The 72,089-nt window shown below is 34.1% G+C and overlaps 2 protein-coding genes and 2 long non-coding RNA genes across 5 annotated transcripts; all 4 read left to right on the top strand.

Annotated features, from left to right (window-relative positions):
* Positions 1-25,431: 25,431 nt before the first annotated feature.
* Positions 25,432-28,220, top strand: LOC127148882 (uncharacterized). 2 transcript variants are annotated; one of them, XR_007820079.1, is made up of 3 exons: positions 25,432-25,691; positions 25,792-26,068; positions 26,315-28,220. It is a non-coding gene; the product is annotated as an uncharacterized LOC127148882 (long non-coding RNA). The 2 variants fall into 2 exon arrangements; XR_007820078.1 differs by having other exon boundaries at positions 25,434-25,691; positions 25,799-26,068.
* Positions 28,221-30,167: 1,947 nt separating this feature from the next.
* Positions 30,168-46,211, top strand: LOC127148915 (uncharacterized). Its single transcript, XR_007820160.1, has 3 exons — positions 30,168-30,284; positions 30,455-30,722; positions 45,798-46,211. It is a non-coding gene; the product is annotated as an uncharacterized LOC127148915 (long non-coding RNA).
* Positions 46,212-50,861: 4,650 nt separating this feature from the next.
* On the top strand, positions 50,862-53,142 carry LOC103500371 (transcription factor bHLH3). The gene has a single exon (XM_008463660.3). The coding sequence runs from the start codon at positions 51,379-51,381 to the stop codon at positions 52,882-52,884; it is 1,506 nt and encodes a 501-aa protein (XP_008461882.1). The 5' UTR covers positions 50,862-51,378; the 3' UTR covers positions 52,885-53,142.
* A 7,457-nt stretch (positions 53,143-60,599) lies between these two features.
* Positions 60,600-62,031, top strand: LOC107991867 (uncharacterized mitochondrial protein AtMg00810-like). Its single transcript, XM_051083408.1, has 2 exons — positions 60,600-60,741; positions 61,310-62,031. The coding sequence occupies exons 1-2, from the start codon at positions 60,600-60,602 to the stop codon at positions 62,029-62,031; spliced, it is 864 nt and encodes a 287-aa protein (XP_050939365.1).
* Positions 62,032-72,089: the final 10,058 nt, after the last annotated feature.

Below are 72,089 nucleotides of genomic sequence, written 5' to 3'. Positions count from 1 at the left end.
TCCTTCGAACCAAGACAATCTTGACTAGATTCTAACTCTAGAATAACCTTTAATTCTTTATAGCACTTAGTCATCACTTCTTTGGTTGAGAATGTACTAACAACTTATTAATTCTTGTAAGTGTAACTTGCCATTTTTGGAACTTAGAGATCATAACCAATATGTTTTTGAAAGTAAAAAATCAATATGAAAACTGATCTAAGAAAACCTATCCATCTTTGGAGTTCACAGTGTTCTGAATCCTATAATAAAACCCTCCAAGGAAACGTCACTCTAGGGCAGACAAGCAAACACATTATAGGAATCTCACGGTGCGACCTAATGGAAGAGGCTGTGCGATATGTTGTTACATATCCCTCACCCACTTACTATGAACTACTTCCCGTATTCACCTTGATATTTATCCATGCAAACACTCTCCAAAGAGAGTCCGCTCCTATGCACGGCCCAAAACCCTACATGGACCTCACGATTTGAACTCTTAGGGACATTAGAGCTAAAAGTACACTACTTCTTTCTAGCTGAAGTGTTTTATAACGGTTTTAAAGGTTTTCTATTACTTCAAGATTACGTTTAGGCTAACTTAAACAAATTCTAAGTCCAGGTGAAACATCCGAGTATAACCATTATACCAGATTTTAACTCACGATGTCTAGGTGATAAACCTGTTTTATTACCTCATACCTTTCACACATGCTCATTAAACTAGGTTAACTAGGCTCAAGAACTAATTACAATCTTCAGGTAGCAGGTGTTTCGTAAACCGTCAACTTAAGAACTTCCAACCTTAGTCATCTTATCTAACTTGTTGACAAGATCGAATTAGGTGAGCCTTTTGTAACCAGTTTTACAATATATCGATCTATTTCTATGAAAAGTTTGGAAGATATTTGTTTAACCTAGGTGAGCATGCAACTTATCTTTGTTATAGATTTTAGAAACTGTTAGAATTAGTACTTTTGGAAAGAATAAAATATAAGATTCTATTTCCTAAATATTTCCTAAATCTTTTCCTTTCTTATTCCTATTGTACTCTATTTATTCTCCCTTTGTAACTATTGTATTTGGTTCATAAGAAAAATAATAAAAACTAAAGTATCGTGGTTTTTCTCCCGGTTCTCGGGTTTCCACGTAAGTCTCGGGTTGTTGTTAATTGCTTTCAATATGGTATCAGAGCAAAGCAATAACGAAACCCTAGAAAATAACCTAGGAGAAACCCAGATTGAAACTGACCCCGTCACCGCCGCCGTGGACGCCGCCGCCGCCGCCGCCGCCATGGAGAAACTGCTCCAGAACCTACAGAAAACGCCGATCTACCCAACGGGAGTGGTTCCGCAGCCGTACGCGCCGCCGTCTGACCAGAAGATGATTCACGCGCCGCTCGTGTCCGACGCGTGGGCCCACGCGCCGTCGTCATTTCACGTCACCGCCCATCCCATTCCCTTCTACGCGCCGTCGGATGTCCAACCGTCAAACCCTTCCAGCCATCCGCATCCTCACGCACCGTCTATGAGCTCCGGACAGCAACCCTCAACCGTAAATCTGTCAAATCAGTACAGTAAGCAGCAGCTGTACGCTGACTCTTTACAGCAACCGCTGTTTTCTGGTAACGAAATCGATCAACCCCAAAACAGATCGGACATTGAAGCGGGCGAATCTTCAACGCATTCCAAACCAACCGAGTTGCCGATGTATTCCAAGAACCCGGTAACTTCGTTCCCTAATTCACAGTCAAATTATATGGGTTCGTCTACAGGGAATTTTTCAGGCGAAAAATTAAATGGTCAAAATTATTTTTCTTGGTCCCAATCAATAAAGATGTTCCTCGAAGGTCGATACCAGTTCGGCTTCTTAACTGGAGAGACTGTACGTCCTCCACCAGGAGACGCCTTGGAACGACTCTGGAAAGGAGAGAACTCACTTATTCGGTCCATGCTGATTAATAGTATAGAACCACAGATCGGCAAGCCTCTACTATATGTAGCCACAGCAAAAGATTTGTGGGATACAACTCAGACCCTTTACTCGAAACGACAGAATGCCTCTCGGTTATATACAATGCGAAAACAGGTCCATAATTGCAAACAAGGGACCCTGGACGTAACTACCTATTTTAACAAGCTCTCTCTCCTCTGGCAAGAGATGGATTTGTGCAGAGAGACAGTTTGGGACACACCAAATGACAGTACACAATATGCTAAACTTGAAGAGGTTGACCGTGTTTATGACTTCCTTGCAGGACTTAATCCCAAATTTGATAATGTTTGTGGTCGTATACTCGGACAAAGACCTCTTCCCTCCCTAATGGAAGTTTGTTTTGAAGTCCGCCTGGAAGAGGATCGCACTAATGTCATGGGTGTATTGACTACCCCTACCATTGACTCCGCTGCCTTTAGCGCTCGGTCCTCAAATCATGACAGTGACAAGAATAATGGGAAGTCAATTCCTGTGTGTGAGCACTGCAAGAAACAATGGCACACCAAGGATCAGTGTTGGAAACTCCACGGTCGTCCCCCAGGAGGTAAGAAACGGTCCTCCAACGAGAAACAGAACTCAGGACGTGCCTACATTAGTGAGACTACACCTGCTAGCACTTCTCAATCAACTGATCCTACTGCGAGCCAGACCAAGACTCCGACTCTGAGTGCCATTGCTCAGTCAGGTATGCCTCAGTCCCTTGGGCTTATTAGCGTTGATGGGAAGAATCCCTGGATCTTAGACTCGGGGGCTACAGATCACTTGACAGGTTCTTCGGAACACTTTATCTCATATGCCCCGTGTGCCGGTAATGAAAAAATCCGAATAGCCGATGGCTCTCTAGCTCCGATCGCTGGCAAAGGACAAATAGTTCCCTTTGACGGTTTTGCTCTCCAGAATGTTTTGCATGTCCCTAAACTGTCTTACAATTTGTTATCTATAAGCAAGATCACTCGTGAGTTGCATTGTAAAGCTATCTTCTTACCTGAATCGGTTTATTTTCAGGACATGAGCTCGGGGAGGACGATTGGCACTGCCCGGCATAGTAGGGGACTTTACATCCTTGATGATGATACCTCATGTAGTAGTTTGTCTAGGGTTAGTTTACTGTCATCCTACTTTAGCACTTCTGAACAAGACTGTATGTTGTGGCATTTTCGACTGGGCCACCCAAACTTTACATATATGCAATATTTATTTCCCCACCTTTTTTCTAAACTTGATGTCTCTTCTCTATCTTGTGATGTGTGTATCCGGGCTAAACAACATCGAGTCTCTTTTCCCTCACAACCATATAAACCTACACAATCGTTTAACCTCATCCATAATGACGTTTAGGGTCCTTCCAAGGTCACCACCTCCTCGGGAAAGCGGTGGTTTGTAACTTTCATTGATAACCATACCCGTCTTACCTGGGTCTACCTTCACCAACCCCTCGGGCTCAGGCCTATGTGTTTGTTGGGTATCCCCTTCACCAACGCGGTTATAAATGTTTTCACCCGCCGTCTAGGAAATATTTTGTCACTATGGACGTTACTTTCTGTGAAAACCGACCCTACTTTCCCATTAGCCATCTTCAGGGGGAGAATGTGAGTGAAGAGTCTAACAGCACCTTTGAATTTGTTGAACCTACTCCTATTACCGTGTCTGACATTGATCCTCATCCCATAATCTTACACACAAACCAAGTTCCCTGGAAAACATATTACAGGAGGAATCTCAGAAAGGAAGTTGGGTCCCCCACTAGTCAACCGCCGTCTCCAGTCCAAAATTTCGAACCTCCTCGAGACCAAGGTATGGAAAACCCTACAAAACCTTGTACTAATAATACAATGAGTGAGAATGACAAGTCTGATTTTGCTGTTCTTGAAAATATGGAAGAAAAGAACCGTGATGATGAGACTGAGGTTAGAATAGAAACCAGTAACGATGAAGCTGAACAGGGTCATACAAGAAAACTTGATGAGTATGATCTCTCTCTTGACATTCCAATTGCATTGAGAAAAGGTACCAGATCATGCACTAAACATCCCATTTGCAACTATGTTTCCTATGATAATCTTTCTCTACAGTTTAGAGCGTTTACAGCAAGCCTTGACTCTACCATAATACCAAAAAATATCTACACTGCTCTAGAGTGTCCTGAATGGAAGAATGCTGTTATGGAAGAGATGAAGGCTCTCGAAAAGAATAGAACTTGGGAGATCTGTGCTTTACCCAAGGGACATAAAACTGTAGGATGCAAATGGGTATTCTCTCTAAAATACAAAGCAGATGGTACACTTGATAGACACAAGGCAATGTTAATTGCAAGGGGTTCACTCAAACCTATGGTATTGACTATTCAGAAACTTTTTCTCCAGTTGCTAAATTGAATACTGTTAGAGTCCTACTATCTGTTGCTGTGAACAAAGAATTGCCTCTATACCAGCTGGATGTTAAGAATGCTTTTTTGAATGGAGACCTTGTAGAGGAAGTCTACATGAGCCCTCCACCAGGATTTGAAGCCCAATTTGGTTAGCAGGTGTGTAAACTCCAAAAATCTCTATATAGTCTGAAACAGTCTCCGAGAGCATGGTTTGACAGATTCACTACCTTTGTTAAGTCCCAAAGGTACAGTCAAGGGCACTCTGACCATACTTTATTTACAAAGGCTTCCAAGACAGGAAAGATTGCTATTCTAATAGTTCATGTGGATGACATTGTTTTGACTGGAGATGATCAAACAGAAATCAGTCAACTAAAGAAGAGAATGGGTGATGAATTTGAAATCAAAGACTTGGGAAATCTGAAATATTTCCTTGGAATGGAGGTGGCTAGATCAAAAGAAGGTATTTCCGTGTCTCAGAGAAAATACACCCTTGATTTGCTAACCGAGATAGGTATGTTGGGATGTCGTCCTGCTGATACTCCTATTGAATTCAACTGTAAACTAGGAAACTCTGATGATCAAGTTCCAGTTGATAAAGAACAATATCAGCGCCTTGTAGGTAAATTAATTTACTTATCCCATACTCGTCCTGATATTTCCTTTGCTGTGAGCGTTGTCAGCCAGTTTATGCAGGCTCCCTATGAGAAACATATGGAAGCTGTTAACAGAATCCTGAGATACTTGAAAAATACACCTGGTAAAGGGTTGATGTTTAGAAAAACAAATAGAAAGACCATTGAGGCGTATACTGACTCAAATTGGGCAGGATTTGTTATTTATAGAAAGTCTACCTCCGGTTATTGTACCTTTGTTTGAGGCAATCTTGTAACTTGGAGGAATAAGAAGCAAAGTGTTGTGGCTAGGAGCAGTGCTGAGGCTGAATACAGAGCTATGAGTCTGGGAATATGTGAGGAAATTTGGCTCCAGAAAGTGTTGTCAGATCTTCATCAGGAATGTGAGACACCATTGAAGCTTTTTTGTGATAATAAAGCCGCTATTAGTATTGCTAACAACCCAGTTCAACATGATAGAACTAAACATGTTGAGATTGATCGGCATTTCATCAAAGAAAGACTTGACAGTGGAAGCATATGCATTCCGTACATTCCTTCAAGCCAACAGATTGCTGATGTTCTTACCAAGGGGCTTCTCCGACCACACTTCGACCTTTGCGTTAGCAAGTTGGGACTCATTGATATTTACCTCCCAACTTGAGGGGGAGTGTTAGAATTAGTACTTTTGGAAAGAATAAAATATAAGATTTTATTTCCTAAATATTTCCTAAATCTTTTCCTTTCTTATTCCTATTGTACTCTATTTATTCTCCCTTTGTACCTATTGTATTTGGTTCATAAGAAAAATAATAAAAACTAAAGTATCATGGTTTTTCTCCCGGTTCTCGGGTTGTTGTTAATTGCTTTCAATAGAAACCTAATTGATTTTATAACTCTCATAAAACTTTAGACAATCCTATAACATTTATCTAACAACCATCGTATAACCATTTATAAAGAAATTAATTAATATAAATACTTAGTTATTTAACTTTTAATTAAATCATCTTTTATTAAATTAAATAAATTAATAATTAATTAATTTTATTAAATCATATTTAATCAAAATTAATTTAATTAGTTAAACAATTAATTCATCATATCAATTAATTAACATGAATACTATACATTATAACAATTATAACATATTTTTTAATGCATGAACATGTTAACCAATGGTGAGATTTTAAATCTATATGAGATACAATATGCACATACAAATTTTAAAATAATTAAAACATTTATCACATACATAATTTAATTATAAACACTCTAAAATGGACTGGTTTTAGCTCCAAAATTAAGCTAACAACTAAACTATTACAATAATAATTTTGCGTAGTACAAAGACCACTCCCGAACCACTCGAACTAACTAAAAACAATTAAATCTACATTAAACCGACCCAAAACCACCTTGAACTGGACTAAAAGGAACAAAATTGACCCGTAAATAACAGAATCGACCCAAACCTTATTGAATCAACCAAATCCACCTCTTTGCATGTGGGTCAACAACTGGGTCAAGGCGAATCGCATAGTCGCAGGCAGGAAACAAAGAAAACGTGGATGGGTTAGGGCATAGGGACGCGTGGGACAATCGAACCAGGTCGGGTGGACATGTAGGCGTGCGAGGAAGGAGCCTCGTGTCACACCTCGTCCCATAGGCTTGTCTTGCAAGATGCGGCGTAACTTGAGTATCTTGATGTGTTAAACGCAAAAACACTCGGTCTTGAGGTTCATAAGCTTTGCTTTATCGCCTAGCTTCTTTTCCTTAACTTAAACTACTGTCATACTTTAGGAAATAAAACAATTTATACAAGAGAAGTAAATCAAACCAAAACTTTTATTATATAAAAAAAAATAAGGCGTTCTACAACACTTAATACAAAATACAAAAGTACAACTCTTAAGCTTAGAAAGAAAACGCCTGGCATCTCTTCTCGCCTAGCAAGCCCTTTACTTCTTCTCGACTTGGCTTTAACGCCGATCACCTGGAAGTAAAACTTTAAAACATAAGTCTATAAGACTCAATGAGGTTTTATGAAATCCTTTTCGTGAAATACCTTTTGTAAACATCATTTCGCCAAACACTTCAAATCACATAAATTCATATCTTATGTAAACATATCATTTCATATATCACATCAATATACATTTCACATATCACACATTAGTCAAATTATTCCTTTCGGCAAGAATCCTGAATCATTCTCTATCTAAGGACTCATCATCCTGCATTTAGACTACTGAGATAGCCTTTTCATCATCAGCATTCAAGAACATCCCGATTCATTCTTCTTGCTTAGGCCACTAAACACAATGCAGTCTTTTTCTACATTGGCCAGCTTTGCTCCACCATGTAGTCCTTTTCTACTTGGTTGTCTTTACTCTTTATGTGCACATGATAGTTATCTCATTGATAGGAAATAGACTAATGGTTTAAACACCATTTCATAATTATTGAAATCGCATAAAACATGCTTTCAACATAACATAAACTTTTCATGGAAATCTCTTTAAAAATGCATATTTAAATAATTATTTCAAATTAGTGAATACTTCCTAAAGAAAGCTCAAAATCATTTAAATATTTTGAAGAAAACACTCACACTACTTAAACTTGGCTACTTAAACTTCAAAGCCTTATTTTCTTCTTCTTCTTACGTAGGCACTTTGGTAGCACTTCAACACTTAATCTTTTCTCTTCAAATTTTTAAAATAACCATGACTAATAATTTGGCCGAAGACCCTTATTTATACTAATCCTTAAACAAGTTTAGTCACCCTTAAGCTCTTGATAAGTCCCCACCTCCTGCTTCTTATCCACCTTCTACTTGACCGCAAAAATGCATGTGATTAGCTTAAGACAATTGGATTAACTTTTAATCGATTGCCATAAGTTTGCCATGTAGCTTGTCCAAAAAGCTTAGCCTTGTCAAAATGCCCAAATAACCTCTATAGTTCTCCTCACATAACCTTTCTTGCGGACTAACCAACCTCTTCTCGTGCAACATCCAAAATCTTATTTTAGGACACTTAGTAAATTGTTTTTTTTTTACTTCTTCTCTTTTACAAGTTTTAACTACTTGTCTTAACTACTTGTCTTAACTACGAGTGTTACACCACGTGTCAGAAGTTGGTGCGCGTGAAGAAATCGGTACCGAACTGGGTTTCGGGTTGGGTCTGGCAGTTTTTGGGTCTTGAAGCACACATTTGAGTCTGTCCTCTCGATTGAGCCAGTTATAGCCTAATCATAACTTCAAAGACTCTTAAAAAATTACAGACTCTTAAGCAAGTAATTAGGCCACAAAACTCAAGCCAATTATAATAATTAATAAATCAAAACACTTAATTAGGGCCAAAACCATGAACTATTCATTTTAGTTAAACCATAATTTATCTAATAAATTTGAACCTACTACATGCAATTAATTAAAATTAAAGCATGCTTTGATACCACATGATAGAAATAAAACATGCATGGTGGAAACCGGATCAAAATTCTACCATAATTACATTTAATTAACATGGAACCCTAAACCGAAAAAATTTTAAAATTAAGTTTTTTGAAAATACTTACATTCGAAGCTCCAATTATTGTTGGAACTACCACTAAGGTTGACCTGCTATCCTCCAGACTTTGAACTGAATTGTAGGACCCATCGGATGAAAGAACCAGAAGAGTGAAAAAGAGATGGAAATGGAGAGAAAATTAGGCTTTCTTTCCTTTTTGTTTTTAAATAATTGAGAATGAAAAAGAACTTTTAATTCCTAAGAGAGCCCAAGAAGTCCAACCCATCAAATGAGTTGGAAAGCCCTATTTATAAGATTTGTTTCATTCAAAATTGCATGTCTATGCAACCCTAAAGCCCAACAACTCAAAGTTCACTTTCTCTAGTGAAATTTTTGTCTTCATCAAATGACAACACCTAGCCCACTAGGGGTACTGGGATTATCCAACAAATTATTGGATTTTCCTACTAACTTTGGTCAAAGGGAAAAATGGTCATTAGGTCAAAAGTCAAGCTTTGACTTTTCAAAGCAAAAGTCAACATTTTGACTTTTTACCACTTTGTCTGTCTTGACTAATTTCAACCTCTCAATCATGAATCCGCATTCATTTTCTTAAAATTCAAATTATATTTGAATATATTGTTGGTCAAAGTTTAATTTTTCAAAGTAAAAAAGTTAACATTTTGACATTTTACAAATTTGATTATTTCCATTATTTTTGAGCTTCCAAGTATGAATACGCATTCATATTTTTAATATTAAAATCCCATTTAAACATAAAGCTTTATCTCTAATCTAAAATCCGATGACTATATCACATATACTTGTCGGTTTCTTTCTTCTCGCTCAATTGAAACAATTCGACTCATTCCATCATATTGTTCTAAGTTTATTTCATATGAGCTAGCAGAAAAACCTAATGGATCTATAGATCATGGACTCCAATGATCTAAGATTATCTGACTAAACCTTTTTAGATCGAGCTAATCAACATTTGTTAACTAACGGTCATTCCACTAAAGTCCCGTAGTTGCACTCTCCTCACTATAGCTATATTCGTGTCCATTTGATATAACTATGATCATCAAGTTAATCTTTCATAGGTTATTCATAAGCTCGGCTAGATTAAAATATTGTTTTACCCTCGAGACTACATCTTGCTCCTTAAGTCCCACTGATCCACATTGAACAATTGGTTTAATGTCCAACCTATAAACTGAATCCCTCTTGGGCCAATGAGAGGGTGGGGTCCCTTGTTCAAAACTTAGATTTATTCCTTAAGAGAACAACCTTATCTACTAACCCTAAAGCGTGTAGGAGTGAATTTTGTTTTACACCGTATGTCCTTAGCCATCCACCGGTCTTACCCTTTAAATGGGAGGCTTATTGAGCCAACGCTTTTAAGCTACCCTTACCTATGCAGATCTGAGGATAATTCTATTTGAACATAAGTTCATAGTTAACTCATAATTAAGATTAAGTTACCCAAGTCATCAATAATCGAAATAGTCAATTTTATACAGTCAATGGTGTTATAACTTAAAAGTGACTATTTCATGGTTCCAGTCTTACGTAAACTTTTTACGTAGGATGCCCCCACTTCCATGTCTCTACATGAACGATTTAGGATCACATCGATACTAACTACAAAGCGGGATGCATGCAGAGTGTTTCCAAAATAAGGCGCCCAACCTTATTCATACACTATAGACTGTTTAGGCTATATACTCGAACTTAATCCACGTTTATGTCTCTACATAAAGTTCAAGTTTACTCAAAATAGCCTCGAGACCTTAGTTTTTGGATTTAAGATTGTAGTTCACAATTTCTCAATAATAGCTTCGTTGAATATAATATGATTACAAACAATGAGTTTTAGGACATAAATTCCGACAGACTTCTACGTCCTCCAAAGAAACAAGAAAAAAGCAAGCTTCTATCAAATTTTTTGAGCCTTCTATTTCAATCTATGAAGGTTTTTAAGTCATAAGAGGGATAAAATAATGGGAATGCAGTTCAATAAGTGAATAAGAACTCCCCATTTTTTCTTAGCAACCTACTTACCGAAAGCGAAGCGACTGTTGAGGAGCGCAATCAATAAACAAGGGGTAGGAGCAGTCCTAATTGAATAAAAGGATAGGCTTGAATCTTTTTGGGGGATCCTACTTGATATATTATATATGCATAAGTCTCTATCGTGGATTTATCATGCTGGGCTCTAAGTGATCGACTATTAGGCGGCTAAATAGGGTTATGCATTAAAAGATGCATTTCTATTTATGTGTTACTAACTTTTTAAAGATATGCATGTCGTGCAAGTTTTCCTCTCTATCACACAAGTATAAGTGAAGAGAGGTTTCGTGGTAAGTCTAGGGTCAGACACAGGGAATTTAAGCTTCTAATTCTATTATCATGCAACTAAATCATGCAGTATAAACCACACAGTAAAGTTATGCATAATATAATTATATCTTACTTATTTACACTAAGGTGCTTGGCAGTGCAAGGTGAGCATGACGAGATGGTGGAAATGAAAATTAAACTCATGTCTAGGCATGGCGATGAAGGAACAATTTAATTATCTAATCACATTAATTTGTCCTTTAATACTTCAAGGCAATATAAAGCATATCTTAACTTCAAATTAGGGCGAGCGACCTTTCGGAGCCTTTGCGATACTTGCTTGCCTCTTGGGATCCAAATACACAAACTTAAGCTATGATTTATATATAATAATCTTGGGTGAATTATTAGTAATTTAACTTTAATTAAGGCATGCAACCTCTAGGTGCTTTCGCCACACACATTGGCCTCTCGGCAATGTATGCGAAGGATGAATTTGGTGATAAGATTGTATCGCTATAATCTTTTTGCCGCTCGCTTAGTTAATTACGTGTTCTCACTTGTTAGGTCATTACAATAAACATCATTATTCTTCTCTCGAATGTACAATGCTTTGATATTCACTTTTAACTCAACAAAACTCATAACGCAAACATCATGATTCTCAAGTTATTAAAAACACGATTCATTGCTCGTAAGTTAACCAAGCAGATTGAACATGGAAAGTAAAAGAAATATTGGAGTGAAAGAAGAAATGCATTGCTTTCATAAAAATAACTTTAGGTCCCTCGGCTATGATTTACATCTTATGAAACAATACAAGAAAAATATAAAATGGAATATAGGAGAAGGTATTACGTCGTAGAGTATGATTTCTGATACTTTTGGCTTTGATCTTTGCCTAATGGTGAGGGAAAAATGGAGGGGATGAACTCTCTCTTTCTCTCTCTCTCTTTTGCTCTATGCTCTCACCTAAAACTCAAGGAAAGGGAGAAGGTGGACGATGTTTGAGCTTGCTCTCCTGCCAAAATGTGCACGCACTGTTTTGAAGTGAAAGACTCTATTTATATGCGAGGACTGATGTTGACAGGGCATCCCACGCATCATTAATGCTTCAAGAAGCTGTATTAGCATTGCGTAAACGTCCTTTTTTCCTTTTCCTAACATTCACACCAACCAACTTTGTCTGCTAATGCTTCAGATCACCTAGCTTGCTTGCTTATCGCCACGTTGGCTAGACGCATTTCCTCGCGTAAACGTTATATCATCGAGCTTCACTTCTTTTACCTAAAATTCTGCGATAAGAACACTAAAATGAAATAAAACAAGGATGAGGTTCTTTTGTATAATGTTATTCACCGATTAATCAAACGTCTACTTTTTACCTTGTTTTCTTCTATTCTCATGCGATTAGAATTCATTATTTTACATAAAAAGCTACAAACTTGAATTTCTACACGTTATCAAATCTAAAAAAGGAAAGCCAAATACGAGCCCACTCAGTGGTTTGAATATAAAGGAATAAATCGAATATCAAAACCTACTATGCTACGTCTGAACAGAATCAAAAGATCATAATATCTATAGAAGGAAAGCCTACTGCGACAATCCAATTCCATGATCAGACTCCACTCTACTTCTTTACAGGGTTTGGCAGCTACTGTTGTTGGAGTTTCAGAGACTGCTTGACCAATAAAGGGAAGATCTTTAGCTGCGAGACGCCCACTCCGTGATTAGGCACCTGGGGTCTCTTTTTTCTTTTTAACTACTTATTTTTCTGTTTAAACTACTACTTTCAAAATCTTCAACTTGGTATAAGTCTTGACTTTGGAAGCAAGGCCCAGTTGTTCATGAAAGGCCAGACCTTGGTTCTCCTCCCACTACGCAGTATACCACCGGGAGCTATGGAGGTCACATAAGAAGTGGAATTCTGCCATTCAAGGAAGAAGATGGGAGTTAAGTTTAGAAGTGTTGGAGTCTCGCTGTGATCGCACATAGCTTTTTGTCTTGTTGGTTACGGGCTCTTTTATGACTCCACCTTGCCCCCAGAGGTCTACTCTCTTGAAAAGGATTAAACAAAATCTGATGAAAGACGAAAATCACTATGCAACCATTGGAATCTCCTAATAGTGGCTTTACAATTACATTTTCCTTTCGCGCCTAGTTCAAAGGTAAATCTTACTCTGTGAAAGCCTCCCTTGACTCTCACAAAACTGAGACACTACCCTCTGTGCTCAAGGTGTTTAAGAGTATAATCATTCTTTTCCACTCATCCTCCTTGATCGCTTAGCAATCCATCTTAAGGCAAAGGCTTAGTCCTCACATAAAACTATTTTGCAGCCCCCTTTAAGTATAATAACTTTGGAATATCTGAAAACGGATAACTTGATTAGCTCACATAACATGTCAAGCCCTCTCTCGAACTACCTACTAGCTTAGTCCAAAAGACGGTGTGAAATCGACTGATATCGCTTTCCTCTAACGATACCTGTCGACTATGCTAAACTCTTGAACCTGAGAAACATGCTAATCTAGTATATAAACTATTTTACATGCAACACAACATAGTGGAACCTAGACCAATCCTAGACATACATGAATCCAACCTTGAAATAACTGATTAGCAAATAAACCTGATGGAGACACGATAACCAAAACATATCCAACAAAGGTTTATACAACCGCAATACCTAGAGCTTACCCAAATTGTAAAGTATCTATATCTTACAAAGACATATACAACTAAACCAGTCCCAATGTACAACTTCAACCATGTACTGACAATTGGTCTAGGAGCTTTAGTAGACCAAGGACGGCTATCAGGCACCGGGAGCTCGATCTCTACCTGGAAAGTAAAAAAAGCATTTTGGAAGACTGAGCATTAAAATCTTATATAGTCTGGTATCTTTATACTAACTTTTGATGATGCACAAACGATGACATTCAACTATTCTAAACTTAGGCATAAAAGAGTATCTCCTATTTCCCCATAATTTTTCAGATTTAATAGCTTAACTTCAAATATTTATAACTTTCTCAATACTTCACCAAAATTAATGTACTTTATATGAAACTCTTTATTTTTAACTCCTATACAACTTACTTGAAGGAATTAAAATGAGATTCCTAATAGATTGTCACAGAAAATGTTCCGAAATAGAGAGAGTAAAAAATCGAGTCTTCTACTATCCCCTGACTTGCTCCTGAAATTAAGCTTACTTTCAGTCATTTGTAGCTCACGATTACTTCATAAAAGTTACAAGAAATTTCATAAGAATTTCAACCATACCTATTAGAGCTTTTAACTCCCTCTGTACGATCTAGAAAACTTGAAAAACTAGAGCATTCACGAATTCACACCCAAATTTATGTCCTGAATGAATCTTCGAAAAACACCAATCTAAAATCTGAATTTGCTTATGCTTTCTTCACAAACCTTGTTATAAATTGAATGAAATTTCCAAACAAAAACAAACCTTTCCTTTTAATTCTTTTTTAGGAGTTCAAACCGATACAAAAATTAAAAGATGTCTGTGAACACCAAACTTCTGCCATTACTGTCTATCTCTTCATGATTTTCTTCATCTCTTTCACCTTAATTCACAGCCCTTTCCTCTTCTCCTTCTTCCTCAAGTTATACCTCAACATCTCTCTGAATTTTTGGTGAAAAATTGATGAAGACATGGTTTGGCGGCAGAGAGAAAACAAAGAAAATGTTTGCACCGAACTTCTTCGCATCTCCTTCTCTTCCTCTTTCTTTATTCTTTGTTTTTATTAACTTTTTTCTTATTTTACATATATACACAATTCCACTTTTGTTTCCTTTTTCCTTTCTTTCCTTTCTTTTTTCTTTTTAATTTCAAATTGATTAACATAACTCGAACTAAAAACTTTGTCGTTTTCCTCAGCAACTTAAACTCCACTTCCTATATTATATGATGATAGCAAAGAATCAAAAGAGAATCTCGGGTTTACATAACAACTCATCTTAATCTTCTTTACTTGGCTTCAAGCCTAAACACCTAGGGAAGGAAAACTCAACACATAAGTCAAATACCTAGTGACTGAAGCTTTTAGAAAGCCTGTTGAGGAATACAATACAAACACATAAATTTATTTTTCATCATAAATACAAGCTCACCACACCTCTTTTCATAAATCACAAAAACCACATATTAGCTTCTTATTCATTTCTACCAAGAACACGAATCTTCCCCATGCCAAGACTACTGCAATTCACTCTCGCTAGCATCTTGCGTGTTGACTACTGTGATGTTCACTCCATCCATAACGTCTGAGAATTTCCCTGATTCTTCTTTCTCTTTGTATAGATCATCCACACGATGCCTTTACACATTATGTGCACTACATAAAAGCTACTAGTTGTTGTTAGTGAGTTGAGGTCATTATTTTTCCATAGCCAACATGTTTAAGTTTTTAGTACAAGTTACAAGTTGTGGGCTTCGTTAGTGAATTATTATAAAGTCTACGTTTCTGCTGATGTACCATTAAGGTTGGAGCTAGTAGTCCAACGTTGTTCACACATCATTTAGCTTGCGTTGTTTCTTTTTAAGCATGTGTCTGTGTTGTGATTCCTAGTTGAGTCAGATAGGTTAGATGGTTGGGTGAGTATTGTCAAAGTATGACGATACTTGTGCTACAAGAAGTAGGAAAACTCCCAACGCACAAAAACGTCGACGAAAGTGGTAAAGACGTCTAGAAAAGAATTCCCGACGTAGAAAGTGATGTCGAGACGATCGTCAGAAGAAACGCATCGGGAGATCGATTTCCAATGCATCACCAACAAGGCTTCGAGAATAACCTTCTCCCGACGTTTTCTTTATTGACGTCTTTGATGCATCGACAATAAGTAATCTCCAACGTCCCCAGTTCTGACGTCATCTGTGCGTCAGAAATAACGTGTTTACATCCGACGTCGTCCATGCGTCAAGAATAACTATCCCCGACTGTTGTGTGCAACATATTCTAGACGTTTGTATTGTGTTCGAAATTTTTTTTACATGTTTTTTATTTTTTTTCACGAAATATTTTTCTGTAACGTTTTTCAATCAAGTCTCTATTTTCTGAAATATTCACATTTATTTTGGATTAAAATAAAAAATTCAAATAAATTCATAAATTACGAAATACAAACATAAATTCAACAAAAAAATTTAATGTTTATAATACAAAGAAGTTAAAAAAATGTAATAGCGTTCTTCACACAAAAAATAAAATGTTCATAATACAAAAAAGCGCAAAGAAAGTCGTACGTCTCCTAATGAGCCTCGTACACCATTCTACACCGTGGGTCCTACAATGATACAAAAGTGGCTAAGTTTAGTACATGTATATCCATATCATCACTATATACTGTCATTTCAAAAACTTAAGAATAATGGAAACATATATACGTACCACAAAGCTAGGGATCATGTGGTGGTCCTTTCTGTGCCCAAGTCATGTCTTCTATCAGCTTTCGCATTTGTTCCACTTCTGAAACTAATGCTTTGTGATTTCTTATCAGCTCTTCAATCCGTTACAAAGCTTGATCAGGCTTAACCTGTAATTGAAGCTTTACGATGGACTACATACATGATGTCGTGGAACAGCTCACACTTGTCGTCTTACGAGCCTTCGGTTTGGATCCCTAACCAAGACCTTTTGAGTAGCTCGATCGTCTACCTAACACCGTCTCGCATATCTCAGCCCCAGAGAGTGGTTGACTACCCTTTGAGGTAGGCTGGGACTGAAGTTCCAACATTTGATTCTGTAACAAATTTAAAAACTAAGTAAGTCAAAAATATATTATCAAAGAGGACAAATAATGGCAAAAGTGTTGCTTGGATAACTTAAATGCGCATCCTCTACAGCTTGCGACACAAATGTCTCATCTCGAAAGTGTGTTTACCAGAACAACTCCACACGGTCGACCGACTCGCCTCTTTGCTCAGCAAGTTCATGCTGTCATTGTAGAAAGGACTTTGACCTGCTACTGTGATTATAAGGCTGCTTCTGTCTAGCAGCCTTGTTCGTCCGTGATTGCTCCTACATGAAAATAATTGTATTGTTTATTTCTTATACATATTAAAAGTTGATATCATAATTAACCATGACAAAGGGTTCAGTTGCTCACCTGGAATGCATAGCTCATGTTGTGGTCACAGAGAAAGTGTCAATCCTCATCACGTCCCACCAATAGGTTTGGGGGTTGGCATGAGCCTCCTCGGTGTCGCTTTGAAGTTCTTATGACAGTCGCCCTGAAACTCTTTAAAGGTCCTAAGCATCTGATGCTCAACGAACCTATTCATTGCTTGATCATTGAAATCAAGCACAAAAAACCACTACACATTACAAAAGCAACACATTAGCTTGGTTAACTGAAATATGTTTCAAATGGAATCATAAATGTGTAGTGGACTTACCTAGAGGTCGGTCTTGATGACCTTGATGTATTCTTTGCCTACGTCTGCCCACTTAAGGCAGCGAACAGGAAATGTCTTTCGTACACACACACTTATCGCTTGGTTGAAACAAACGACGTGTGAGGAAATAGGCTTCTTCGCGCCAGGGGCGATCGTCATTGGAATCTGCCCATTGGCTGCAACGTAGTGCTCAAACTCTAAGAGTCAAAACTGCACACGTCTCCTAGGAGTCGAAGTTGTAGATGGTTGAGAAGATGACCCTACTCAATAAATTATAAGAACATATAGTGTTAGAAAAAAACTTGAAATAATCCTAAGCTAAAATGTATACCACTATTAGACATACTTAAATTGTCGCCCACCCACGACAACCTTCCTGCAAGGTTATCTAAATCGTCTACAAACTCGAGCAACATAGCATCTGTCTCGAGGAAATTAGTGCATGGGAATGACGACATAGTGTCTGTGGATATAGAAAAGAAATATTCAATAAGTAAATACGAACACATCGCTAGATTTGAAATATATAAACTACATAAATATGTGGGTATGTGGTTAGTCACTATAATTTGTCGTCGTTACTTATTCCGCTTGCATGTGACAAGTGTTCATCTACATCGTCGATGAACTCTCAATGACATGACGCACAATCGGTCTTTCAATAATTGTGGGATCAATGTCAATCCTACACAGAGTGCCATCCTCGATGTGGTTATCCACTCGATGGCTGAAAACGATTTCTTGTACATTCTAGTGCTCATTCTCAACATCGTTCACTTCTTGCACGTCTCATATACGCTTATTTTGGACAACTTGCACAAGTTTCCAATTGCTACCATTTTGGGTCATCTAGGTAAGAAACTTGATGTGCTTGCATTGTAAGAATTACAGATTCCTCCACGAACAAAAAATGAGACGTGTTGAGAGATTTGTACCCTAATTCAACGTGTGTTCTTTGACTTTTGTTGACGTTCGTGTTATATCACTGACACTTAAATAGCTAGACATTTCTTCCCTACGGATATTGGACGTGCAATACTTCATCCAGAACACCCTAGATATTATTGTCGCCACTTCCACTTGCATCGCTTTCACCAATGACCATCAATCCACTGTTTTGTGTAGTGCGTTAGGAATTAAGTTCTGATGTGTGAAATCTCAACCTACCCACGATGAATCCATTGTAACAATCAACATCAAATGATGGTCTCGTCGCAAGTGAGATGAAATCGTGAGATAGATTTTCAAACGCACACAGTTCTAACACCTGAAATCAATGTGACAACGATTATAGACAATCACATGCTTAAATACGTTAGTGCATACATGTCACACAAAAACTTGCTATATACTTGTGCTCAAAATCATTCAGGAAATTCCCGTTGATGTCTTTTATACAAATCCATAGAATTTTGAGCATGTCAACGTATTAGCCTTAAATATTTCTTGACGGGGATGATTATGAGCTTAATTTGTGTAATAGCAATGTATAACAAATACTCAACAACTATACCAAAGAATTATGAAGCTAAGGAATGCTTACTTGCGATACTCCGATATTTTGTCTACATTGTTGAGTATGTAGCATTGAAATTGGCGTTTCTCTTCTTGTGATAGTACGAAGACTTGACGCACCTAAGGGTCATACTTTCTATTTGAAAATTTTAAACTCACCAATTACCTCATCCTCTACAATGGTATCATCATTTCCCTCATCTCTTGCGAATTGAATCTCTATACCACTTAGGTAACGCGAACAAAAGGTGCTCAATTCATTCATCACATATGCTTCTGACCGCTAGGACGTGCTTTGTTTCTAATATACTGTTTTAAAGTGTGTAGACTTCTTTCAATGGGATACATCTAATTGTAGAAACCGAACCAGTAACCTTGGTTTCGTATGGTAAGTGAATGGCTAGATGTACCATAACAGGAAAGAAGGCAGGTGGAAATATTCCTTCCAACTAATAAAGTATCATTATGATGTCATCTTGCAATCTTTCCAAATTACTTACTCTTGTCGTTCTGGCACACAAGTCACGAAAAAAATTAAATAATTCGGTAATAGCAGTATGCACGTTTTCGGTACGAATGCTCGAATACCAATAGGTAGCGGTCGATGTAATAAACTATGACAATCGTGCATTTTGAGTCTTGATATTTTCCCCTCTCTTTCATGCACACATCGGGATATATTGGAAACAAATCCATCGAAAAACATAATTGATTTCAGGAACTTGCAAAACTCAACTCATTCACTACTAGTCAACATGTAGCTCGCGTGTGGCTTGACCAATCGGTTACCAACTTCTATAAGGTGTAAATCCTTTCTTATCTTCAGATTTTGTAGGTCCAATCGATCATTTGTGGTATCCTTGGTTTTCCCTTCGATATTCAACAATGTACCAACCAAATTGTCACAAACATTCTTCTCAATGAGCGTCAAGTTTGTAACGTAATAGTAGTCTCGACCAGTAAGGAAGTTTGAAAAAAATACTTCTCTTCATTCAATTAAGAGCTCTCTTTCTTTTCTTACCCTTTATTGAAGGATGTTTACTCATAATTGGAAAGTCCAACTAATCTAGTTGTTCTACGATTTCGTGCCCATTCATCATCACTGAAGAAGCCCTACGCTCTTCCTTTCCATCGTATAACCTACTTGTATGCCACATGTGGTTCTCTAGAAGATAGCGTCTATGTCACATGAAAGATATTCTACCTCGTATCCCGAACGATGATCTATCACCCATGCATATAAGACATTCCCGATACCCCTTTGTACTCCACCCTGATAGGTCACCATACACTGGAAAGTCATTAATCGTCCACAACAAGGCTGTATATAGCTGAAAGAACTGATTTGTAAGAGAGTCATATGTACGCACCCCGAAAGTCGATAACTCTTTCAGTTCCTCAATCAATGGTTGGAGATACACATCGATTTCCTTACCAGGAGATCTAAAACTGGGTATGAGCAGTGACATGAAGGAATTTGTCTCTTTCATGCATTTTCATGGTGAAAAATTGTAAGAAGTAACACAATAGGCCACATACTGTACGAGGTACTCATTTGACCAAATAGGTTAAACCCATCTGAAGCTAACCCCAAACGCACGTTCCGTGTGTCATAAGCAAAATAAGAAAATTTAGATCAAAGTGCTTCCATCCCTTTGCATCACCTGGATGTCTCAACGATTCATTTGTTTCAACACATTTATCCCTATTCCATCTCATGTCAGCGAACCCTTCCTGTGATACAAACAAGCGTTGTAATCTCAGTACCAAAGGAAAGTGGTGCAATACCTTATGCTAAATGTTTTTCCTCTATTATGATTAACCTTGTACCGAGCCTCGCCACATGTAGGACAATGTTGCAAATCAGCAAACTCTTTTGAGTACAATACACAGTCGTACTAGCACGCATGAATAGTCTCGTATCCCAAGCTCAAGTCACAAAGTTCTCGTTTGGCTTCATAAAATGAACTAGGGAAAGTACTACTACACATTGGAAACACTGCTCTTAAGAGTTTAACAACATGTCGAACGACTTGTTACTCCAACCATTTAGAACCTTCACATGCATCAACTTAACCAAAAAAATTCAAGGACAAAAATTCAGAACAATCGGGGTACAACTTATTACGTGCTTCATTCAATAAGTCCTAAAATATGTTTGTTCTATTTTCATCTATATCTACCCCAATATTCCTCGACATTTCATCTACCAAACGACCTTCCTCCGTTTCCTCTTCTTTTTCAATTGGGGCTTGTAAATCATTCAGCATACCAAACGTATCATCTTCTTTATTAAACTACCTACTACTAGTTCCTTCATCAAAAGGGTTACTACTAGTTCATTCCTTAAAGTTTTCTATTCCTCTAAAGTTTATTGACTCTCCATGATACACCTATTCTATGTAGTAGAAGGATATTCCAATAGTCATTAGATGTCGTTTCATACCCTCTAGTGAGTTTCAATTTAAGTTCATACATCTTTTGCATGGACACCTTATTCGTTCGTAGGCATCAATGTAAAACTTGGAAAATTCTAAAAATTGGGTCACTCTCTCTCTATACTCAAGGAAAAACTTATTCCTAAGTTTCATCCAACCCTTGTCCTTTGTTTAAGTCCCTAAAACATAAATAGGTTTGATTAGAAACATATTCCTCTCCTCTCACATCCTAAACTTACTCCTCTAAATATACAATCTCTCAAAATTTTCACTAAAACTAACTTCAAACTATTGAGGATACCATAACTACAAGACAGTCAGCACAACCTAATTATTAACCACAAACAACTTCAATCTCTACATCCTACTCACCTCTTCCAACAACGTTACCTTACAAGCTATCCTACTACCACCCATTCAAACCCTCAGAAATACAAACAAATTTAAAACAAAAAAGGCTACCATAATTGCAAGATAGTCATCCCAAATCAACAACAAAGTTATTCAAAACTACTAAAAAATAAACTATTAGAATTAAACTAAAGGTTACTATAACTGCAGAATAGCCAAAACGAATCTTAACACATATTACAGAATTTTTAACATAATAATAGCCATTGCCCCCCCTCCCCCTCTAATTTTCAACCCTAATCCCTCAAATTTTCAATTCAAACCCCACACCTCTTCAAAATTTCTATTCAACCCCCTTCAAATTTTCAATTAAACCCCCCATTCAAATTTTCAATTCAACCCCCTTTAAATTCTCAATTCAACCCCCCTTCAAATTTTCAATTCAACCCCCCTCAAAATTTTCAATTCAACACTCCCTCAAAATTTCAATTCAACCCTTCCTCCCCTTCAAAATTGCAATTCAAGCCTCCCCTTTCAAAATTTCAATTCAACCCCCCTCAAAATTTCAATTCAACCTCACTCCCCTCTAATTTTCGACCCACCTCATTCAAATATTCAATTAAACCCCACTCCCAATCTTCAAATTAAACCCACACATTCAAAATTTTAATTCTCCAAATCAATTTCTCAAATACATTCAAAATTCTAAACTTACTTCTCATTTCAAAAACCAAAATCTATTCCTACATTATATCCTACAACTAATTCATCATTAAAATCCTAAAACTAATTTTAGAAAACAAAAACCTAAACTATTTAAATAAACCCAACCTAAACTAACATTTTTTTAAGATTAGGATTTTAAACTTACCTCAACTAGGAATATAACAGTAGAAAAGAGCGACAACAGGCTCATAGCGGCAAGGGCAATAGCGACGACGGCTGGGCGCTTCTGTTCTGTTCGATCACTGGCCTAATCGTTCTCGTGTATAGTCTCTCTTTCATTTCGGTTCTCTGTTCCACATAACTAAAACATCAAATTTATAGGAGAATTTTTGATGCAGCACAAAAACGTTGAGAGATCCTCTTACTCCCAACGCCGTTCCTGATGAATAACTAGTGGCATCAGAGATCACACGTTACTCCCAACGCTATTCTTGAGCACAAAAATAGCGTCGAAAGATCCCCTTACTCTCGATGAAGTCCCTGATGCCATATAAGATGCATCTGGAATATTTGTCTGACACAATTAATGTCCAATAATTTCTGACTTATAGTTCCCGACGCTTGCATGTCGCGATGAGATAAGTTATTATTCTCAACGTCTTTCCCAACATCTATATCACAACATCGGGAAAAGGACATTCACCCGACGTGTGAAAATTGGCATCGGGATAATGTGTCTTAGCCAATGTTTGTTCTTTTGACGCCTTTTTCTGCATCGGAAAAACCTCAATTTCTTGTAGATCTAGCCCTCAGACCACTTTTAAGGTCAAGAGAAGGGGCTTCAAGAGGGGGTGTGTGACGATGATAAACTATTATCAATGTCTATCAATGACAGTGTTCTATCATTATCATTGATAGTCTTTATCACTATCTATCATCGATAGTGTTCTATCATTGTCTATCACTGACAGATAGTCTCTCAATACAATAAGTTTAATTCAAATTAGTTGAAGAAGAAAAAGAAGAAGAAGATGATAATGATAATGTTGATAGAAGATGAAGATGAAGAAAATTTATAGACACCGGTAAGATGTTGATAGAAGTGTAACGCCCCAAAAATTTAGATAATTTTGAATTAATTATCTTAGTTTTTTTTAATTAGGTTTAATTTATTGGGCGTTATTTTGAATTCATTTAATGAGAGTTTTTTTGAGTTTGTGAAAATTGGAATTAATTAAAATTTGTTAGATGAATGTTTAATTAACCAGAGGTTCTGGCTTGTGGTGTTTGTTGAGATTTTGATTAAATTGTATGTTATGAGATTTTTAAGTAAAGTTGTGGATTTAAAGAAATTTTGAATGATTATATGTATTTATGTATGTAGGGTTAGTATGGAAAAAGTGAAAATAATAATATTGTAGAAAAAATATAATTATTTGGAAAAAGAATAATTATTTTGGGAAAAGATAAAAGTTGATTTGGATGGAGGAATTAAATGAGGAAAGAAAAAATTTGGATTTATGTGTTGGAAAAGGAAAAGGAAAAAGAAAAAAATAATAATAATACTAAGAATAATAAAGTATAAAAATTTGGATTTATGTGTTGGAAAAGGAAAAGGAAAAGGAAAAAAAGAAATATGATAATACTAAGAATAATAATAATAAAGTATCATCCTCCTCCTCCTCCTCCTCCTCCTCCTCATCATCATCATCATCATCATCCACATCATATCATCATCATCATCATCATCATCATCATCATCATCATCATCATCATCATCATCATCATCATCATCATCATCATCATCATCATCATCATCATCATCATCACCATTATTATTATTAATTTTTATAACTAAAAGTCTTGGCTTGCGTCACAAGAAAAAGTCTTCTTCTTCCTCTTCATTCATCCCTAGCAGTCGTCATCGTTGTCCATCGCTCTCCATCTGATCACCTCATGCTTAATTGTAGCGTCGTAGACAGTTATCAATGTTTGCCACTCTCTGCTCATTTTTCATCAAATCAATCGTTTCCTTCTATGACAGAGTCAAAACCATCACGAGTTGGTGCTTCCATTTTTGTTTCATTCAGCCGCGTCAGTCTCCTTTGTCTATTGTCACATCTTAGTTCACCTCACCGTCGGTCGCACAGTCAGTCAAAGACAAGACGTTGTGTGAGTCCCAGATCCAAAAAACGGAGTTCTGCTGAAGAAGAAAGGTGCCAAGTAATAGATTATCCTTCTAAAATTAAAGGAATGATTATTCTAAAGATAAAGTTCAAAAGGAAAGAAAAAAGTCACGTTTGAGAGAAGGCAATGGAGGGAGAGTTGTCATGGTAAAGGAGTTCTATCGCAAGAAAAGTTAGGCAATTTGGTGAAGTAACGCAGAGCGAAGTCAGAAAAGAAGTGGGCGGTTGTGGTCTATCACGAGAAAGAGAAGGCTAGGAAGAAGAAGGCGGGAAAAAGAATTCAATTTTCTGAGGAGGAAAAGGGAAAAAAAAAATTTAGCTTTCCAAGGAGATAAGGTTAGCGTCTCAAGGAATGTCTAATCTTGAGTAGACCATTGGCTTATGTGTCGAGCTTGGATTTGTCTGCATAGTGTGGCAAGCCAGTAAGGTGACACATGTAAAGTTGTAATTCAGAACCGACAGGTAAAGAAAGTAACTAGTCCAAAGGATTAGTATAAATAAGGGTAAAGGCCCTAAGAAAAGTGCTGTTATTTAGAGGTTTTGTTGAGAGAGTGCAAAGAGTTGAGTTGTTGTTGAGAGAGTACTAGGCGAGGAGAGGAGTTCAAGGAAGAAGAGGATTAGACATGTGCATGAGTGACCTTAAACTAAACCCTCCTACATGAGTGACTTTCTTAAGCTAAACACTCCTAGGTGGGTGCTTTGTAAACTAAATGTTTTGTAATGTTTTCTTAATAGATTCTTTTTTAATCTGAGTTATGCATAAAGCGTTTTGTATCTTTTTGTCTTATTATTAATGTTGTTGTTGTTTGAAAAGAGAAAACTACTACTGTAAACCCGATATTTTCTTGGTTTAATTTCTTTAAATGTGGAAAAAGGAAAGAAAAGAAAATAGAAATTAAGTGTGTATATATATATATATATATATATATATATTTGTATATTAAATGGTTTTATTATGTAAATTAAAGAAAAGAAAGAAAAGAAAGAAAAGAAAGGATAAAAAGAAAAAAGAAAAAGAGAAGAAAATTTCATTTTTTCTTTTCTTCTTCTTCTTCTCTTCCCTTCACCGCCAAACATTTTGAAGACATCCAACTTCCATTTTTATTCCTTCTTCAATTTGCAGAGAACATCTAAGAGAGAGTTTGGAAGAAGAAGAGGAATTTTACTAGAATTTTGAGGTTGAAGAAGAGAAGGAGAACTCAAGCAAAGTGTATCCATGGCTGAATTTTGGTTCATTATGCACATCACTGGTTTTTAATTCGGTTTGAACTCTTCAAAAGGAATTAAGAGGTAAGGTTTATATTTTAATGAAAGTTAACTCATTTTCAAACAAATTTTATGGATAAAGTTGGAGCAAATTCGGATATTCATTGGGTGCTTTTTGATGAAGAAAACAGGGAATTGGTTTTCACTCGAAATCAGAAGGTCTATGATTTTTCTTGTATTTCAGAGTGTACCGGTGGAGTTAGGATCTCTATTTCATATGGTTGGAAAGATTATTCAACTTACTACAACTTTGATGAAGAAATTGTGAACCAAAAATGACTAAAAATCAGTTAAATTGTATGGACAAGTTAAAGGGGTCGTGTGCGCACGATTCTGGAAGTTGTACTGTTTCGAGGGTTATCTGAGTTTATTCATAGGGAATCAGATTTACATGTCTTCAGGTAAGTTTGAGAGTATCTCAAAATGAAGATTTTGATATAAAGAACACTTATTTTGATTAAGTATTGAGAAAGTCATAGTCATTTGAAGTTTATGTTAGAAATCTGAAAATTTCAAAGAGTTGTTGAAATAGGATTTTATTTCTTAAGCTTCATTTTCGTGAGCGTCATCTTTGGTGCGACATGTTATGTATATCTTTAGAAAACCAGAATGTTTAGAGATCTAATACTCGGTTAGGTTGTTGGCAGGCCGAGAAGAATTAAACCGAGCTTATAGATCAAGGATCTAGCCCAAGACGGTGAGTGACAAAACCAACTTTGAAATATAATACATAACTGTTATTATGATTGAATGCGATAAATGTTTACTTACGAAGCTATGAAAGGTATTTGAATTTCATGACTATTTTCAAGTATACATTTGAAGACTAGATTTCTTAAAGAAATTTATGCTAGCACGTAGATATTAAATGTTTGGAAAGTATTTAAACCACAATGTTTTAAGCAAAGCATGAATTAGTAAGAAGTTTTGTTTTAAGAACTATAGTTTTTCACGAAAGAGTTGAGTAAAGTTCGAGCTTTGTGTAAGATTTATAAGCAGGCATTTTTTTAATATTTTTAGATGATTTATGAAATTTTCATTAACTACATGACTGAGTTCTTGAGCCTGAGGCTAGAGATTTTCGTGTGGACACTGGTTAGATTCTGTTGTTGACGTTGAGTGTACTTCGTAACAACGATGCTGTCGTGAGTGCTGGGTGGGTCCCACTACATCGTAGAGCTTGTAAACGTTGTTGTACTATGTGTACCCTACACAACGTAGATTTGTCATGTTAGTTAAAATTCTTCGATATACTTGATATGCCTTGCTAGATTTCAATGATGAACATGCTGAGTATTTAAGGAAGCTATTCTTACTACTACACGTTTACATTTACGACTTGTATAAAGAGATTTATATGTGTAAAGTTTTCACGTGCTCTTATCTTTAAATTCATAGTTTTAAACTGAGTCACTCACTAAGCTTCATAGCTCACCCTTTCCAAAATGTTTTACCCATTTTCCAAGTAGAGATCGAGTTCCCGGTGCCTGATAGACTGCCTTAGTCTGCTGAAGCTCCGTTATCGATTGTCAGTACGTGTTTTGAGTTAGGCATAGAGTCTATTGTGTTATGATGTATATACACCCTTGTATATTATAGATACTCCACAGTTTGTATAAGCTTTAGGAGCTGTAGTTGTGTAAATTTTTGTTGGTTATATTTTGATTAAGGTGTCTTTAGGTTTACCCGTGAAATCAGTAAATTTTGAGGTACACTTCATGTATGTGTTTGACTAGCCTAGGATTCGCTGTGTTTTGTTGCATGTATAACAGTTTATATACTAGATTGGCAAGTTCATCACATGAAAGTTTTAAGCAGAGTCGACAGATAGAGGTACAGAAAAGCGTTGTTCGTCGGCTTCACGCCATCTTTCGGTCTAAGGTAGCAGGTAGTCCGGGAGGGGGTGTGACAACTACTTTCTATGTGCTAATTGCGATGAATGTGTGCAAACCATTAACCTTGTTTCTATGAAGTGAGCAATAATTATATGGTGTTGCACATAATTTGAATTTCGTCGTGTGGATGATCGATGCAATAAGAAATGAATCAGAAAACTTTCCAGATGTTGTAGAGGAGTGAACATCACAGTAGCTCAATCACAAGATACTGGCGAGAGTGAACCGCAGTAGACTTGGCGAGGGGAATGATTCATGTTCTTGGTGGAAAGAAATAAGACAAGCTAATATGAGATTTCTATGATTTATAAAATGAAGCGCTCGAAGATGCAACTGAGAAATGAAAATGAATTTGTGCTTGACTTGTATTCCCAAAAAGGTTTCCTAAAATCTTTATTCACTAAGTATTTGACTTGTGTTCAAGTGTTGAGGCCAAGTAAGGAAAGGTGAGATGGCTTGTTTGGTGATCAAGGAGAAGGATAAGAAAGGGGTTCTTATACTCTTAAACACCTTGATGCGAAGAGTAGCATTCCAATGGATGAAGGAAGGCAAGGAGCTTATAGCTTAGGTTTTATTTTTGTGTCTTGTGAGAAAATAAATGTAATTGTAAAGTATTAGTTCAAGTAATAAAAATAGAGCTGTATTTTCTATTTTTCTATTCTGTTGGATTTGTGTATCTCTGTTTTGCTTATCGCTTAGTAGCTAAAGAGTTTAAATGTTGATGGTTACGAGATTAAGCTAAGTTGGTTGTTTAAGTGTTTTCCGCTGCATTGAGTTGTAAGGATCTCCTGAGTTCAAAGTTCGAACTCTCGCATTAGAGATTAGGTTAAGAAGTTCCACTTACTAGGTGTTCAACTCGTTATCTCATAGAGAGGTACGTTTTGGGTGTCTAGGAGGCACCCTCCTTCTGGTCGCATGAAGAGGCTAGTGGAGCAAGATATGACACGCAACCCGTCATTTTTTGTTTTAAATAATTTCATTTGTGGATTTAATTTGGAGTTTTCCCTTGAAGGTTGAATTGGCTAAAGTAATTGGAGTAGTAATGCATTTTCCCAATCAGGGTTGAATTGTTTTCAACCTCAACTTTAGGTAAATTTGATTTGGGAGAATTTTTTATGTAATAACCAACTAATATTATTAAATAAATTATTGATTAGGATCTGTTCATTGGAAAGTTTTGACTATCAGCTAGGGAATATTTGTTAGCTAATCTTTCAAGTAAGAGATTCTACTACTGGACCTTCAACATAAATTTAAGAGATTGCATGTGTTTATGGATTATGCATTGATAGTAGCTAAATGCATAGATTTTTGTAGATGTTGGTTGATGTTACATGATGATTAGACATGATTCATGGATTTCATATTTTATGGACTGTTATGACTGATAATTCATGTCATGTTTTTGTTAATTGTTACATGCTTTTGGACTATGGTGTGTCTATTTATACGGGATCATTGATAACTTGTAGATAACTTGTAGAAATACAAGTTATTGTAGTCTTTTAGGTAAAATAGTAGAATTAAAACGCAAGATAAAAGATCAAAACACGTAGCTTTTAGTGCAAATTTATAATGTTATGATGCTCTTAATCTTCTTCTCGGAGGCATCCTTTCCTTCGTTCACTCCATCTCCTTTCTTCTTATCACCCTGTGGGCGTTGAGTTCTTCCTAAGGCATGTCTGACAAGACGAAATATGTAGCAAAAATTATGCTCGATGAGGTCATTTTATGCTAAGAATTTGCAATTAAAGAAGATGAAAAGGTAGGGATTTCTTACTGTTTTCCTAAAAAATTATTTATATTTTTCCCTTCTTGATGTGATTTACCGTAGTATAGTGAGAAGGGGTTGAACCCAATGGAGTACTTTTATGTATAACTACTTTCATGTATGAAATCAAAATGATGAGGCAATATTTGATCCATAGTTAATTTTCTATTTTGTGTTCCACAACATGTTATTTTAATGCAAATTAACAAACTAGACTCCATTACAAAGCTATGGCAATGAAAATCAACAAAAACGGAGTTCGAACGAAGAAAAATAGGCAATTTGAAGAACGATGACAAATTGGTAAATAACCAAAAAGATTTGAAATAATCCTCGACACAATCCGCATCAAGATCATTGGTTCAAATCTTCAAAAACACGAAATATTTCTTCAGCATTAACTGGATTGCATTTTGATAAATAAGTTGAAAGTCTGCTCGAGACGTGTCCTTTTCCACTCTAACGTGCCACCTCCAAATCACACGTTTGCACCTCGCTTAACGCAAATAAATTCTAAATTTTCTAAATAATCCTCGTGCGCCTTTCTCTCGCTTCTACATATCAGATTGCGCCACGTGTCATCCTCTCCTCATGCACGCGCCTCAGATGTTCTAGCTACGAATCTTAGGATCTTCAAATTATTTTTTTAACCAATTTTCTGAATTGAAAACTTGTAAATATTATCCAACTTTCTGGAAAACCTCTTTATCCGTCATATTTCGCGAGCACACAAGCCTTTGGTCATGGTTTCAAATCCGTGTGGCAGTTACTTCAATTCTCTTCTTTAAATACTCAAATTTCTCCCCATTTCTTAATCAATTTCACAATTCACCACTTCATTACTTACAAAAAAGCCCTAGCATAAAATTTTCTCTCAATAAATTTCTCTCCATTTTTTTCTCAATTTAATTATGCAATTCTTTAATTTCGACAAGATTTTCATAATGAGGGGTAAGTCTTATTTGAGGTGAAGAGTTAGTGGGTTATGCATGTTTTGAGAAATTTACACTTATTTTTTGTCAAAATTATCATGTTGTTCTTTAACTTTCTTCAAGGAAACATGAATTTGATTCTGCAAACATTTGTTTACGAAATTAATACTGATTTCTTGAATGAATAAGCATGCAAGGTGTCTTCGATGTGCAAGGCATTGAATCTTTATTAGAAAATTAAAGTGGGTTCGTGAAGTTCTTGAATCGAGCCACATACGCAAACATCAAGCCGTTTGAGCCGCACATGCAAGCCACCCGAGCCGGTCCTTCCTTCACAAGCCGCGTGCAAGCCAAGTCCTTTACCAAGTTGTTTCTAAGCCGTTTCCAAGTCGCTCCTTGCTTAGTCGAGCAACCAACATCATTTTTCTCTTTTTCCACCTATTTTTAGCCCGTTGTGGTAAGTTTTGGTGAGTATTTGATTGGGTTTTACGTATGCCTAATAAATATTAATTTTGGTCCTAAATAAAGTTAATTTTGGATTAAGTTGAATTATGTTAAAGTTGGATTATTTTGCATGAAGTTTCGTTTGGCTAATTTTAATTTGAAAATTTGTGCTGTAGAATTTTCCTAATCAAGGTTGAATTGAGATGATTTGGTAGGACCTTTAGGCAACTGTTAAATTATTGAATTTAGTTATTTTTCTCCCTTAAAATTTAGGACCTATTCGATAGGAAGCTTGACTGTGACTGTTAGGAATAATTTTGGTTAAGCTAATCTCGAGGTAAGAGATTCTCCTACTAGACCTTCGAACTGAAGTTAAGAGCTTATATGCAATTTTTCCATTATGCATTGATGTAGCTAAGATGCATAATGTGTTGATGTTGATGACTGATTTCGATGACTGATATTATGTTGATGATGATGACTGATTTACATTGATGATAATGCATGATATATTAATCACATGATTAAGGACATTATGATTAATATTCATGTCATGCTTATGATGTTTATGATATGCTACATGCTATGGATGGGTGTTCTGTTAACTTTATCTATTAGAGTCATACTCATATGGATGTCTCTTAGGATCACCACCTTTTTATGACTGTTGTTTGACGGGACCATCAGTCTGTCATGATATGTTATGTATATGACTGGTTCGACCGGGTCACTTACAGCTTGATTGTCTTAAGTACTCCTTCGGGTTCACCGAAGACCAGTTTTATCTTAGGTATTCTTTTGGGTTCACCAAAGACCAGACAAAGATCTTTTTGACCTAATTTCACGTTCATTTAATATATATTAAAGATCTTATATATTGATAAATGATCTTTTACACGTATCGTTTACAAAAACGCACTTACATGTTAATGAATGTGATTCGACACTTTAAAAAAGCACACAAATTTACAATCTTTCCCATTTGGTAAAAACTAGCCAAATACGTACTATTCTCTTCGTTTTCACTCACTTCATTTCCAAAGCACTGTTTATTTCTCTTTTCCGCTCAAACGTTTCTAATTCTCTTAATCCTTTCCTCTCAAAAGTTCATTTTCCTCTACAACATCAAAGGTATGTTTCTGTAACTCTGATTTTTTTATTGCTCAACTATGTTATGACTGATGTACTATCATGTTACGCTTCATCTTTTTTATATTTCAAATCTTTACTGTTGTCATGGTTGGGTTACTGTTTGGATCAAGCCATCTGTTACATCAAGTAAACAATATTTTAACCTAGACTAAACGATCCTGTAGACTTGCCTGAATGATCATGCATATATTCTCCACGATCGTTTAGAGTTATCTAGACGACCAAGTACATAATCTAAATGATGGTTAGGGGTTTACAATTTACTTTTGTTGGAATTTATGTCCTAAAACTCATAGTTTGTAAATCATATTCTATTCAATAAAATCATTATTGAAAAATTGAATATTATAATCTTAAATCCAATAAACTAAGATCCCAAGGCTATTTTAAGTAAACTTGAACTTTATGTAGAGATATAAATATGGATTAAGTTTCAGTAAATAGCCTAAATAGTCTATAGTATATAAATAAAGGTTGGGCGCCTTATTCAGAGATACTATGGATGTGGCTCGCTTTGTAGTTAATACAAATGATGGAATCCTGAATCGTTCATGTAGAGACATGAAAGTTGGGGCATCCTATGTTAAGGGTTTACATAAGACAGAACCATAAAATAGTCACTTTTGCGTTATAACGTCGTTTACTGTTCAAAACTGGCTATCTTGATTATTGATGACCGAGGTAACTTAATCTTAATCATGAGCTAACTGTGAACTTCTGTTCTCACGAGAATATCCTTAGATCTGCATAGGTGAGGGCAACTCATTAGCGTTGGCCAAATAAGCTTCCCATTTTAGGGGTAAGATCGGATGGATAGATGGGAACATATGGTGCAAGACGGAATTCACTCCTACCCGCTTTAGGGTTAGTAGATAGGTTGTTCTCTTAAGGACTGAATCCAAGTCTTAAACAAAGGGGTCCCACCCTCTCATTGGTCCGAGAGGGATTCGGTTTATAGGTGAGACCTTAAACCAATTGTTCAATAGTGGATCAGTGGGACTTAAGGAGTAATATGTAGTCTTAGGGGTAAAACGATACTTTTCGAACAACCTGTGAAGGATTAACTTACTAATCAGGGTTATATCAAATGGACACAAATATATCTATAGTGAGGGGAGTGCAACTACGAGACTTTAATGGAATGATCCGTTAGTTAACGAATGTTGATTAGCTCGGTATAAAAGAGTTTAACCTGTTAATCTCAGATCGTTGGAGCCCATGATCTATAGGTCCATTAGGTTCCCCTGCTAGCTCATATGAAATAAACTTAGAATAGTATGATGAAATGAGTCGAATTGTTTAAACTAGGAGAGGAGAGAGAAACTGACAAGTATATGTGATATAGTCGTCGGTTTTAGATTACTAATAGAGCTTTATGCTTAAATGAAATTTAAATATTAAAGATATGAATGTGGATTCATACCCGAAAGCTCGAAAAAGATGGAAATAGTCAAAGTTGTAAAAAGTCAAACTTTGACTGACAATATATTCAAACGTGATTTGAATCTTGAGAAAATAAATGCGATTCATGCTCAAAAGGTCAAAATTAGTCAAGACGGACAAATTTGTAAAAAGTCAAAATGTGGACTTTTTGATTTGAAAAGTCAAAATGTGGACTTTTTGATCTGACAAGTCAAAGTTTGACTTTGACCAAATGACAATTTTACCCTTTGACTAAAGTTAGTGGGAAAATCCAACATTTTGTTGGATAAACCCACTAACTATAGGGGCTAGGTGTTAACAAACTATAAAGACATTAAGCCTACTAATGGTTAGTGGGTTATGTGTTGTTGGCCCATGTGTTTGTATGCATATGCAACCTTGCATGAAAAGCCTCTATAAATTGGGCTTTTAGGGCCTCAAGGAAAAGAGTTGGCTTATTTTCTAAATAACAAAATTGGGCTATTTTCTCTAAAAAAATCAAACCCAACCCATTTTCCATATTTTTTTTATCTTTTTTCTCTCTCTCGATTTCCTTCATCCAACGGGTCCCGCAACCCGGTTCAGAGTCCGGAGGACAGTATGTCAACCCTAGTGGTGGTTCAAGCATCAATCGAAGCTTTGAACGTAAGTTTTTTTTTGTTAATTAATTGCAATTAGGGTAAAATTTCGATTTTTTCTTTCGTCCTGCTCATTTAATCTCTATCAACTTTGAGGGTTTAGGGCTTAGTGTTTTCTAAATGATCATGTACAAAACTAAAATATACTATGATCATTCTTTTTAGGATGGCTGTGTCACACCCCCTTCCAGACTACCTGCTAGCTTAGACCGAAAGACGGCATGGAGTCGACTGACATCGCTTTCCTCTCCCGATGTCTATCGACTCCGCTGAATTCTTGAACATGATAAACTTGCTAGTCTAGAATATAAACTATTGTACATGCAACATAACACAGCGGAACCTAGACTAATCATATTAATACATGAAGTTTAGCCCAGAAATAACTAATTTCACAAGTAAACATGGAGACACCTTAACCAAAACATAACCAACAAAGGTTTACCGAACTGCAACTCCTAAAGCTTACGCAAACTGTAGAGTATCTATATCATACAAAGACATATACATCATAACAAAACAGACTCTATGTACAACTCTAACCATGTACTGGCAATCGATATTGGAGCTTCAGTAGATTAAGGCAGTCTATCAGGCACAAGGAAGTCGATCTCTACCTGGAAAGTGGGTAAAACATTTTGGAAGAGTAAGCTATAAAGCTCACTAAGTGACTCAGTTTAAAACTATAAATTTAAAGATAAGAGCACGTGAAAACTTTACACATATAAGTCTGTTTATACAAGTCATAAATATAAATGCATAATAGTAAGAATAGCTTTCTCAAATACTCAGCATGTACATCATTGAAATCTAGCAAGGCATATCAAGTATATAAAAAGATTTTAACTAACACGACAAATCTACATTGTGTAGGCATGCCTAATACAATTAACGTTTACAAGCACCATGATGTAGTGGGGTCTGCCCAGCACTCCCATCGTCTTTTTCGTATTGGGGCTCTCCCAGCACTCATGACAGCATCGTTGTTACGAAGTACACTCAACGTTAACAATGAAAAATAACCTGTGTGCACACGGTATTCTCTAGCCTCAGACTCAAGATCTCAGTCATGTAGTTAATGAAAATTTCATAAATCATCTAAAAATATTTACATGCCTGCTTATCATTATCTTACACAAAGCTCAATATTTACTCAACTCATTCATGAAAAACTTGCTAACCCATACTTTGCTTGAAACATTGTGGTTCAAATACTTTCCATAGATTCAATATTCACGTGCTAGCATAAATTTTCATTAAGAAATCTAGTCTCAAGACTTATACTTGAAAACAGTGTTATGGAATTCAAATAATTTTCATAGATTCGTTAATAAACATGTAACGCATTCAATCATAGATCACAATTATGGAAAATATTTTGAAAACTAGTTTTGTCACTAACAATCTTAGGCTAGGTCCTTAGTCTGTAAGCTCGGTTCAATTCTTCTCAGCCTATCAACAACCAAACTAAGTATTAGAATCCTAAATATTCTGGTTTGCTAAATATATACTTAACATGTCGCACTAAAGATGGTGCTCATGAAATTAAAAGTTAAGAAATAATATCCTATTTGAACAATCTCTGCATTTTCCAAATTTCTAACACAAAATTTAAATGACCATAACTCCCTCAATATTTAATCTAAATGAGTGTTCTTTATGTCAAAATCTTCATTTGGATGTCCTATATAATTTACCTGAAGGTATGTAACTTACATTCCTAGTTGAAAAGCTCAGAAACACTACGAAATAAAACCACTCCAAAATCACGCACTCTATAGACCTTCAACTTGTCCCTGTAATTTAACACATTTTCAGTCATAAATAGCTCTCAGCATCTTCATAAAAGTTATAGGAAATTGAATAATCTTTTCAACCATATCATTTTAAAGATTTTAACTCAACGTATCCACACCGAAAAACTAAAAAAAAAAACAGAAAATCTTTGATTTCACATGGAAAACACATGCTCTGTCTTCTCTGTCAAATATCACCCAGTTAACACCAAAATTGGCTCAAACATCCTTGACAAAAATTGTTAAAAAAATACATTAGCTTTTAGGAAATAAAAACCTCACCTCTTAGTTATTCTTGAGAAGCTCAAACCAAAATAAAAACCAGAAGTGTGCAGAGTGGGTCAAAATCTACCATGATTGAAACTTCTTTTAAGTTTTTCCCCTTCTTCTTCAACCTTATAGCTAAGAAATCTTCTTCATCTTCCTCTAATTACTCAAGATACAGATGAATATTTGAAGAAAATAGATAAGCAGTGGAGAGGAGGCTGCTCGAGAGAGAAGAAGAAGAAAGGAAAAAAAAAGGATCCCTTCCCACTCTTCTCTTTCTTTCCTTTTTATCTTTTATTGTCTTTTTCTTTTCTTTTTATTTTATTTTACAAAACTTTAAATTAACTATATCAAGTAAATAATATAATTAATTTCCATTTTTATTTTAATATATAAAAAGAAATAATAATGCAAAAAGAATCTCAAGTTTCCAACTTACCTCCCCCTTGGAAAATTTCATCCACAAAATTTAGATGTCATTACTAAAAAGTGTTGGGTATCTCTTATTCATCTGATTTTCTGGTTCCCAAGTTGCCTCCTCCACTCCGTGATGTCTCCACAAAACCTTTATGAATGGAGTCGTCTTGTTTCTCAAAACTTGTTCCTTTCTGTCGAGGATTTGAATTAGTTATTCATTATAACTCAAATCTTCTTTCTATTCAACTAGTTGCTCTCGCAACACATGTGATGGATCTAGTATATATTTCCTTAACATGGATATATGAAAAACATCATGTATTGAGGACTTATTAGTGAAAATAGAATACTATAATCTTGAATCTAAAAAATTAAGGTCCCGAGGCTATCTAGTGTAGACTTGAACTTTATGTAGAGACATAAACATGGATCAAGTTCAAGTATATAGCCCGAACGGTCTATAGTGTATGAATAAGGTTGAACGCCTTATTCTGGGGACACTATAGATGCAACCCACTTTGTAGTTAAGAACAAATGATGTGATTCTGAATCGTTCATGTAGAGATATGGAAGTGGAGACATCCAATGTAAAGAGTTTACATAAGACTGGAACCATGAAATAGTGACTTTTAAGTTATAACATCATTGACTATATAATACTAATTATTTTGGTTATTAATGACCTAGGTAACTTAATCTTAATCCTGAGTTAACTATGAACTTCTGTTCAAACGAAATTATCCTTAGATCTACATAGGTGAGGGCAGCTCATCAGTGCTGGCTCAATACTATTTGTCTATCTAGATAGACTTTGACATTTGTCTATCTAGATAGACTAATGAATTTAAATTTGATATATGAAACTGGTCATACATATGTTAGATTAAACCAATTTATGAAAGGAGATTGGAATCAATGTATACAATTCAACTGCATCACCTTTTAATATTTTTACTATGTGGTCTTTTGCCTTTCAAACTTTCTGATAACTTATATTAACTCCAAAATTTGTACGAGCCTTATGCACAATTGCCTTTGGAATGGAATGATCAGTCGACATGAACCTAAAATCATTTATCAAGCAACTGCCAATTACTGTTGAAGAAGCTTGCATGTGACAACTTTGGGTAGTATTCAATGAACAATCGTGGTAAGAAATGTATTTTCGTAACATCCACAACTCACTCTTCTTATAACGAGATGCCCTAACATACCATTTGCACCCTTCTTACAGACATCTAAATTCAAGAGACCTCAAATTCGATACTATAGTTCTCAATTGAAAGTTGTTCTTCACTGCTATTATGAAAAAACACTTTCAAAGCACTCATTTACTTCCAAATAAACTTTTTTTCCTTCAAATCACGATGATAAGAATGTCTCTTATAACTTCGTTATTTGAAATAGAAGAAGGAGAACCTATATTTAATGACATATCAACATTCTCCCGTACACAATTAGAAAAAGTAGACCTTCCCAAAGAATTAACACTTACATGGGCAACTATGGGATGTCTACTAGTTGCATCTTTAGCAAAAGCTAAATACCAAGCAACATCATTGTCTTTCTTTATTGACACCACAGTTTGAACATTGTTTTTGGTAGAATCAAGTAAAATAGATAATTCTACTAATCCATCCAAATTCAATCTATTCACATATTTAACCAACCAATGAATTAAAGCCGACTCGAATATTTACTAAAATTCCAGCAACTGAGTAATTCTCATAAACATTGCAGCCATTCCATTGACCTTCGTAAAAAAATAATAGGAATAGACATTGTAATCTGTAAAAAAATAAAAAAATAAAAAATAAAATACAATTAAGTATTTAATGATGATAGAAAGAAATAGATAAACATAGATAGACATTTATCACTGAATAAAAGAACATAATGTACAAAATGATAATAATAAACACAATGCAAGAACAAATAGACGATCATCCAAAAAGAAAATATACATTAAACGATCATGTGACAATGATAAACGATCATTTCTCATGCCATGTTTATGAGTGGTCCAACGGGATCACTTACAGCTCGATATCATGTGTGTTCCTTCGGATTCACCAATTGATGAGAGTGTTCCTATGAGATCACTAGATAATGTGTTCCATTAAACACATAATAGTTTTTGCTACCTCCTAATAGGATCCTAATGGGAAGTTAACAGACACCTAGTTGGACTAGCTAGTAGTGGGTCCCTTATTGAGTATATATTTATACTCACTATTTTCTATATTTAATATTTCAGGCAAAGGTAGAGGTAAAGGAAATGTTAAACCCGAGACATCCTTCTACTATTAGCTCATTCACATATTAATAGGGTGAATAAAAATTGAAGTTGGTTTTTATTAGTTTTGGATTTTAGTATTTAAAAAAATAAAGGAAATCATTGAAAGGAAAAAGGAAAAAAAAGGATAAAGGAAAAGGAAACAATCGGTGGGTTTTTTTTTTTTTCAAACCCACCACACTTTAAACTTTTCTTCTCCATTTTCCTCATCAATTCTCCATCATTTCTCCAGATTTTCTGAAGGGGAAGCTTAGCAAGGAAGAAGAAGAATTTTTCTGGGTTCTAAAGTTGATGAAGAAGGGAACAACTCAATGGAAGTTGCATCAATGGCAGATTTTAACACACACTGGACACTTTTGGTTTTCAATTCGGTTTAATCTACTCAATAAGAACTAAGAGCTGAGGTTTGGATTTTCTAAAAGCTAACTTATTTTTTTAACTATTTTTTTGCAAGAAGCTTGAGCCAATTCTATTGTTAATTAGGTGTTATTTGACAGAGAAGAATGAGCAGGTTCTTTTCACGTGAAATCAAACACATCTGATTTCTTTTTAATGTCCCGGTGTGTTCTTATTGAGTTAGAATCTCTATTTGATATGGTTGAAAAGCTTATTCAATTTCTTATAACTATTATGAAGATGATGAGAGCCAATTATAACTAAAAATTTGTTAAATTGTAGGGGCAAGTTAAGGGGTTGTAGAGTGCATGATTTTAGAATGGTTCTATTTCGAGGTGTTTTTGAGATTATTGACTAGGTATTTTGTCTTCCTGTAAATTATAGAGAATATCAAAATGAAGATTTTGACATAAAGAACACTTATTTTGGTTAAGTATTGAGGGAGTTATGGTCATTTGAAGTTTAAACTGAAAATCTGAAAAACTCAGAAAGTTATGTGGAATATGGTTCTATTTCTTAAACTTTGAATTCATGAACGTCATCTTTAGAGTGACATATTAAACCCATCTTTAGAAAACCAGAATATCTAGGGTTCTACTACTCGGTTTGATTGTTGACAGGCCGAGAAGAATTAAATCGAGTTTACAGACCAAGGATCTAGCTCAAGACTGTGAGTGACAAAACCAGTTTTGAAAATATTTTCCATAACTGTAATTTATGATTAAATGCTTTACATGTTTATTTATGAAGCTATAAAATTATTTGAATTTTATGACTATTTTATAAGTTTCGAGACTAGATTTCTTAATTAAAATTTATGCTACCATATGAATATTGAATCTCTGGAAAGTATTTGAACCATAGTGTTTCAAGCAAAGCATGAATTAGCAGCTTTTGTTTTAAGAACTACAGTTTTTCACGAACAAGCTGAGTAAATTTTGAACTTTATGCAAGATAAAGATAAGCAAGGATGTTTTAATATTTTAGATGATTTATGAAATTTTTCATTGACTACATGACTGAAATCTCGAGTCTGAGGCTAGAGGATACCATGTGCACACAGGTTATTTTCCGTTATTGACGTTGAGTATACTTCATGACAACGACGATGTTGTCATGAGTGCTGGACGAGCCCCACTACGACAAAGACGATGGGAGTGTTGGGTGGGCCCGACTATATCATAGAGTTAATAAACGTTGGTTATACTGGGCGTACCCTATATAGGATGTCATGTTAGTTATAAATGTCTTACTTGATTTTATAAATGTATATATTGAACATTTGAAGAAGTTGTTCTCATAAAATATTTATGATTAATGCTTTGCTTACATATTTATTTATTTGATGCCAATTTATCACGTGCTTAGATTTGTATAATAACGATTTTATAACCAATCGCTCACGGGGCTTAATAGCTCACCTTTAAAAACTTTTCTCAACTTTTCAAGTAGAGTTCGAGCTTCCGACGCCTGAAACTCTACTATGGTCTGCTACTAGTTTCACATTTACTTCTAGTACGTGGGCAGAGTTGTATATTGTTTCTATATAACTGTATATATGTCTGAAGTTGTCGAACTTTAAGTTAGGCATACTCATCAGTTTACTTTGTATGTTTGTATGTTCTGACTTTTAAATATTTTATTTAGGTAAATGTTTAAAAGTGGATGAGTTAGGGATATCGGTACTTATGTGTGCTTGCGAGTCTATTACCGTTTCGTTGTGTTTTGTGCATCGATAGCCTTTCATGTATGAAAATAGCCAGTTTATCAAGTCTAATAATTCAGCAAGGTCAATGGGTATTGTTAGAGGATAGCAATATCGGTTGACTTTACGCCATCTTTTGGGGCTAAGCTAGTAGGTAGTTCGGGAGAGGGTGTGATAGGAAAGCTGGTGAGTGACAGTGTAAGACCCACACCTAAGATGAAGGTCATTGTTGGTAAGTAGGAGTTTCGAAGAAGGTCTGTGAAGAAGTATTTTACTCAATGATCGTGTAAGAAAGTTAAATGACCATAAAGGAAGTTAAATGATCATGTAAAAAGAAGCTAAATGATTGTATAGGCAGTTAAATGATCGATTGAAAGCTAAATGATTGCATAAGAAGATAAACGATCATGTAGGACGTTGAACAATCGTATAGAAAGAAAAATGATCGTATAAGAGGTTGAATGATCATGTAGGAGAAAAAGAAAATTTTAAAGAAATCCCTAGAGGGTTATGTTGGTCGAAGTTTTGTAATTATAAAATTAGTGGAGTTGGAATCCAAGTGTCTTATACATATTGCATGTATTTTGTAGCTAAGCAGAAGCCGGTAAGATTATAAGAGTTTAAGTAGTGCTAATCTATTTTAGGATTTTTTTTAAAATGAAAAAGTAAGACGAAGGAAAGGAACTATTTTGATCAGATTTTACCAAAGAGAAGGAAATTTAGGGTTTTGCTGCCGAAGAAGTTGTTCAGGCAAGAGAAAGAACTTGAGAGGAGTTACGTTCTGAGAATAAAGGAGACTTAAGTTTGTGAGTGATTTTTCTAAAAGAAATTCTAGATTTCTAAAGTTTTCCTTCCTTAATCTCATGTCTTATGTGTCATGTATTATTATGCATGTTTATGTTTATGAAAAGCATGATTTACGAAGAAAACTTTAATGTTACGTTTCAAAGTTAAAGTTCATGTTTTTATTGTATTGTATGCTTTAATTGAGAGTAAATCATTAGTCATATTCCTATCAAAGAGCTAGTTATTATGTGTACATAATGAGTCTAGGTAACTATGGGGTGAAAGGACCATATGGCGGTGAGAAGCTGACTAATACGTTGAAAGGAGTGTATTGAGCTTAACGACCTAAGCAACGAGAAATCAACCAATGAAATTTCAAAAGACGTTGATGATTATGAAAGGACATCATAGTAGTCTGTGTATGGGATGGTTCATGTTCTTGGTGGAAAGGAATAGAGGAACACTAATGTGTATTTATGTGATTTGAAATGTGCTTATGAAGTAAAGTTGAGCCTTTATTATGAAATGAAAAAATGATTTATGAATTGTATTCCCAAAAAGTTTTCAAAATCTTTCACTCACTAAGTCATAGACTTACATTTTAAGTTTTTCCTTCCCCAAGTTGTAGGATTTAAGCGATCGAGTTAAAAAGGTAAGCGACCAAAGCTAAATGATCGTGTAGATAGCTAGGCGATTGGGTTGAATACTAAGCGATCGTGTAGACAGCTGGGTGATCAGGTAGAAAGCTAAGTGATTCTTTGAGGTTGAAGGTTGTGAAGGCGTTTTTTATTTCTGCATTAAGTTCTTGTATTAATTAGGATGTTTTAAACGTGTAATTTGTAGAAGGCATGTTGTTTAGTTACTCAAAGTGAAGTTGTGTTGTTTATTTCTGCTACATGATGTTTTGATTCTGTTATTTATCATTTAGTAGTGTTAAAGGACCTAAGCAAGTGTTTTGCCATTTCGTTTAGAGGTGTTTGGAATGCTTAAGTCACGTTTTGTTTCGCACGAAGAGGTTAAGGAAGTATGCAAGGCAGGGCGTGATGAACAGGAAGGGGTCGTGACTTGCCATATTGTGAGGCTCTAAATGCATTCTACCTTACACAATAGGAATGCATGTGACAAAGAACTAAATATGCGATGTAGGCCATGCGAGGAACTGTTATGCATTTTGAGCTTAATTCACAAGGAAGTAGTGACGTCACCCTTGTGTAAAAAGTTGGCGATTGATTTGACTTCACCACCCAATCCAAATCAAGATAAGAAAATGGTAGTAACATGTGGCGTTTTGACATTGGCTGATTCTCACCACCGGGCAGAAGTCATCATTTCTACATGGAAACTGTCCCCGAAAAGGCTTATAAATAGCTGAAGTCGAGCCATTTTAAAGCTACTTTTACCTTGAGCATACTTAAGAAAGAATTGAGAGAATCTCTAAGATTTTCAAAAGATTTTCAGAGAGCTTAAATCCAGCAAGGAGTTGAAAGGAATGGTAAGAAAGTTCTCGGCTAAAGAGTTAGGCGGAGAAGCACATTGATTGTGGGTGGTTCTTCTTTGAAATGTTTCCTAAACAAAAAGGAATTCCAATGTGTTACTTCCTTAAAGATATTTTCACTAAAATCTTGAAATATATGATTTCTATTATGCTTTCCAAATGCATGTGACTTATAAATGCATAAGATTTGATATGAGTTGAAATAATGAAATGATGATCTCTTGTACCCTATACAATGAGAATGCCTCATACTTGCTGTGCGATCTGGTATGGGATGTTTTATTCCTGCTGTGTGATCTGAGATAAGATTCTCTATTCTTGTGAAACCCCAATTTTGTAGGACCTTTAGGACTTTTTTTAAGTTTTGGTAAAGGAAAGAAGAACCTTCAAAGATTTGGTTCCAAAGTTAAGTGTTGTTTGAAACTTAAGTTTAAAAGAGATTTAAAGTGTCGTTTAAGTATGTCTTGGTAAATGTGAAGGAAGAAGATTAAGGAAGGATGGAAAAGTTGAGGAAAAGTTGGTTGTTAGCCAAAGTAAGTGTTTTGGAAAAGGAATCTTGGGACAGAGGCCTTGGGACTCGATCATGTTCAACCGAGATAAGAGGCAGGGAAAAGACAAAAAACAAATCTCAGTGCTCTCGAGGTTGTAGCAATCCGAGGGGCAAAATAAAAAGGTTTTAGAGTTGGAACTCCGGAAAATCTCAATGCTTGTTCGGTCGAGATAAAGGATAGAAGCTTAAGAGTTTAAGATCTCTGGCAATCTCGGCTTCGTGTTCAACCGAGATTGGAAGTTTAGAGCGAAAAGTGAAGGAAACTTGGGCCATCTTATGGTTTTCTTCGCCCAGAATTGGAACAAAAGAAGAACATCTAAGGTTCTCAAGCAAGATCTCGATGCTTGCTCAATCGAGAAAGGAGCAAATCTCAATAGGTCTCGAGCCAATCTCGATAGAGATCTCTTATAGAACGTGTAATAAACATTTTTCTAAAAAATTTTGATGCGTAAATTTAGCGTTTTTCGGATGCAAGGGGTGTTTTTAAAGGCATTAGACCCTCTTTTCTCTCATTTTCAACTCAAGAGAGAAAAGTAGAGAGAAGTGTGGTGAGAGTAGTGTTTTTGAAAATTTGGAAGCATAGTAGAGAGTAATTCGACCAAGCATTCAGTTTGCGTGTTCAAGCAAGAGGCATCTTGGAAGTTGTTATTTTTGGCGAGTTAGAGCCAAAGAGGAAGGGTTAAGAGCCTAAGGTTTAGACCCAAGAGTTCATTAGAGCTAGAGCAAGTTTATAAGTTTCTGGTTGTTGATCTAGATTTTAAATCTGATTAAGAGTTCGTTAGACCTAAGGCAAGTTTGGTAGAAGTAGTTATAAGCAAACCAAGGTTGTCGAGACTTTAAAAGAGTTCAAGGTAAGTTAAAAAGGGGTTTCCTTGAGAAGAAAGAAGGGTAAAGAAAGATGTTAAAGAGATTATATCATGGTCAAAACCACGTTTTTAACTTGGGTTTCCTTGTTATTTTTCAGGGCAAGAAGAAATAGATCTCTAAGATAAGAACCTAGTTAAAAGTAGTGAGTGATAAAATGAATTTATTAAATGGTTTCAAAGCATGTTCTTGAAGTTAATATTTTTAAAGATTATGTTGAAGTAAATGTTTAAAAATGATGGTTGAGCTTTGTTTAAAGAAATGTTCGAGCTGAATGTTGAGTTATCTAATTTATGAATGATTTCTAAAGCATGAGTTGAGCTAAACTAAGTTTCTGAAATGTTATGATAAGTATATTTATGTTAAGTTCTCAAAGTGAAAGATGAAGAATAATTTCAACCTGTTTTAGACTATACCCACATTGATCTAAGATATATAGCCACCCTTTGAGGAATATTGCCTGTGCACAGAGGTTCCTTTGATGAGGGTATCAGTAAATACCTATGGATCCATCACTGGTACATGTTAATGAGATGAGGCTTTTACAAATGTCTATGTTCCACCCATGAAGGGTGAGGGCCTATATGAATGCTCATGGTTCCATCTCATCAATTATAACTACTACGAGTGAGGGCACTACTGATGCCTATGGGTCCGTATCATAAGTATCGTATAACAAGATGAGGGTCTACAAGAGCGCCCCAGACTCCATCCTTGTGATTCATGTGGTATAACATTTAAAAGAGGAAGAATTGTTTTAGAAAAGAAAGAAATACATAGAGATAAAAAAGTAAGGTTTTTTTTTTAAAAGCAAAAGGGTTACTTAAAGTTAGAAATAGTTATTTTAAAAGTAGAAAAAGTTTATTTTGAAAGAGGTTTAAAGATTTTATGTTTTATAATTATGTTTCATGATTTATTTATGTTTAAAAGATTTAAGTTTAAGATTTAATGTTTCAAAAGTATGTTTGCAAAAACTCATCACTCACAGAGCTATTTTAGCTCACACTCTTCAAAATATCTTCCACTTTCAAGGTATAGGTTGTGCTGCTTGGGATGTTAGACTTACTGCTGCCATACCAATTTAATCCTAACTTTTCAAGAGTTCAAGTTAAAGTTTGTTTCTTTGTAATTAAAGTTGTTAGAAGGAGTTGTTTAGGGTTATGTTTTCCCTAAAAGGAATTGTGTGAAATATTTATGTTTTCATTGTTAAAAGTTTATGTAAAGCTTATTTAAAGTTTGTTTGTATGAAAAGTGTTTGTTTAAATTGTGTTTTAAGTTTCGTGTTTTGGTGTCTCCTTTTTCAGTTAAAGGTAGAAGTAAGGGTCAACTGGTGTCGTTCAGGGGGGAGCGATATCAGTTGGCTTCATGACGTTGTCTCGGGCCTAGAGAGGAGATGCTCGGGACGAGGTGTGACAATTCTTGTTGTGATCTGGAATAGAATGCATCATACTTGTTGTGATCTAATATGGGATGCCCCTTGCTTGTTGTATGATCTTCTAGATGCGTTATGCGTAATGGAATTGATGAAACTTGCTAAATATGTTGTGACTACTCCGTACAACTGCAACTTGGCAAAAGAGTGTGGTAAACGCTTGAACTAAGAAAACGGTACAAAAATGTAATTAAATAAGCAGAATGATTCTGATGAATGTGTTTCTACATGATATAAGCCTTATGCTTGATTTAAAAAGGAAATGATTTTCCATGCAATTTGTAAATGTTTGATGATGAGTTTTGAACTGTGTTAATTAAAATGAAATTCTTTAAACTCCATATTTTACTATTGAAATACAAAGTATTTGTATCGCATAATTTAGAGAAGTGATTGTAATGTGATAATATAGAAACCAATTTATTAGAGGTATTGATAAAAGACCCCATTCACACTAGACATTCATCTAATCTTTCAAATGTTTTGTTTTATCCCCCCTCACATAGCGAAGGACATCCAACGTTGAACTTGTAGCCTTGATCGCCTATTGTGCCATTTGTGAACACATCACTTTGGTAGTGATCACTGTCAACTCGCATAGCATGTAGAAGCTAGGTGTGAAAAGTCTAAATGTCATTTTGAGTTGTATATAGTTCTTTTGAAGGGAACTCTATATTAAGTATCGAATGTAATCTGTTACTTAAAATACTTATGAACTCTTCTTATTTCATTTAAGTTCATATTCCGCATTTAAGCTTGTTGGTTGTATTTAATCCACTTACTAAGCGTTCTACATGTATCTCGTGGAAAGACTCACGTAGAATGTCTAGGCGGTCACGTCTCCACTTGGTCGTATAAAGTGACATTTGAAGTAGAGCATGATACACATGGACTTAGTTTTTGCTTCCGCCTTCTTTATATTTTTAGTATTTGACTTTAGGTATTTTGTTTTGATTTGTTAATTATTTCATGTTATTTTCTTTAAAATATAGAGAGGGTATAAACTAGGATTATGTTACATAGTATTTTTCTTGTTTATGCCAAATCATTATTTATGAACGTGTGTTTGAATTTATTTATGAAATATTATATTTAGTTTTTCCTCGTTTTCTTTCAAATGAAAAATGGTTAGTTATTTTAAAGTAATGACTTCAGCTTAGTATAAGGAGATGAGTCGTTAAAATTTTTTTTACTATCCTATCGTGTACCAATATCTAAATGATCATTTACCAAGATTTAAACGATCGTATACCAATATTTAAACGATCTTGGTACAAGATTATGTACCAATATCTAAACGATTTGGTACAAGATCGTGTACCAATATATAAAAGATTCAGTACAAGATCGTGTACCAAGATTGTCTAGATATTCGTACCAATACCTAAACGACCAGTCGTCTATCCCAGATAGACAGAGATAAACCACTATCATTGCCTAACCTATATAGATAAGTGATAGATTCAAATGATCATTTAACAATATCTAAATGATCTTTTAGATTATATTATACTATCATTTAAATTAGCTCTTTTCCGTGCATGTTTGATCGATTAATCACGAGGTGTTTTATACTGTGTAAATAATTTTGCATTTTGTTCTATTTGTTAAAAAGACCCCTTTATTTAAAGTTAATGTTTTATGTATTTTATAAAATATTATAATAATTTCAATCTACGTAATTTAAGGACCCCTTATTTAGAGAATTCTTAAATAAATGTAGTAAAATAATGGGACTATTTACGCATATAGGAAAAAAATAAAAAAACTAACACCCGCGATCTTCTAAGCAGACACATCAATATCATTTGAAAAATACCAAACTACCCTTTTCCATTGCAATTGCACAGGATTTTTTGGATCTGATTTCTTCTTCTTCCTTAGTTGTGATCATTGTCAATTTCTTCTTTTCTCCCTCAGATTATCTTCTTTACCAATGTTCCTCAATAGCTTCACCAACATCTTTCTTCATCTTCCTCCTAATCTTCTTCCTCTTCTTTTTTTAAGAACTTTCTTCCTCCTCTTGTTTTTCTTCTTCAATTGTTATGTTTTAAAAATGTGCTTACTAATTCATTAGTGTTTAGGGCTGAGAGATATTTTAAGATTCATGAATTGATGAATCTAAAGTACAATTATCTACCAACTATTATTGGTAGACAATGATAGTTGTGTATCATTGTCTATTTGTGAAAGACAGTGATAAAATATTGTCATCTTCTATCATTAATAGGCAATTATAGTTATCTATCAGTGTCATCACTAGTGATACTCAATTTTCAAACTATGCACTTTCTAGCTAACAAGAGCATTATCACTAGAAAAAATATGGATTGTAATGTCGGTTGGAAAAAATAAAAATGAATATTTAAAATTAGTTTTTAAAATAAAGTGAAAGGGTCCACCCTGAAGCCAAGGAGGTACTAACTAAGAGTTGAGTTCTCTCCGAACCACAGGAGATAGTTGCCCATCATACGCCTCTATGGAAGGCTCGCTCCAGGCACGTTACGAAGGAAGGGCTTAGTGGGTTAGGAACCTTTGAAATATGATGATTTTTCTATATTTGTTTGATGAGAAATGCGAGACGTAAAAGGAACTTTTCAACTGCCCTAATGAAAAAGAAAAAAACAAGGTGAGCTTTCTTCTTATTCCCATCTTCGATCTCTTCGATCTTTGCCTCGCTCTTTCTCACCTACGTTGAAGAAAGGTTTGGAATCTTGTAGAGAATGAAGAGTACTAAAAACAAAAAAGCAAGCTTTTCTCAAATTCTTTAAGCCTCTCAACAGTGCTTTTTGAGGCAACACTCTCCCCATAAGGCCCTGTTAGCTTAGGCGAAGATGGGGATAAGGAATAAGGATTGAAGCCCCCTTAGCTCTGTCAAGAACTCTGCCGGGTTTAGCTTTCTAAATGGGTAGAGCACTTCTAGACCCTTTTCCAGCTACAAGATGATTACAGTGCTTTAGGTACTTCTGACTCTCTGTCATCCATTATAGCGAAGCCCTTTCATGAGCGCGTGCGGGGGAGGGGGGTTAAGCGCAATTCTTTGAATCAAAGGTTGAATTCAATTTTTTTAGATATCAAAAGAGAAAGATCTTTTCCTTCAATTAGTCTTCCTCGTTGTGTAATATAATGCTATAAAAGTTTTTTCTATACCTCTTCTAGTTATAAAGACGTAATGAGGGAAAATGACATTTTTCAAACCATTTTTTTTTCTTTCTCCTATATTTAACTCTGGAAATTTGTCACCAAACAAAATTCTTCCAGACCAAATTCTGCTATATGTCCATTGAAGTTGAAAGCAAGGACATTGGCCAAAAGGGTTGTTCATCAAAACTTGAGAACAAATTGTTTGGTCTATTTTTGATTTGATCTGTTTCAATGTCTCTAAACTATAGTACATAATTTTTTTGTTCATCTTCCATAATAATGTTATTTGGATGGTGTTTAACCTGTTGAAAATATATAATAAGTAGTATGTTATAAACAAAAGACTAGTTCTAACATATTCACAAATACATGACGCTATTCATATTGATAATGATAAAAATAGAGCAATCAGACAGAGATACACAAATATAAACAAAGATAAAATATTATACAGACATATATTTACATTCTACTTTGTTCCCTTCATTTCTTTTTCTTTCTTAATTTTTCTTTCTTAATTTTTCTTTCTTATGCCTTTCCTTTAGACTTCATTGATTTACTACTTGATGCTTCTTGCTCACCATCTATTTATAGAAAAAAAAAAAAATTAGGGCTAAATTACATAGAATAAGAATGACTATTCAATTAAATATAAAAAATATAGATTAAGACCTCTTTGTATGGGAGATAGATTGAGATAGATAGAGATAGATGATAGAGATAGATCAAGATAGATGGAGATAGATTTAGTTGTGGAACCAAAATATTGAGCAACAACCAGAGTGCCAGATACTAATTTTTGAAGGTTGATGAGAAAGGAAGGTGAAGAACAAGATGAAGAAGAATTTCGGAAGTTATGTTGAAAAAGTTCCAACAAAATAAATGATTGACGAAGAAGATGTACGACAAAAATGATGTGAAGAAGACGAAAGACTGTAAAAAAGAGGAAAAGTCTGAACAAGTGCCTTCTCCTTTTTATTGCGCATTGATTTCGATGGTACTTTGTAATTATGAGTAATTGAGCTTGGTTTCTCTAAATGATTGTTTATAGTTACATACACGACCAGACGCACATATGCGACGATCGATGAATACAATCGTTTATATCTAAAGTTTTTCGCCATCGTTTAGCATTTAGTATCTGATCGTTTATATCTATGGTAATGTACAAGATAGTGTATCAATTATATTTTTGTTTACACGATCACGTATGATGGTCGTTTAGTAGAACATTACTAGCAAGCGCAGCCGATTAATAGAACGTTTATTGGGATATTTTTGGTATTTTACATTGTGGGTCTGTAAACCTTTTTTATTTTCAAAATTGTTCTATAGAATGTAAATATTTTACGGTTTTATTTTATTTTTGAAAAAGTCCGTAGATTAAACGAACATATTTCATTTTTTTTATTTTTGTGCAAATTATTAAAAGAACATATTTCATTTTTTTTCTTCTCTCCCTGGACTTGCCAGTTACGTAAACTGGCTTTGACATATACGTCCACTTGCACGCTGTAGAATTAGAATACAGAAAAGTACACTACAAAAATCTGTTGAATTTTTATTCATGTAAAATGTGTAATATTTCAACCTTTTCAATGGTTTATTGATCGATGGTGGGTTAAGACCCGATTGGACACGGGTCAAACGGGTCAAACCGAAATGCTCACCATTCACGTGATATTTGCGAACTATGCACTAAACTTCGGGTTCGTTTTATTAATTTTTAACTTTTATTTTTTTACGAACAATTATTAATGTATTTAATTTTCTGACATGTTTTTTTTTATATCAATCACATGAAAAGAAAAAAAAAAAGCTAAGGTAATTGGTGCGCTTCCAGCATAGGAAATAATAATAAATAAAAATTATTTATACACTCCAGCTTCTAGCAACAAATTGATGGAGAACGAGAAACCTAGATTCTATATCAGATAGCCGAAATTCCAATCCCTTGTTTTTCTTCTGATTTTTGAGCGAAATTGAGGCCACCCATCATAACAAATTCAGATCCGTCTTTAATTTCAGGTCAGTTTTTCAACCCTGTTCTTCGAGTATTCCTGGATTTTGGATTCATTTCGTCGCTTCCCTGCCTTCAGTTTCTGGCTCTGTATAACTTAATTTGGAGAGTTACTTGTTGTTTGATGAGGAATTGAAAAAGGGGTTTCCTCGAAATTCAATTCCATTGCGATTTTCTTTCCTTATTTGAGTAATTTAGACATTTTCTTGCTATGGGGAGGCGATTTTAGAATTAGAGAGGGATTGGATTGCGTTGGGTTTCTTTGTTCTGCTGATTTGATTTCTGGAAGATGGGTGAAAAATTTTGGGCTAGTGAAGAAAAGAGAGTTGTGGTGGAATCAATTGTTGGCAGTGAAGCTTGTGAGTTCTTGATTTCATTGGCATCTATCAATATCTTACCGCAAGATTCCTTGCAATTTTCTCTTGGTGATTCAAGTGTGAATCAAGGGTTAAGCCAAGTTTTGAATGGTTCAAGTTGGAATTATGCAATCTTTTGGCGTGTGGTTACCTTGAAATCTGGAGCTTTAGCTTTGATTTGGGGTGACGGGAACTGTAACGATTCAAAGATTGAGATTGGAATTTCTAGTGGGGATGCTCAAGGAGGGAAGAAAGAGGAATTGAAGAGGCAAGTGCTTCAAATGCTTCAATCCTCATTTGGTCGGTCTGATGAAGATGGATATGGAGCAAGGAGAGATGAAGCATCGGATATCGAGATGCTTTACTTAACTTCCAAGTACTACAAGTTTATGTGCGACTCTGGGAGCAGTCTTGGGGAGTCTTACAAATCCGGTAAGTCCATATGGGCTTCAGATGCAACGAGTTGTTTGCGTAATTACCAATCGAGAGGTTTTCTAGCTAAAGTGGCTGGTTTGCAGACATTGGTGTTTGTACCGGTGAAGTTGGGAGTTGTTGAACTTGGATCTATTAAATCAATTCCTGAAGATCAGGCTGTTCTAGAGTTGGTTAGAGCTGCCTTTGGGGGATCAAATACTGCCCAATTGAAGGCCTTCCCCAGGATCTTCGGACATGAACTAAGTTTAGGTGGAACAAAACCTCGATCGCTTAGTATTAATTTTTCACCGAAGTTGGAAGATGATACTAATTATTCATCAGAAGCTTATGAGCTGCAAGGTTTAGGTGGTAATCATATATTTGGGAACTCTTCAAACGGTTGCCGAGGCGATGATAATGATGCAAAGATGTTTCCACATGGAAACCAAGAAGTTGTGGGGGGTTTCAATGCTCAAACCAGGCTTTCGACTATGGAGTTCCCGAGGGATGAGTCGTCTCCTCAAGGAGATGACAGAAAACCTAGGAAGAGAGGGAGAAAACCTGCTAATGGGAGAGAAGAACCATTGAATCATGTGGAAGCCGAGCGACAGAGACGTGAGAAACTTAACCAACGATTCTATGCATTAAGGGCTGTTGTCCCAAATATCTCTAAGATGGACAAGGCTTCTCTTCTTGGCGATGCTATTACCTATATTACTGATCTCCAAATGAAAATCAAGGTTATGGAGACTGAAAAACAGATCGCTAGTGGCAGGGAGAAAAACACAGAGATCGATTTTCACGCAAGAGAAGAGGATGCTGTTGTGAGGGTAAGTTGTCCATTGGACTCGCACCCTGTTTCTAAAGTAATCAAAACATTTAGGGAACATCAAATTGAAGCTCAAGAATCGAACGTCAAGGCTAGCACTGACAATGACAAGGTTATTCACTCGTTCTTCATTAGAACTGAAGGTGGTGCTGCAGAACAATTGAAGGAGAAGCTGGTGGCTGCTTTATCAAAATAATATTATATGTAAAGTACCACTTCTATAAATATATAGAGCGAAGGCTTCAAGTGTTGATTTTAATGTCGTTCTATATAGCTAGTTTATGTACTTTGTTGTATTAAAATGTGGAAATTGCCTTTTAGTGAAGTTTGTAAAAGCCAAATTACATTCTTCCCCTGTTTGTTTATAATATCTAAATGTGCCATGTTCTGTATTGGATTGATAATTAATATAAGTTAAAAATATCAGTTATTAATTGAACTGTTTAAACTTTCACATTTCTTTGTTTCTTAGTGTCTTCGATGTGCTTTGATTAACCAGTGGACGATGATTTCCAGAACCCGTTTAGTTAATGACCAAGATTTCCTCTCCTTTAAATAAAACTATTGAAATTCTTCGTAGTCTTAATTCAAGCTTCATTTGAGCTCGATTTTGATTGATCCACAGTTGAAGAATATGTCAAGTACAACTAGAGTCTGTCTTTAACTTTAAAGTTCTGTCTGTTGAAGAATTAAAGTGGCTAGTAATGAAGGTTGAAAGTTGAATTCTTACCCATATTTGAGTGATTTCAACCTTGACTTTTAATTTCTCAAATTTAAATTTTATTGTTGAAATAGTGGTGCAATTTATACATTCATTGAACTAATTATTTATACGTTTTTATATTATTCGCCTGTTTATGGGTAATTTTTATAGTCAGTTGTGTGAAGTCATTAATTGCAACACTAGTTCAAGTTCTATGTTCAACATCAAGTTAGTTGAAATTGAAAGTCCCAAATTGTTTATTATTCTAATATGGATAAAAAATAATTCTTAAACTATAAACCGAATCTTTTTTTTTAATAATACGTTTTTTTAAAAGTTATGTCAAAAATAGTGTAGAAGAAAAGATATTGACAAAAATAAGATAGTTTAAGCGAAATCGGATACGGATATTCGATTTTGCTCTTCAATGAGATGGCACGTGGACCTCATACCTTTTCCTTTATATATATAAAATATTCAAATCTTCAAATTCTAATTTTAAAAAATATTTTTCTTATTAAACATCTTTTCAGATTTCAAATTTCAATCTCCAACTTAAAAAAAAATATATATATTAACAAAATACGATATTAAAAATTATATTAAACAAATATTTGTAATACACTGTATTAGCAAAACTATTTGTTGTCGTAACTCTTTTTATTTTGATTCTAAAAGAAAATTAAATATTATGGTCATACAATAAAATTATATATTTTGATTCTAAAAAAATTAGATCTTCTAACTTTCATATAATATAATTATTTTATCATAACTTTTTTCATTTTAATTCTAAAAAAATTAAATATTTTATTAATATCGATGGACTGCAAATATTTGTTTAATATATTTTTTTAATAACATATCTTGTTAAGGGAAACTTTTGTAAAAGAATACACCAAACTATTTACGGCCCTTATAACAAACCTCATAAAGTTAGTCATTTTTTTAAATATGTCATGTTTGCCCTTCCATCTTTCTTTTCTTTCTCGCAATTCGTCTTCCTCCTGCTATTTCTTTCATCGTCTTTCTCCTCCGATTTTGTCTTTCTTTTTTCCTCTTTTTTTTCTGCAATTTCTTTTCACCATTTTTTTAATTTTCAATTCTTTATTTACGTCGTTTAATCTTTACATTGTTTTTCTTCTTTTTCTCTTATTTTTTTTTCGCTTTTTCATCGTCTTTCTACTTTTCCTCTTCTTTTTTTTTTTGCTGCGATTTCTTTCTATCGTCTTTTTTTTTACGTCGTGTACAAAAAATAGCAAAATCTAAAAGATCGTGTATAAAGAATCTTGAAAAAGAATAATTTATATTGGAGTAGTCAAATGTAAACTATCCTGTAAAAAAAGTAAACAATTGTGTAAAAAAAAAAAAAGATCGTGTATAAAGAATCTTGAAAAGAAAATCATTTAGATTGGAGTAGCCAAATGTAAACCATCCTTAAAAAAAAAAAGTAAACAATCGTGTAAAAAAAATAATAGATCGTGTATAAAGAATTTTGAAAAAAAAATCGTTTGGATTGGAGTAGCCAAATATAAACTATCCTGTAAAGAAATCTAAACGATCGTATACCATAAGAATTAAAAAAATCTTGTACCAAATTTTGAAAAAAAAAATTATTTAGATTTGGGTTCCAAATCTAAACGATCGTGTAACCAAATTTAAATGTAACCAAATTAAACGATCGTGTAACAAAATTAAACGATGAAATTGGAAAGATAAATTGTAGCATATCTAAATGTAGACGTATAAATTGTAAGCATATCTAAACTATCGCGTATAAATTGTAGCCATATCGCATATAAATTGTAGTCATATCTAAATGATGATGTATCAAACAATAACCAAATCTAAACGACCGCAAATATATTATGCGCGTGTTGTTAATGGAGTGGTTGATGGAGGATTTTTGGTATTTTACTCAGCCTTTGGGCTTTTTAAATTTTTGGAATTGTTATATATAATGTAAATATTTTGTCGCTTTTTTTATATTTTTGAAAAGACCCCTTTTGTTAATATATCCCTTTTAAAAGAATTGGATATTAGAATTTGGAATTTGGAATTTGAAAAAATATTTATTTGAAAAAATATTTTAGGAGATTGAATTTGAAATTTGGAAATATATTTAAGAAGAAAATATATTTTTGGAAATTGGAAATTGAAATTTGGAAATATATAAGAAAAGATATTTTTGAAAATTGGAATTTGAGGATTTAAATACATACATATACATGCATATACATACATATACATACATATACATACATATACATACATATACATACATATACATACATACATACATATATATATATATATATATATATATATATATATATATATATATATATATATTAAATAACGAGAAAAGAAGTATGGGGTCCACGTATCATTTCATTGAAGTCGTAGATGCCATATTTCTAAACACACAACTTCGTCCAAACTACTTTATTTTTATCGATATTTTTCATTTTAGAAAAGGATTTCTAGAAATCACTTATTCATCGAAAATGGAAAATAGTAAATGAATGACGAAATTAGAGAAAAAAAAAAGTTAAAATTTACCTTTCTTTACGTGTATCACTATTACTTAATTATCACATTTCATTAATATTTTAAAGCTATTTTCCGAGTAGAAAGTCATTAGAATATTTTAGATAAAAATTGAGACGAACTAGAACGTTAAAAATCTAGCTATTTAGGCATTTCATAAAATGTTTCCAAATTTTAGAATATTTATGAAATGTAAAGTGTAAAATAAAAAATGAATATTATAAAAACAATGGATAAGTTTATGGGCACATATTTTATTGATTCGGAATTGCGTTTGTGGGAGTACAAAACACCATTTAGATCATTGCTAAAACTAATTATTTATTAATTTATCTACAATCAATTTTAAAATTGTTCCCAAGTTCAAAATCACCTTGGCATCGTCATTAGGTTTAGAATTTTTACTTTTAAGTAAAATAATTAGCTTAAACTTTTAACATTATCATCTTATAGTAAGTTTGATATAACATCAACAATTATTATTATTGATAGCATTCCTATTCGGTAAGTTATAATAAATTTTTATTAATTTTATCGATTAAATATACATTTTCATGTGAAATTAAAATTTACTAAATACTATTTTTATTTTACGTACAGTCAATTTTTTTTAGAAACATTATTATATATCTGCAATTAGTTTGAAAGTTAAAACGATCTCAACTTAGTTGCATAATGAATAATTATTAGGCACATTATAGGTTGCACTTTAATCCTAACGTCACCTGTATTTTATTTAAACGATAAAAAGAAAAACAATTCAATTAGTCTTCATGAAAAATTGTTTGCCACCTAGCATTGGTTTTTTTTTTCAACCCTCCAATTTTGGGTCAATTACACAGCTTTCCCAAACAAGAAAATAAAGTCACATCATAAGCTAAACATCAACTAGAAAATTAACTTAGAATTATTATTCTACTGAGTTGTTATAATTTCTTGGATCTCAAGTTTTTGATTAATTACTTAGGATTTTAATAATATATTTGGATGTTTTCGAACAGTAGTTTATACTAATGGTCCAACCTACGTGTTCTTTGATTCATTCTAATGTTGTTTTCAACTTTCAAACCACATTACTCCGTCAAATCAATAACTATTTCTTTTTTCCAATAAAACACTTCAAAAAAGTCTTTGGTCAATTTACATCAACAATACTATAAATATCAACCCAACTATCAATTTTTCTCATTCTCAGTTCTCTTTACATAAACTTCAACTACTTCTTCCTAAGCCAAAAAAAAAAAAAAAGAAAAAAAAAAAGAAAGCTAGAAAGAAAGAAAGAAAAAAAGAAAGAAAGAAGTTGGTATAGTTTGTATTGAAATTAAAAGATGGGCATCTCTCGAAAGAACGTGTTGGTAGTGTTCATTACTTTGGTAGCTTCTTCACAAGTTATGGTGGGAGCTAGGGTTATGAAAGGAGAGAAATGGATGAAGGATGAAAAGACTGACCATAGGAATTTTCTGTTACCTATCATTCAAGTCTTGCAACGTGCTCCAGTGCCTCCGTCCGGTCGCAATCCATGCACCGGCATTCCAGGCCAAAGCAGCGGTCGATGCACTCTTCAGACGATGAATGTTGCTGGACATCATTTCGTCCATGCACGACCGCCAGCTATTCCCGACTCTGGTCCCGACGTTGCCTCTACTGCTCAGAGCTCTTGATATTTTTTTGATGATGACGGTATAGAACCATGGAGAGGCAGCTGTGATCAATTACATGATAATCTGAAAATTCCATTTTTTTTTATTGTCTTCTATTATATTGTTTATTTTTTAACATATATATATATATATATATATATATATATATATATATATATATATATATATATATATATATATATATATTTGGCTTGGGGGGCATCAGAAAGGAAATGGTTGCGACCCATGTTCGTGTAGTAACAGTTTGTATACATAAAGTCCTTTCATCAACTGTGTTACTAAATAAAAAATAATAGTTTATTCGTTGAAGTTGAAATTGTAAGATTCTTAATTTCCTTCACTAATTTCAAATATAATAACATGTACAAAAAAGTACATCTAGAATCCAAAATCTTGGGTGCAGTCTGGAGTTGCGTCAACTTAATACAGCCGAGAAGAACCCGAAACAATTTTTGCTATGTGGTAAACTTTTTTTAAAATTTCTTTTATTACCATAATAAGGGAAATGAAGATGTATGAGATTGTTGATCTTCTAAAATTTTGGAGGTTTATATGTAATGTGTCGATCATGGAACTATGCTCGAAAAGATGTCAGTTTACTTTATTTAACCTTCAGAGACTTTTGGAGATACTTCATTTTATTAATTAAGTAATTAGGTTGCCAAACTGATCAAAAGTATTTTTACCTCTAACTTCAAAATATGATTTAATGCAAAAAGTTATGGAGTTAATTAATAGTTCTATTGAGCATATGCTAGTTGTTGCTCTATTCAATGACAAGGCCTTTATCAAAGGTTCCTCCTTTAGTTCTCGCATTTGAAATTTTGTTGCTCACGGTATGGCCTTACCATGGCCTTAATAATCTCTAGCTAGCGTTTGATTTGAAGCTCCTTCTCCTTGGATCCATCCCGCTGTGTCTTTGTGATTTATTTACTTTCATCAGTCCATTATTTTACATATGTGTTTTACTTAATAGATAATACTAATAAAAAACTCTAAAATATTGGCTTTAGTATTTCACAAGATTTGAAATTACAAATTTAATCGAGGTGCAAGCTTTGAGAGTTGACAGTTGTTGTGATCATGCAGAATATGGATAATTTCAATGCTTGGTAAATGGGGACATAATATAGTGAATTAGGTAGCCAAGCATGAAAAAATGCTAATCAAATGGTGGGGTGTATGTGCCCAATTGTCAATACATAACTTGTTTTCCAAAAGACCAAAATTAAAATCTGAATCCACAATCCTTGTTTGTTGAACTAAAAAAAACTCGTCAAAAATCATCGGTAGCATAGCTCTAGCTTTGGTAGATTAGAATGTTTGTTGTAATATATAGGGATGTAATGCTTGCTTGAATATGATATTTGACGCTTGAACAACTTATTGTCATATTTGTATTTATCATATTTACATTATTTACAATTTTTTACCAGTAAAGTTTTGAGAAAGTGTGGTATATTTTAATTAAACTCTCTCTAATTAACTTTTTATAGGAGATATACATTAGGAGATATTTCAAACACAATCCTCTCCCATTATTTAGGTATTTATTGTAAATTGATTTGATATTTCAAGATCCACAATCCTCTCCCATTATTTAGGCATTTATTGTAAATTGATTCTATTGTAATTTTACCATATTCACTCATTTGTAATTTGTATAAATAGGTACCTTATCATCAATAAAAAGCAAGGCAATACAAAATACATTCAAAATCTTTCATGGTATCAGAGCCTTCCTCAAAGTAATTTGCATACCTCACACATATTTCTTCAATGGCCACCCCTAGCTCCCAATCTGACCTTCCCGAAACCTCCGATCCCATTTCGGAATCCTCATCAAACCCATGTGTTCCCACCTCTACACTCTTTTTGTTATCCAACATTTGCAACCTCGTACCCATCCGACTATATTCTACAAATTACGTTCTCTGGAAATATCTCCTAATATCCTCCCTTAATTATAATGGTGAGGAAATTGTCATAGTGGGAAATGGTCAACCTTTAAATATTAAAAATACCGGCAGTGGTAAACTCTCAACTCTCTCTCATACCTTTAATCTTTCCAAAATACTCCATGCTCCTCAACTTGCTACAAATCTATTATCTGTTCACAAATTTTGTCTCGACAATAATTGTGTCTTTATTTTTAATACTGACTGGTTCCTCATTCTGGATAAAGTCACTGGCCGAACTCTCTATACCGGTGAAAGCATCAATGGTCTCTATCCTATTCCCAGTACTTCTACTCTATCCACATCCACCATGCATTTCAAATCTTTTAAAAAATTTGTTCCTCTCATTGAAAATCAAATATCTAAAAAAATTTAAAAATTTCGATCAGATGGTGGTGAATTTTGCAACACCACTTTACAATCCTTTTTTGATTCCAAAGGTATTTTTCACCAAAAATCATGTCCTTACACTCCTGAACAAAACGGTATAGTCGAACGTAAACATCGTCACATAGTTGAAACTACAATGTCTCTAATTTTCCATTCCTCTGTTCCTCTTGAATTTTGGCCTTACGCCTTCTCCACTGTAGTCTTTCTTATTAATCGAATGCCCTCTTCCTCACTTAAAATGTTATCACCATTTGAAATACTTTTTGGTTATACTCCTGATTTGCATCATTTAAAAGTTTTTGGATGTGCATGTTACCCCCTTCTCAAGCCTTACACCAAACACAAACTTGAACCAAAAACCACCTAACATGTATTTTTAGGCTATCCTCATAACTTCAAAGGCTATATTTGTTACAACCCATTAACTAAACAAACCATAGTTTCACGACATGCTATCTTTCATGAAACAATCTTTCCCTATGCATATTCCACCAACTCTTCTCCATCTCAATCCCTATCCATCTCTGATCCTATACTACTCACCTTACTAAACATTCCACAACATACACCCTTAAATTCTGTTCTCATTCCCAATATCCAATCCGCACCTATTCACCCTCCCACTGTTGACATTACTTACTCATCTTTTATGGATACTAATGCCACTTGTCAGTCTTTGAATGTTTCATCTACAGTCGATACAGGAAATGAGATAAATGCTACCACAATTAACTTACCTGACCCACCTCCTCCTCAGAATACTCATGCTATGCAAACTCGAGCAAAATCAGGTATTTTTAAGCCAAAGGCCTTTCACATTACAACTGCTCTCCCAACTCCCACATCATATACAGAAGCCTTCAACTATCCAGAATGGTGAACTGCGATGCATGAGGAATTCAATGCTCTTCAAGCACAAGGTACCTGGTCCCTAGTACCTCGACTTCCATCTATGAATGTTGTTGGTTGTAAATGGGTTTTCGAATAAAATATAATCCCGATGGCACTATTGCTCGTCACAAAGCGCGACTGGTTGCTAAAGGTTATCATTAGGTACAAGGTTTTGATTTTGATGAAACATTTAGTCCTGTTGTTAAGAAACCTACCATACGCATCATTCTTGCTCTTGCTGCTCAATACAATTGGTCCTTAACCCAGTTAGATGTCAAAAATGTCTTTCTTCATGGTATTCTTCAGGAAACAGTTTACATGGCTCAACCTATTGGCTTCCAAGACAAAACATGTCCAATCATGTGTGTCTCCTCCACAAGAGTCTTTATGGTCTCAAACAGGCCCCTCGCGCTTGATTTGAACGCTTTACATCTTATTTATTCACTTTGGGTTTTGTTGCGTCTACAGCTAATCCCTCATTATTCATTCGATCAGTCGGATCCTCTCTCACTTACTTACTTTTGTATGTAGATGACATCATTGTCATTGGACCTGACTATTTATACATTTTTGTTCTTAAAAACCAATTGGCCCTGGAATTCAAAATATCCGACCTTGGTCCTTCAAAGTACTTTCTTGGTCTCAAAATCCAATCCTCCATTGGTGGCATATCTGTTAACCAAGCTAAATATCTCATTGATCTCCTCCACACATCGGGAATGACCTCTGCCAAATCTTGTATCACACCAATGTCTACTTCTCTTGATCTTTATACAATTGCACCACCATTTAATGATCCATCACTTTATCGCAGACTAGTTGGTTCCTTGCAATATCTTACCTTCACTCGTCCTGATATTGCATTCTCTGTAAATCGTGTTAGTCAGTTCATGCATAAACCAACTGTCATTCACTTTTCAGCTGTCAAACGCATCCTCAGATATCTCCGTGGTACTCCAACCCTTGGAATAAAATTTCGAAAAGGTTCGTTTTCTCTACAAACCTTTTGTGATTCTGATTGGGCAGGTGATACATCTGATCGACGTTCCACCTCCGACTTTATCACCTTTCTCGGTCCTAATCCAATATCTTGGTCTTCTAAAAAGCAATCTACCGTCTCTCGTTCCTCCATAGAAGTAGAATATTGTTCCCTTGCCACTACTACTGTCGATCTTTACTGGATCCGATAGCTTCTATGTGATCTCCATGTTCCCCTTAATTCATCACCAACATTATGGTGTGACAATGTTTTCGCTATATCTTTGGCTCATAATCTAGTTTTTCATGCTCGCGCCAAACACATTGAAATTGATTATCACTTTGTTCGGGAAAAAGTTCTTCGCAAAGACATCTCCATCCGTTACATCTCTTCAACCAACCAACTTGCTGATATTCTTACAAAGCCACTCCTATCTCCTACATTCATTCACCTTTGAGACAAACTCCTGACTCAACCTGAGTCATCCGTTTGAGGGAGGATATTAGGAGATATTTCAAACACAATCCTCTCCCATTATTTAGGTGTTTATTGTAAATTGATTTGATATTTCAAGATCCACAATTCTCTCCCATTATTTAGGCATTTATTGTAAATTGATTCTATTGTAATTTTACCATATTCACTCATTTGTAATTTGTATAAATAGGTACCTTTATCATCAATAAAAAGCAAGGTAATACAAAATACATTCAAAATCTTTCAATATATACATGTGATTTGTAATTTGAATTATCTTTTCTAATAATAATTGTTTTTCTCTATTTACTCATTGATCAAACAAATTTTGTCACCTAAATCCATATCAAGTAATTTTCTACTCAATCATACACCAAAAACTAGTTTTAGCGGCAAGTTTAGGTCAAACAAAGAGAGCACGTGAATCTCTACTAAATAGTTTTCAACACGAAAGTAATAGATGGAGGGTTATATTAGTTTCAATTTCGAAAAATGTAAATTTGCAAGGAAAGAAAATTTGGATGGATTCAATAATTAAACGAGTCTAAATTGGGTTATTCCGAAGTTCTCCGATTCAAAACATTTGATCATCGAATTGTCATTACCAGTAATTGTCGATTGCTTCCTCCTAAACAAATTAACAAGAGCTAAATTAATTTGTCCTTATTAACAAATTAGTTTAATGCAAAAATATGAGAAGCATGTAATTTCAAATTATTGTAACTGCTTTGAGATCAAAGGAATGTTAGGGGGAGCAGTTAGCTTATCTATTTGTTAAGTTCAATGCTAGGTTGGTTGGATCAATATACTAATCATTAACGAGCTTACCTCACATTATTGCCTTCATTTGATTAAAGTATGGTCGGGTCTCTTACCTTAAAGGTGTCGCGGTTCTATAATTTGAACTTTTCTCTGTCGGTAAATTTTTTTTCTCAGTGTTCGTTAGTGAATGCCATGTAAATCTTTGTGTTGATTTTTTACCATTTACCTTTTTTTTTGTTTTTAATCTTTATTTGTCAATTTCATAAAATTTCTCTAGTAAATCTATATTTAAATAATGGGTCATTTTCAAATATAGCAAAAGTTTGAAACTATTTTCAAAAATAGCAAAACCTATCAAATTCTTTTTAGCCACACATTTCAACTTTGTGCTATATTTTGTAAATGGTTTCAATTTTGACAAAATATTTACAACATATAGCAAAATTTTAGATTAATTCTATCAATAATAAACGTTGATAGACTGATAAAAATCTATCTATTTCTATTGATAGAATTCAAAATTTTGCTGTAGTTGGTAAATATTTTAATTTATTTTGCTATTTTTAAAATTTCTCCATTTTTAAATGATATATAAGCACGCATACACAGTAAATATGAGATTGTTTATTACCATTATTTTTGAGTGTTTATATGAGACAAAAAATGAAAATCTTATAAAATCTACCTAAAAAACTACTTAAATAAAAACAAAATGTGTCTACAAACTTTTTTTTTTCTAAGAGTATTTTTATTGTAAAATTTTGTTTATTTTATTATATATTAAAGGTATTTTAATTTCATTAATTTCAAACTAGAAATAGAAGAATTTGTTCATGGAAGTGATGGCTGGAGTTGGCCGACAATCATTGGGAGTAGGGGTGAGCATCGGGCGGCCGGGGTCAATTTTCCGACCAAACCGCCCTCGAACCGACACCTTGTCGGCACAGAAGTTGGAAAACCGGCCTCAGCCGCCGGTTCCAAGAAAACCGGCCGGTCCAACCGTCGGTCGGTTCGGTAGGGTTTTTTTTTTCTTTTTCCTTCCTTCCTTCCTTCCTTCCTTCCTTCCTTCCTTCCTTCCTTCCTTTATGTGTTTCTTGCTTTCTTTGATAAACGATTTTTAAAATTAAAAATGACATTATTATGTTTTATTTCCTTTTTTAATTTCAATAGAAAAATCTATGTCTCCACTCTCTAGTCTCTATGATATATATATTTTATATTGTCTTAAAATCTAGTTCTATTTATTTCAATTCTTAGTTCACAATTGTTACACAAATCAATAAAATAAACAACATAAAAATAAGAATGTAAACTAACATACTACCAAAGTGAAATAAAAAATACAATCAAGAGTTACAAATACAACCTAGTTCAATTTACTTCACCACATTACTATTAAGAGTCACAAATAGTCAAACATAAACAAACACTATGATAGTCTAGTTGATAGAAATATTACAAGTCTTGAATCAAAATTAGTTAGTAATCGCCTAGTTGGTAATTGACAATTTATCAAAATCTGGAAGGTCTTCAAGTTCCTTTTCATTCTCCAATACCACCCGGAATCCTACATAATCAATATCAAGAATTTATTAAATAATTTAAGATTTCACTAAAGTTACACATTACAAAAGATATCATGTAAAGATTTGAATAATACCTTCTTCAAATTTTGAAGCCTCTTCCAATTCATGCTGAATTTGAAGATCTATTGGATCAGAATTTAGCCAATTTTGAGTACATATGAGAGCATCCACTCATTTAGGAGCCAATGAGCAGCGTGATGAGTCAACAACACGCCCTCCAGTATTAAAAGCTGACTCAGACGCTACAGTAGAAACTGAAATAGACAAAATATCTCTAGCCATACGACCAAGAACCTCAAATCGATCACTGTTCATCTTCCACCACCGTAGTATGTCAAAATCACCTTCGGTCCTAACATTGGCTTCCAACAAATAGATATCAATCTCCAAAGACCCCTGTTCGAAAGGTGTAGTAGCATCATCTTCAAATTCCTCAACAATCGTGTCGTAGACAAAATCTTTACCCGCGTTTTCATTTGAATCAAAATCAATATTAGCATCCAAGCATGAAACAGTTTTTGTACTAGTTGTACTAGTACTACTACATCCTTGTCTACTCCCACTTTGAGTAATACTATACTCGTGAAAGAGACGTCTACAACATTGTTCTACTACATTTCCCATGGATTCAGCAACCTCGGCACCAAAAAAAAATTTCAAACAAAAAGATACAAATCTTAATTTCTTTCGAGGATCCAACATAATAGCAACATACAACAACAAATTATTCTTTTCATTGTTCCCCCAATATTTCTCAAATTTTGCCTTCATGTTATTAGTCATTCCAACTAATAATGCATTTAAACTACCTGCATTCAAACGTATACAATTCTGAACCACTGTAATTTGATGGAAAACCAAGTTTGAAGTAGTATACAAAGAGCCCAAAATCTTCAATGTCACATCATAAAATACTTTTAGAAATCGTATTGACATCCTTGCATTTGTCCAATCTTCCTTCTTTGGTGACATATCATGTCTATAAGAGGCATCTTCATCTTTTAATCTACCAAAAACCTTTTCAAACTTAACGGCAGCTTCAATCATCATATATTTGGAGTTTCATCTTGTGGGAACATCAAGACACACATAACTTTTACAAGCTATTTTTCAAGTTCAATGCACTTTTTAAATTTCAAAAAACGAGCAGGAGAAGACCTTATAAATCGCACGACATATCGAATCCTGTTAATACAATCATTATGTTCCTTAAAAGCATCAGTTACTATAAGAATATATGAGCACAACAACGAACATGCAAAAATTCCCCACCAAACAATAATCCTTTATTGAATCTCTTTAAAAGATAAGCAACAGCAGTGTCATTCGAACTTGCATTATCAACCGTCAAAGTCATTACCCTCTCAATGCCCGAATCCTTCAAATTCTTTTTAATGGTTTTACCGATAGTATCACCTTTATGATTCTCAATTGGACAAAAACTGAGTATTCTCTTATGTAATTTCCAATAAGAATCAATGAAATGGACAATTAGGACCATGTAATTAATATTTTTGTCCTGATGTCCAACAATCAGTGGTGAAAGAAACTCTATACTTATTTTTTACAAACATGTCCCTAAAACGATTCTTCTCATTAACATACAACTTAAGCACATCTGTAGCAACATTAAATCGAGATGGAACGACAAATCTAGTATGATTTCCATATGTTAATTTATCCACAAACTTCTTAAACCTCTTACCGTCCACAAACTTAAAGGGTAATTCATCAACTATTGTCATCTCAACCAAAGCTTCCCGACAACCCTCTAAACTAAATGACTCACATACAAGTTGTGAAGAATTATCGCCAACTTTATCTTTAGGTTTAAAAGCTAATGTCATTTGAGTTTGGTCTCTCTTTTTTTTATAAGGGTACTTTTTGCAATTTTCTAAATGATGCTTCATAGTTCCAGTACCATTACGTTTAGAATGACATACATAAACAACTCTAAAATATTTACATTTAGCATGAGGGTCATTAGGATCACCTTTAAGCCTCTCAAAGTGGTCCCAAACCATTGATTGTTTGACATTCTTCCTTATTTTTGAGCGATTTGGAACATCTTCTCTCTCATATGAATCAACATCAATGGTTTTACGTTTGGCATCCGTATCTTCGTCCCTTACAGTTTTTGAAGTTTCACAGCTCCCATCACACTCTAACTCCATTCTGTTGAATCCATTTGATTCAACTATAATGAGAGTAAAAAAATATATTCCATTTTAGTCTGTATAGGAAGAATAAAAGAAACCCAAAGGAAAGATTCCATTAAAAAAAGAGAATAAAATCTATAAGAACTAAATGATTAAAAGTGTAACTTATTAGTTTATTACATCCAAACAACTAAGTTTCAAACATGAATCCAATGCCCACTCACAAAGATCGCATAACCTTTACCTATTTCATGACTTTGCTTACAAAACTATATATCTAAAACATTTGATTTTATTAATGTTGAATTGAATTTGAGGAGAATAAATATTGAGTTTAAGAAAGAAAATTGAGTCCAAAGGTAAATAAAGAGTACCCATCAGTCAATGACTAATTTACAGCACCTAAATCTAATCTGAAAGGGCCTCTAAGTAGAGCTATAAGTCAGAAACTCACCAAGACAAACTTGGCTCCTTGCTGCAAAGTATCCAACCGATGAAGAGACAACAGAGTCGGCCAATGAATTTGTGTGAGTGAGAGGGATTCATCGTGAGGCCGACCGATGAACTTGCGTGAGTGAGGGGGAGTCGTCGTGAGGCCGGTCGATGAACTTGGCGAGATCTGCGACGGTGAAGGAGGGGAGTCGAAATCTTCAGCGAGTGAGTGAGCGATGATGAACTTGTGCAACATGAGTGAGCGACGAAATTGCACAAAAAAAAAAACTAGTTTTGTAAATATTATATATATATATATATATATATATATATATATATATATATATATATTTTAGAAAAGAGGAATCGGTTCGGTCGGTTTATCAGACCGACCGACACTTGAAAGGAAATCGACCGAACCACATTCGGTTTTTCATTTCTAATACCCGAACCCGACACCCATAGTATATTTTCGACCGCCCAACATAGGTTCGTTCAGTTTTGGTCGTTCGTGTCAGTTTTTCGACCCACCATGCTCACCCTTAATTGGGAGATGGTAGTGAGAGGTGACCAACAACGATGGTCAGTATAGATTGTCGACGAAGGTATGCCGGTGGGAAGTCATGGAAATTAAATTGGTGGCCAGAGGTTGGTTGCAGCAGCTACCAAAGGTAGTAGTCGGAGTTTTTCATACAAATTAAGGAAACCATTAAACAGTGAAAAACTATTTTTCTAAAAAAATTGGTTTCAAGTGTTTATCCTACACAAACTTATTTTATAAACTCTTTTTTTCTCAAAATCAATGTTTGGTGTTTAATAATAGGGAAACTTACATAAATGTAACAAAATACTAAACTATTTACGGCCCGTGTAACAAAACCCATAAAATTAGCCATTTTTTAAATATTCCAGGTTTGTTCTTCTCTTCCTTGCGATTTCTCTGCGATTTCTTTCATCATCTTCATCTTCGATTTCTTTCATCGTCTTTCTTTTTTTCCTCTTCTTTTTTTCTGCGATTTTTTTTCCATCATCTTTCTTATTTTTCAATTGTTTTTTTACGTCGTTAAATCTTTCTATCGTATTTCTTCTTCTTTTTTCTCACAACAATTTCTTTCCATTGTATTTCTTCTTTTCTGATTTTGCAATTTCTTTCAACCGTCTTTCTTCTTTTTTGATTCTTTTTTTACATCGTTTAATATTTACATCTTCTTTTTTTCTGATTCTTTCTTACGTCGTTTAATCTTTTCATCGTCTTTTTTTTTTTCGCATTTACATTTGGGTAACCAAATGTAAACGACTGTGTAAAAGATTGTGTACAACAAAATAGCAAAATCTGTATAAAGAATCTTGAAAAAGAATCATTTAGATTGGAGTAGCCAAATATAAACGATCGTGTAAAAACAAATAAAAGATTGTGTATAAAGAATCTTGAAAAAAAAATCATTTAGATTGGAGTAGCCAAATGTAAACGATCATGTAAAAAAATAAAAAATTGTATATAAAAAATCTTGAAAAAAATTCATTAGGATTGGAGTAGCCAAATGTAAACGATTGTGTAAAAAAAGTAAACGATTGTGTAAATAAATCTAAATGATCGTGTAAAGAAATCTAAAAGATCATATACCAATTTTTTTTTTAAAAAAATCATTTAGATTTGAGTCCCTAAATCTAAACGATCGTGTAACAAAATTAAACGATGGAGTTGAAAAGATAAATTGTAGCCATATCTAAACGATCGCGTATATATTGAACCATATCTAAATGATCGCGTATTAATTGAACCATATCTAAACGATCGCGTATATATTGAACCGTATCTAAACGATCGCGTATGTATTGAACCATATTTAAACGATCGCGTATAAATTATCGCCACATATAAACGATCGCGTATATATTGAACCATATCTAAACGATTGTAAATATATTACGTGCATGTTATTGACGGCGTAGTTGACGAGACATTTTTGGTATTTTACACGATGGGCCTATGGGCTTTTTCCGTTTTCAGAATTGTTCTATAAAGTGTAAATATTTTGCGGCTTTGTTCTATTTTTGAAAAGACCCCTTAATAATAACTTACTTTTAATTTAATCATTTTTAAATGTATATTCCAATCTCAAACACACTCTTAGTTGAACACAAACGTAGAGACCATCTTTTCTAAATAATTTAATATTTTTAAATGATTTTTTAAGTTATTTTATATAAATATTAATGTGTTAAAGAATCATTCCATGCAATTTAATTGTAAAATCCTATATTGGTTATTAATTGAATTTTTATCAATTAAATGTTTGAAATATATTTGAAGTATATTAGACTTTGAAACTAAAATGACAAAGACAAAGGCAATAGTTGAAAGGGTAAAAGTATTTGTTTTCTTCTTTCAAATTACAACTTGAAGCAACAGGTATTGAGAATAATTAGCAAAAACAACAAACCCTTGAAAATCTCTTTTCATGCCTTTGACATTGACTACGATTTTTTTATTTTTATTTTTCTTGCTTTGCTTGATAGAGACCAATTCAACTCTAACTTTTAACAACTTCACAAACCATTTCACATTTTATTACTAATATGCTACTCGGTTTACTATAATTAATCATTAAAAATATATAAAATTAGTTTGTATTTAACTTTTGTTTTTAGGACACAAGTCTCACACACAAAATTTATTTTTTATTTTATGTGTTAAAATTACATGGGCACAATGCCATGTCTTTGTATTTTATATATAATGAGCTTGTGGAAAAGAAAAAGAAAAATAAAGCTCCAGAGTAGTAAAATATAACACAACGTAATATACTTCATTTCTAGAAATAGCAAAACTTTCGGTAGGTTATCACGATTTATAAGTAATAAAATATTACTATAAAATTTTATAAACAATAAATTTTATCACGAATATGAGTCTACCTACTAGAGATAGAGTCTACCATCGGTAGATTTCGTTATCCTTGCAACATTTAAACATGTTGTTATAGTACAGTTAGGTCAACATTTAATAACTATTTTGTATTTTTGTTCGCCTTTTCAAAAATTAAGTATATTTTCTACAATTTTCTTATAATTTGCATATTTATTAAGAATAAGAGTTCAAATTCCATAGAAAAAAAGGAAGAAAAAAAGAACAAAGGATAAAGAAAGATAAAAAAATTTACCAAAGACATCTGAATAAAAATAAAACTACTTATTTTAGTTTTTCAAATTTTATTTGTTTTTTAATACGTTAATAAAAGTAGACAGCAAAACAAAAGTGTTTTTTTATAAACTTTCTTTTCAAAATAATAAAAATACAAAAAATCAAATGCTTACAAACATGATCTTAATTATTAACCAGAACATTATTTTTCATTGCTTATGCAAAGAAACGTATTCGGGTGTCTCATAGGCTTACACTCATTATTTATTGACCTTATCTAATTGTTTAATTATAATGTGTCACATTATAATTTTTTTTAAAAAAACTTAATTTTTAATTTAGTTTTATATTTAGAGGGAGATGCAAGTATATATATTTCAAGTATTATTTGAAAAATATAATATAGGTTTTTCAAAATATCTCAAACCTTTTTTTCCTGTCAAACAATTTAAATCCCTTTTATATATTCCAACAATAACACAGCCTTTTCAACTTTCAAACAAAGGCTTTTTCGTCAAACACATATTTCATAATTCTTAGTACAAACAAAACCCATTAAAATTCCCAGTCAAATTCATCCAAATCAAATACTTTATTTTCTTAGTACTAGTAATTTTGAATTGATAAACACATAGATAACAAAATAATAATTGTTCTTTGAAAAAATATAACAAAACGATAAAATATTTACACTGTATAAAATAATTTTGAAAACAAAAAAAATTCACAAGTCCACAATGAAAAATACAAAAAAATGTCCCCATGGTTAATTGGCACCTAGACGATTGACTATTATTTGATACACGTTTAAATTTAGGTAGCTAAATCTAAACGACTTTTTTTCAAGACTTTTTGGTACACGATCGTTTAGATTTGTTACACGGTCGTTTAGTTTTGATCATTTAAATTTGGGTAGCCAAATATAAACGATATTTTTTCAAGATTTTTTGATACACGATCGTTTAGATTTGGTACATTATCGTTTAGATTTGATCGTTTAAATTTGGGTTAGCCAAATCTAAACAATTTTTTTCAAGATTTGTTTGGTACACGATCGTTTAGATTTGATAGTTTAAATTTAGCCAAATTTAAACTATATTTTTCACGATTCTTTAATACACATTTAGATTTGGTTATTCTTTAGTACACGATTGTTCAGATTTGATCATTTAAATTTTGGTAGCCAAATCTAAACAATTTTTTAAAGATTATTTGGTAGACGATTGTTTAGATTTGACTATCTAATATCCCGACAATTTTTTCACGATCTTTTATATTTGACACGCGATCTTAAACAACCAAAACAACAATTTAATACACAATATTGAACCAAATAACAGTTTGAAAAAAAATAAATGAAAAATTGTAGAAGAATAAGAGAAAAAGGCGATGGAAAGGAAAATAAAATTGTAGAAGAAAGAAGATGGAAAGGAAGGTCAAACTTGGAATATTTAAAAAAATATTGATGGGTTTTTTGGTTTTGTTATACGGGCCGTAAATATTTTGGTGTTTTGTTATATTTATGAAAAATTTCCAAATAATAACATACTATATTTATAGGGGCTTTTGCAAATTTAGCAAAATTAGTTTGATTAATTAGGTTCATAGAACACCACTTTTAAATTTGCAAAAATGACAAAATTCAAGTCCAGCCCACATTTGACAAATGAAAATTACAAATCTACCCACTAGAATTATCAACATTTTC

Source organism: Cucumis melo, chromosome 4, assembly GCF_025177605.1.
Source record: "Cucumis melo cultivar AY chromosome 4, USDA_Cmelo_AY_1.0, whole genome shotgun sequence".
NCBI classification, from domain to species: Eukaryota; Viridiplantae; Streptophyta; class Magnoliopsida; order Cucurbitales; family Cucurbitaceae; genus Cucumis; species Cucumis melo.
This window is presented reverse-complemented; position numbering and strand designations above follow the sequence as displayed.

Excerpts from the sequence above, each read along its gene's own strand:
- LOC103500371 (XM_008463660.3), top strand. The coding sequence starts at position 51,379 with ATGGGTGAAAAATTTTGGGCTAGTGAAGAAAAGAGAGTTGTGGTGGAA.
- LOC107991867 (XM_051083408.1), top strand. The coding sequence starts at position 60,600 with ATGGATACTAATGCCACTTGTCAGTCTTTGAATGTTTCATCTACAGTC. Across the intron at positions 60,742-61,309 it reads GCAAACTCGAGCAAAATCAG|CTAATCCCTCATTATTCATT; the intron begins GTATTTTTAAGC and ends TTGCGTCTACAG.